This window comes from Hypomesus transpacificus, chromosome 2, assembly GCF_021917145.1.
Source record: "Hypomesus transpacificus isolate Combined female chromosome 2, fHypTra1, whole genome shotgun sequence".
Classification (NCBI taxonomy): domain Eukaryota; kingdom Metazoa; phylum Chordata; class Actinopteri; order Osmeriformes; family Osmeridae; genus Hypomesus; species Hypomesus transpacificus.
The window spans coordinates 9,017,934-9,090,022 of NC_061061.1; the positions used below are offsets into that span (position 1 = coordinate 9,017,934).

Genomic DNA, 72,089 nt, shown 5'->3' on the forward strand with positions numbered 1-72,089 from the left:
GATTCCACTCAAGTTTTATTCTAATTCTATTGTGGTGCACGAGGGAAACACCAACGCTCAACTCGACTGTTTCAAACAGATTGTCAATCAGTTTAACTACTAGGCTACATTATTAGCCTAACTTCTCAACACTTTTTTTGTTTGTTTAACAGCCTGACTTCATTGATCAATTGTTTGGGCTGCTGCAGCACTCAAAATAGAAGGCAAACGGAGCATTTGATTTGACATGGCTTGAAAATCTTGCTAGCTAACCGCCACATATAACCAACCCTGAATATTACTAGTGCTTCCCTACCCACACCAAAACTGTAACATTTATAAAAGCCACAGAACATAATTACACATTCAGGCATAATTGCATAACTGACAAACGTTTTTACCTGAAAATCGTCTTCAGCCATGTAGCCTTTGGTTGTTCACTGTGCAGCGATGGCGCTCCCTTAGGGTTTTTTTCCTCGACCTGTAGCTAGCTATGCTAAACAATGCAGCAGTTGAAAAACACGATTAGTACTTTTACTTCCACTATATGCTCAGTTCAAAATGAAATAAATATGAAAAGGATTAACGGTAACATTATACCCACTATACTTTTACTTCAGTACCCACTATACTTTTACTTCAGTACTATTACCATAAGCTAAACTGCTTCGACTGGATTGCTTGTTCAAAATGTCTTCTGAAATTTCTCCAGCCAACGTTAGTTACCTAACGCTAGCTATAAGTGAACTTTATATTGGGGCCTGCACTAGACTGATACACGGTCAATGTAGGTTATTTCAACCAACATTAACAAGTTAGCTTAACCCACAATTTAATTTTGTAAGATATTTATAGGTATGTATATCTATTATTTATAGCTATGTAGGTTATACTTACATATTTTAGATGAGGGGAGTGGAAATGTGGCTGCTCCTCTGCAATCCGCCATCAAATTGTCTTTTGTCAAGCTAACCGCCTCGTGCAACGCATTCAACAGTAAATAACTGTTTTACTGCATAATTTACAGTCAAGCGCAAATATGCCTGTAATTTCACAATAATTATTGTAGAAAAAAACTGCTGGCTACTGTAATGGTTTTTGACCCAAAATGCATTGCAATATACAGGTAAACTTTGTAAAATGACAGAACAAGAAGTTACTGTAAAATTTTGCTGTAGAAATTACAGAAATTTGTTACAGTGTATTGCAAGCTTTCTCAAAAGACTTTCTCAGGCTCTTCAGACAATTTTGTGCTTTTTGGTGAGTAATTCTTATTTACACATGAATGTTTCCCCTACTTATTGTAATCTTACATGTAAAACATAATTTAATTATAAATTTAATCCACACTTTTGTTATGCAGTTACTGTCAATCTCATCGCATCAAATACACTTAAAGCAAGTTTAGATTTTTTTTGTGTTTTGTTATAACTGACCACATCAATAAAAAGAGACTCAAGACTCCACCACAATCGGCCTGTAAATCAAACCTCAACAGCATTGGAGTTACAAAAGTTACAAGTTTTCTCTCTCAATTGCTTCACAGCCAATCATTGTGTGCCGAAACCAAACTCTTCCAGTCAGGTCAGGACTGGTTAGAGAAATGGACGACGCAGAAATGGTAAGAGCCTAATAATATCAACTTAAATTTCAATGTTTAAAAACATGGTCAAATACCTCTCTGAGTGACTGTGTCTCTAATGTAGGAAGTTGACCATGATGGGACAACTATCAAAGAGGTGGAAACGGATTGGAAAAATCAGGATGATCTTTCACTCCATTCCTTTGATGAGGCAGATTTTCTGGTCAGTAATTTATGCATAGCGATAGGTGAAAGGGATGACACAGAATTGGTAAGATCCTTATTTTACATAAACCTAAATGGTTAATCATCAAACATGGTCAAATACCTCTGAGTGACTGTGTCTCTAATGTAGGAAGTGGAACGTGGTGGGAACACTATCCGTCAAACCGTAGATTACGATGACCTCTCTCTACGTTCAGTCAGCGAGAGAGATTTTCTGGTCAGTTTGTGCATCAAAAGCATCAAGGTACATTACATTTTGAAGATATACTGTGTGAACAATATGTTTCCATCTGACTCACAGTCTGATGAGGACCGTGACCGCCAGCAGAATCCACTTCTGGATAAACGCCTGGTAGGTGTATGTGTGTGACAAAAGGTCAATGAATTGTCTTTTTCTGCTAGTGCTGAATCAGCTTTTCCCTCATTTACATTTAGTCATTTAGCAGACGCTCTTATCCAGAGCGACTTACAGTAAGTACAGGGACATTCCCCCGAGGCAAGTAGGGTGAAGTGCGTTACCCAAGGACACAATTTCATTTGGCACGGCCGGTAATCTAACTGGAAACCTCCTGATTAATAGCCCAATTCCATAACTGCTCAGCCATCTGACCCACGTGACCTCCCTCCCCATATGGATCTTCATATTTTAACATTTTCCCTCTCCCCTGTTCCTACATTGTAATTTACTTTTGGTCTCCCTAGAATCATGTTATGGATTACGAAGCCCAGGGCCTTCTTCCTTCTTCTGTGAGAGCTGTGACCGAGCCTTGCGTCTCTAATGACATGCACCCCCCCATGCTACAAGATCAGAAGAGGCGCGACAGGCAGTCCCGTGACATGAAAGTCATGAAAAGTTTCCAAAAATCCCTGGTTGCCCTGGAACAGGACCTTATGAAAGCCAAGGATGAGCTCCTGGACACCAACGAGTACTTCGAAGAGATGTCTCGTGTGAAGAGCCAGGGACAAGGCCTGATGGGTGCGTCTCTAAGAAGACTTGTTTATAAAGTCAGAGGGAGAAGTCTCCAGAAGATTCAGGCGCAGAAGTATATGCGGGTCAGCAAAGATTTCGATGCGCTGATCCAAGTGGTGATGGAGGACTGCAAAGATGATATCAATCTGACGGGCCTAGAGAACTGGCAGAGAGAGGTTAAGAGGCTGCGCATGGCCTGCAGGGCCTGTACTGAGAGGATCCCACCACCCGAGGTGTGTCGTTCCCCACCACAGGTCCAACCCTCTCAGGAAGAGGAGTCCTCCATCCAGCGTGTTGTAAGTAATTAGTGCAGACCTACGTATTCATTTATTCAGCTATTGTTTGATTCACGGTGTGGCATGGCACTGTTTGTTGATTATCATCCTACAGAGCAATATCCCAGGTCCCACAGGCCAAAAGGTTATGTCTTCTCTTGTCATTCTCTTGTGTCTCCCCAGGATCTATCTGAGACAGAGATCACTCATGTGGTCCCCCGCATTGAGGATGCCATTGAATGCCCCCCTCTGACTCCTCCTACTCCCGAGGCCCTCCTCCCCAACCTGCAGCTTCCCCGGGCTTTGACTCCCCTCTACCGTGTCACCGTTGGAGTTGTGACTCCTACGTGGCCTGAGACTCCGCCTGCTGTGGGGTATTTACCCCCCCCTCGTCTGGCACCAATTGACCACTTGAGCACAGATGTAAAGAAGCTGCTCCAAGGAGGACTGGACGGGCTCCAACAGGTAGGTCATTATCTTCACAGGCAAACATATGATGATATTCACTGTTAAAGCATAAATAGATTTAAGTTAATTAAATACATTGCGGACTAATGAGGCTGGAAAAGAACCATGATTTCATGGGTTATATTTTTTCTCAGCTCAGTGATTCATCCATGTAAGCTTGTGTTCTGCTTTCAGGATGTGATGGAGGAGAAGAAGACTGGCAAAGGGGAGAAGAAGAAGGCCGGCAAAGGGAAGAAGACGGCCAAAACCCAGCGGCATGTCAAACCACTGCTTGTGTTGGAAGCCACTAATAAACAGCCAGAGGAATACTCTGAAACCAATGTGAAGGAGGAGAAAAAAAAAAGAAGAATGTGGGAAAGAGGTGAGGGCAGATAGCAGAAAGGCTAAATGGAGGGGGTAGTAGAATGTGGGCGAAAACAGTAAGACCCTCAGTGTAAGGATGAGAGAATGCGTACTGGTATGGCAGATTACATTTGGTGTTTTTTCTTATGATTGACAGGTTTCTCCAGTGGCTGTCACGCAAACTCATGTGCGCGGCTGTTGTTCAGATGTTTAACAAACATCTCTCTCTCTCTCTCACACACACACACACACACACACATTCACTCTCTCTTTCTCTCTCTCTCTCTCTCTCTCTCTCTCTCTCTCTCTCTCTCTCTCTCTCCCACACACACACACATTCACTCTAGCTTTCTCTCTCTTTTCTCTCTCTCTCTCTCTCTCTCTCTCTCTCTCTCTCTCTCTTTCTCTCACACACACATTCACTCTCTTTCTCTCTCTCTCTCTCTCTCTCTCTCTCTCCCACACACACACACACACATTCACTCTCTTTCTCTCTCTCTCTCTTTCTCTCTCTCTCTCTCTCTCTCTCTCTCTTTCACTACACAGAGATCATGTAGACATACACACTTATGACATTATCAGTTACACTCCAGACTTTGTTTTCATATCACAGATGCTTGACAAAACGTTGTTCTCAATAAAGTTAACATTTTGTGTTCCATTTGGTTTTGCTTCTTGATGGTTACTACTTGATGATTATTATTGCACTGCTTCAAGTGGGCTTGCTGTAGTGGAGATGGACTACTAGTGTTTTCTCCTGGGAGTCTGATAAAGGAAACTAGAGGGGGTACAATTTCTGGGGAAATTGTAGGGTGTGCTTGCTTACTTGCAGGGGTCCGTATTTAAATTACATTTTACAACTGATATTTCTGTATATTTTATATTAAAATGCATAGCCTACTTATTATTTATTAAGATTACATAGATTTAAAAGCATATTTATTTCTGCTAATTTACAACTCAAAATACTAAGAGTGAAGAGTAGAAAGAAATAGTCTTGTCATTTCCCCTGCAAGAGGGAATGGTGATCAGCAACCTCACAGTTGAATAAAAACGAATTTATTTGGCAGAAAAATTAATTAATTAATTTTAATTAATTAATTTTAATTAATTAACGTTAATTAATTAACGTAATTAATTAATTAACATTTTAATTTTAAAGTCTTAAAGTTGCGTCAGAAGAATCATATTTCAGTACAATGGATGTGTATTGCTCGATGTGTACAATGGATGTGTATTGCTCGAGCTATCCAACTGTCATTATGGATACTGTACATTTGGCGGCATTATTACGCTCGTGAACCCTGTTGTTGAGTGAAGACGTCGTTGAGAGAGACAGCAAAACTTTTTGACCCCGCATCCTTCCTTTATATAATACCATTTGATAATCAATTTGTGTAAATATATCTTAACTTAAGTTTTAGTGTTCATAGTATAGTTCTTTGTTATTGTGTTTTTGTGTAGTTAGCTAGTTTAGACTGTAATTTAGCGTAGGCCTAATTCAGTGAAGGTGGGATCCCACCTTCGAAGGACAGACACCCGAAGGACAGAATTTGAGGTAAATAGGCCTATATTTTAATGCAAACTTTAACTCTACTGTACCTGTATGTATGTAGACCCAGGTAAAAAAAAATATGCTAAGTATACTAAATCTTAGCATACTTGAGTATACTTGAAGAGAGATTAATCACCAGTATACTTCAAGTTATTGAATGATTAGTTAATTTGAAGTGTGCTATATTGGAACAACTTATTTTGTACTTAATATATTTAAGTTGTAATTAAATTGTACTAAAGCACAATTTAAAGTATATTAAGTGCACTTTTACGTGCTAAAGTGGAACAACTTCAAGTATACTTAGTACACTTTAAGTATACGGCTATGTCCATATACTTAAAGTGTACTAAGTATAGTTGAAGTTGTTCCACTTTAGCACATAAAAGTACACTTAATACACTTTAAATTGTGCTTTAGTACAATTTAATTACAATTTAAATACATTTAATACAAAATAAGTTGTTCCAAACAAGCACACTTCAAATTAATTAATCTTTCAATAACTTAAAGTATACTTTAACTAAGTAGTCTTTAACTATACTCGGGTAAGCTGTGATTAAGTTTCTTAACATTTACTTTTTTTACCTGGACCCTGGAGAGACATTTCGGCAAAGTCAGAGTACGAAGCACACTGGAGTACAAGTCGCACTTTCAATGCAAGCGTACCACTGTGTAATCAACGTTAAGCGAGAGCAGTTCACATGATGGCGTATTGGCAGATGTACTGATTGTAACGGATAGCTATCTAACTAGACGACATTTACAATCAGGGTGAACACTCAAATTATCTAAACTATAGACCATAGCATTACACATATAAAAACAAAACGAACACAACAATAGAACTCCAAACAATTCTTATTTAACCAAGCTAATGCCCTTAACTTATTAGCTTTTCATCTTGCCGCAGGGCATTCTGGGTACCAAGAGCAATGCACGAGTGTCGGCGATCTTACAGCATTGTGTAACATACTTCGGTTGTGGATACTAGTATCTCCAGAAATAAAGCCAAGTCACTCATTTAGTGGAAGAATCCATTGTTATGTCTACGAAATTATTTTTGTTAAAGTTTAGTTAGCTACCGTGCAAATCATGAGGATAGCCTATTGTAGCAGACCTTTCTATGTGACAAAGGACAAGGGTGTTTTGTCCCTCGGAAGTTGCTTTAGGCTTGATGCTGAAACCATTAGTTCACGTGAAATCAGTGAGGGCTGTTCGAATGGTTATGTCAAGAAGAGCAGTGGAAAAATACAAGTTTTGAAAAGATACCGCGTCCGTGTCTCATGGTCCACACGATCATATACAATTATATCTAAAACGAGCTTACAAAGAGCTTGTTTACACTACCAAAGTTGAATTAGTAATGTTAGCGATGCTAGCGTTAGCTTGCTAGCTAGCCTATAACATTTCACTGGGTCTTGCAGCTGTTTGATTAACTGAAATTATTATGAAATGTTATGTTCTACTAGCCATTTGCCTACTTTAGCAAGTCACGGTATTTCCAAGCCCTGATAGTGCAACTGAGACGATACCGAAAATAATTCCTCAAGTAATAAGCCCCCGTTCAAGTGTTGAGCATTAAATAGAGATCTTGAAAGAAGCCACTTTTTTGTTCTAAAACCGGACTATGAGCCACTTCGAAATAGAAGCCGTACAAGCACAATAAAACTGTAAAAAAAAGAGGTACTTTACTCTAATACACACTACAGTACAGCAAATGTATACCAGTACACTGAAAGCTGAATTGATCAAGGGACTTCGAAAGTAACTTAAAATATCCTAACATTTCAGCATATTAAAATGTTTATTTTTAAAGTAAGCTTAAGTGCATTGTTACAAAGTAAATTTTTAGCATGCATTTTAAAATATACAAATAATATGTTTAAACACAAAGTTCCAGTTGTACACTTTAGAAATTACATATACGTTTTACTTAAAGTATATTTTTTTATAATATATTTACTAAAAGTGTACTGTAGTACAATTTTTTTAAAGTGTGTTCAACGTATTAACGTTAAAATTGGTAAAAGCATGATGGTAGTATACTTTTTATATATTCACAGATAGTACACTTTTTCTTAGTATATTTAAAATGTACTATTGAAAATGTGAATATGCTTGAAATACTCTTAGTATACTTTTTTTTCACCTGGGGAGCTATGTTTATCCAACGTGAAATAGCTAGTAAATCGAAAATTAATGTATATTAATTTTTGGCCAGTACTGCTCCAACTGTGAAGGCGAAGTCGGCTAAATTGAGACGTCGTATCGTCTTAATTTGTATACAGTAACAATGTGATCGATAGCACTAAATAGAAATGCCTACACACTATGACACCATCTCTCGCTAGCTGGCCCGCCAGCTGCTCCAATCCAAGTGAACTGTTCCTGCTGGAGAAGAGGTTCAGTGCAGGAGAGGAACTGTATCAAGTCGTCAATTTAAAGGGAGTTATTGTAGCTTCCCAATAAGGGCCGACAATTTTGAGTAAGAAACAGAAGAGTACTGCACATTTTAACCCTTCTGTTCCTTACTCAAAAATTTAAATTGTCCTAAACCTTTTTGAAAGTGAAAGAAAAAGGTGCAGTGGTCTCATAATTTTTTTCCAGAGCTTATGTCAAATGTCTTACCTTCAAGTAAAAAATATTTACTGAACAGATAGGTTACCATGTCAAAACATGACATAGGACTTTTGCTGAAAATGAAACCCTTGTTAGCTGGGGTCTGTGGTCAATGGGATGCGAGTTAGGGAGTTCAATCCTTAAAGCGAGCGAGCGAAACATTTTGGGCCTTTATTTGAGCGCAAAATAGTTGAGATTCATGTAAAATAAACAGCCGTTTTTCAATTGGTAAAACCTTGTCTAGTGAAGGTGATTTCTTTGTCTCTTAATTTTTCAGCCCCACCCTACGTTTCTTACCCTTGTTTTCCATAGTTATTCTTTTCCCGGTGCTCCCGAATGCCAGTCCGCTACTGCGGAGCTGTGCCACGGTGGTGGATTTTTAAGTCATATCATTTTAAATTCTCGTGCTGTCAGGGGGTGCTGCAGCACCCTCGAGCACCCCTAGTTCCCGCGGCCATGCACGGCTGTTTGCGCGTCAATGTTGCTTCACTCGGTTAACCTGCGCGTCGTCCGTTAATTTTTACAACGTTAGTTTGGCTACTTGGCGTTGCCTTTTCAGCGTGAGATATACAAGGTGTGGCGTGAGAGCGTGAGAAATGGGTGAAATGCGTGTGTCACACGGCGAAACCGTGAGAGTTGGCAGCTCTGTCATTTAATGGCTGGTGCGTAGCCTATCAAAGCATTGTTCATAATTGTTTAATGGCTAAATGTTGTAGCCTATGTAGGCTATTTACGTTGATTTTCTATCAATGTTGAACATATTGAACTGATGAGAATAAGAAAATGAGAATATACGTGGTAAATCTACGTATTCCCGTTGGGTCAGTGTTACAAGAACATCTGGTTAAGCACCATATTAACTCTATGGCACCAAGTCACGCTAAGCCTGACCGTTAGTCTGACCCTGACCAGACTAGTTTCGCAGCCTAAATTGCCATAGTAACCGAGTTCGAACTACGTTGAGCTAGCTTTATGGAACCGAATGAACAAGAAATGAGTCCGACTAACTGACATAAGTCTGGCTTATTCGGTAAACTCGCTTTATGGAACAGGCCTCAGTTAACATTTCACACTAGCCTATGGGTTGTAAACCGTGCAATCACAGATATGTTAAACCTGAAGTGCAGTAGTTTCTGTATTTCACCAGTAGATGGCAAGCACAGCCCCCTAAAGACTTTTGGATGGTGGCTTATTGTGTTCATACTGTTTTCTGTGTCCAATTTAGAATGATAGTTTTGACAAAAGTTACCACAGCAAACGTGTTCAATATCTATGGTTCTGTTTCATACTGTTTCATACAAAAGTTTTTTTCCTTCCCTTATTTTTACATGCTTGATATGCTGATCCATTGTAGCCCACGCATCAAAGTCAAACAGTCATCCCTCCATCATCCCTCTCATCTCTGAAAGGACAGGGAGGACTCCCGTGGTGGGAAGATGAGAGAGAATCTTTGCTTTAGTTCCATCACCTGGTAACATGTACTGTAACAAGCATGTTTCTTAGTGATTACAGTTCTTCTCGATTGCTAACACACAAAAATGGTATGTGTAAGCCATCCTCACACAACCATTTTGCCAAATCCCAGCAAAAAGACCATGTACCCCAATCTTTTAACACAATTTACCCTTTTGACACATTTCTCAGGTTCATTCACACTTCTTTGTAAAAGTCTAAACACACCCCTCACTTTAAGACACAATTATCACCATTATATCATTCAGAAAACACTGCTGTTTGATAAGTAAACCCAAACCTGCACAATTCAAACACCCTTAACAACAAATTATCCATGTGTAAGCACTAACAAGCAAATATACTGAACAAGCAATCAGGGGTTTGGAATGAATACAAAGGTAACTCATCTGTACTTTGAAATCATGGATGCAAATATCAGAGGAAAAGGCAGAATTGTCAGAATGAGAGGAGGTGGACAAGGAAGATGAAGAGGAACAACAATCTCAAATGAGATCCATGCCACACTATGAGTTGACAGAAATCCCTATGACAGAACAACCATCTCAAAGCCATGGAAGAAGCTTGTGGGACATTGCTGTGAAGTCTTGTCAGGGAAAGCTCAGGCATTCAAGGGCATTTTCCCTGCTGTTTGGCTTGAGAAAACATTGCCTGTGATGCTGAGGAAAATCTCTGGCCTGACCCTGGTCAGAGTTCAGAGCAACTGCCTCTATAGCCCCTTACACTGACCAGAGGACAGAAGGCCATATAAGATGCTTCACCCATCCCCCAGAGTAAAATGCCCAGAGCCATCAGCACCTCACATTCCTTTGAACTCAACTTAATTATCTTCCCTTCCTGTCTCTTACCAATGATCATAGAAGCTTATAGATTTCATACACATACTGTACATCTATGCATATGACCAACATTTCTACCACAGTGGATATGCAAAGGACAGCTGACAGGTGTCGCGTTAGTTTTTTTCTTGACTCCCTTAGTGCCGATTTAAATTGTAATCCTTCAACACAGCAACCTGTTCTCCAAAACTAAGAACACAGCTTTGACTTTGACCTCAGTAAACAGATACTTAGAAGTCATTGTCTGTCTCTGATTAGTTTAAACCACGATATGATCCAACCATGAGTGTGAGTTCCGTCAAAGAAGACACAAACGCTTTGCTCCTGGAGAGGCAACGGATGCGGAGAGGTTAGGGGCACCGGTGCAACCTAGGAAACATTTTAGTCGCACCCATTCAAATTTTGGTCGCACTCTGGAGCCCTGACTATCACACATGTTATGTCAAAGTGTGTCACACATGTTATGTCAAAGTGTTGAATTGTAATAAGTAACCTAGGTCTAAATACACATAGGCTACTACATTCTGGTTAGCAGTGATATGTCGGATTTTTTTTCTTCTAATTTCGGCAGCTGTAACCAAGGGAGCCAAGACAGTTAGAGGCCGGCGGAGACCAATGGAAGACGCGGAACTGTAGGCAAAGATATACATTTATGTTTCTCTGTTCCTTTGTTCTCTCTTTTCTGTGTTGGAGTTCTTTTAAGAGCTTGATGGCATCAACATGTAGTCTGATAATAAAAGATCATTAACTTGAATTGTGTCTCTTCATTGTAATACCCACACAGAAAATACAGGTTGAATACTTCTAATAGCTCATTGTATGTTCATTTACTAAGTGACATTTCAGATTGGTTATAGATAGTGAAATACTTGCTGTCTGAGAGATCCAAACTAAATATATAAATGTAGTTGAGAGGAAATATCGGTACACCCGCCGGTTGGTGCAGTTTTGATTAATCGTCCAGATATAGTCTGGAGGTCAGTTTCGATCAAATGCCGACGTCTTGGCGACGTCTTGCCAATGAGCAAACAATGTCCATACGACGTCGGCCGGATGTATATTGTATATGTCGGGCCGACGTCTGCAAGGCGAATGTGTGCTATCTGGGTAAGACTCGCCACGCTTTGTTAGGTTAACACCCTAAACCTAATTGTAATGTACAAAAGGTGTATCATTACTTATGAAAAACAGTTAATTTCTAAGTTTTTTTGACATGTTAGGTAGCAAGATTTTCAAACCATGTCAAGTCAAATTCTAGCCTGACGTTGTCATACTCATAATTCTAGTCAGAATATGAGTCTGAAAACTCTCCGTTGGGCTGTGACTACGGGGCGTGTTTCAACCGAACTCGTAAAACAAATGCCTCTTCGCTCAATTGGATAGACCTACAACCAATCAGAGCAACTTAATATGTTGTTTGTTGAAAACGAATTCAACCCAAGCGCTCTTTCGTGACGTTGTTGATTACGTTACTGTTGATCATCTGTCCATCATGTATAAAGCCCGCCCTGGCAATTTCATTGGTACGCCCAGATTCTGGTTTTCTGTAGTTGGTCTAATCTGTAGTAAAATTTGGTCGGGAAGTTGGGTCTGGAGTAGCCTGACGATGTCATACTCATAATTGTGGTTTTCTGTAGTTGTTCCCCAATACGAGACCCTCCAGACCCAACTTCCCGACCAAATTCTTTTGTGGACGGGGAGAAGTTGGGCTGGCAGCCAGGCTAGGTCTGGAGGGTCTCGTATTGGGGAACAACTACAGAAAACCACAATTACGAGTATGACATCGTCAGGCTACTCCAGACCCAACTTCCCGACCAAATTTTTTTGTGGGCGGGGAGAAGTTGGGCTGGCAGCCAGGCTAGTCAAATTCCAGGTTTGCCTGCTCTTTTGAGTGCTGCAGCAGCCCCAAACAACTGATCAATGAAGTCAGGCTGTTAAACTTAAAAATAACTTGCTGAGAAGTTATGAACGTAGCCTTGTAGTGAAACATTACAAAAAAAAAAAAAATTCACAACGTAATTATGAACAAAAGGATTTCCTTTACATATTCACCACAGTAAGGTAGAATGAAACGGAGTGGAATCTCATGCAGTTTTCTTCCTTATCACTTTTTGACACAGGTCAACTTTAAAATGATGTAACTTAAGTTTTGATAAACATATCTGAGTGATAACAGATTTGTATTCAGGAGAGTTTGTAGTTTCCAAAGATGTGTATCACCCAGAAAGCGAAATGTTCACCATGTGAAGGGTTTCCCCAGGCCACCACACAATTGCACTGACGTACCAAAGCAAACAATGGGGTTTTAAGTGCAATGTTTTCAAAATACGTTATTGGTGTGATCGGCCCGAATTGCTTAAGTTAGCAATAGCTACTCTCTCTAGACTGAAGAAACTTTTCGTTTGTCTAAACTAACGAAATGTGAACGTATAAGAAACATCAACCCTGAGTTATAGTTTGATTTTGGATTTGTCACATGCAATGGCAGAATTCCAGTAAAGCTCAGCCACCACCACATCACTTTGAAAGTTCCTCATGAAGGGCCAAAACGGGTATTGGCTCATCTCAGGCCAGATATTCCAGGCCAAATAATTTACTGGTAATTCAATTATGTGTTTTTGTAGTGGCATTTGAGCAGTAGGCCTATCAATCTCAGTAAAAAAAGATTGGTTTGTGGTTGTGTAATAACGTTGATTGCTGAGAAGCAGGTGTTACCGTAACTGCTTACAGTTCAGTAAATATTTATAAATGTGTAAATTATTTATATGAAGACAGGTGGGATTGTTTTGATTGTCACTCCTCTTTTGTCCAATAATGTAATATTTTAGGCTTAATTAATTGATAAAAATGATGACAGTCTTGTTTTGTGGTGGATCAAATGGCTGAGCGGTGAGGGAGTCGGGCTAGTAATCAGAAGGTTGCCGGATCGACAGTGGCGCATCTAGTGGTGTATTCGCCGCACCGTAGACACCCGTAGGACGCCGTGAGAAATACAATCTCGAGCAGGGTGTCGACATAAAGTCTGAGAGCAGACACCAGACACCTGTCTCAGAGCAGACACTAGATTGTACAGTAGAGGGAGCAGGGACATGCACACGCTATGGCTAAGGTTGCCCGGGCAACTGCCCGTTTGCCCTCCTCGAGTCAAAGTGCCCCTCCGAGAAAATAAATAATAGTGAATTTAAACAGTTGCAGAATTTCATGTAGACCTAGATAAAAAAAATCGCCACCCGAAACATTTCATAAATTAGCCTTATTCACTTCCAATCGATAAGCCTATGGGCAACGAGAGTTGAAGTCACAAGGGGGAGGGGGGTATGCCCCCTACTCTGTTTACTCTGCGGTAGCTACTGCACGCGACCGCCACCTAAGCCTGCATTTTCTTGCACTTAAGAGACGGTCACGGTTGTTTTATTCTGTGTAGATAAAAAACTACTTTGAAGTTGTCAGAAAAGGTGAGTTTTAAGTTGGAGAAATGTATAACAAACGAACAACAATCATCATCAAGTTTGAAATTGATGAAATCAATTAAAATCTTCATAAATCCAGGCTCAGTTTGCCACGTTTAGCTTAATCAGACGACTAGCTTGCCTACCGGACAACCAGCCCGTTATCACATGCAAATGTTTTTGGTAGGAAAACTAAGCTACATGTCCTCTGATGGTTAGTTTATAACATTTTGTTTTAACAATAAGAATAAATGATGGAAGTAATGCATTACATTATTATCATTAGTAGGCAGGCCAGAGCAACTGCCCTTCAAAATTCCTGTGCACGTCCCTGAGAGGGAGTGTGATTGGGAGACGTTTGTCTTTCCTTTCGGGCCGCTGCTTCCGTAGACCTTTCACGAGGAGGCGGATAGACGGGTTCCCCAGAAGGCTGCATGCTGAAGGATTCACGCACCGGACGTGGAACTGAATACCTGCCACCAATGCCTTGATGGATGACGGTTGCAGCTTGCGGGATTCAAAACAGTGCACCATAAAAGCGCACAGCACGGACATGTTCACGGGTAGAGGGCTCACAGAGAACGCACCGCAGTAGGTGAAATATTGAAACCATGCTGAGTCATAGGATTCTAATGTGGTGGGGCACACACCCAGCCTCATGGAGCACGCTGGAATAGTGCTCCGGTGGCAGGGACAGTATCTCAGTGGGCCACATCACGGCACATAACCATTCGTCGCCGTGATAACCCCCGAACCCGATCGAGAGGGCCGCATCTGTGCAGAACTCTAGGGCAGCGGACGTTTCTACCTCGTTGTTGTAAAATAAAGATATTCCGTTTCACTGGACGCACAAAACAGCCCAGAAGGACAGATCCGACCTGCACCCAACGTCGAGCACCAGGGTGTCCTGTAGGTTGGCCACGGTTTTGCTAGGTCTAGGAGACGTTACACGAAGGAACGCCCTTGAGGGATAATGTGCATTGCGAATATTAGATGCCCTAACAGAGACAGCAGTTCGCATTTGCTTATGGACACGGTGCTGCAAGAGGACATGACACGCAAAGAAACCAACACAAAGGAAACACGGACCGAAATCGTAATGGCAGCAGTGTAGAACTAAGGTCAGCGAGGATGCGAGTGCGTGTATGTGAGCGTCTTATAGCGCTGCCTATCGAGCTAAACCTATGGCTGTCGGCTACGGCAATGGCTGATATGACGCTCGCTGCCCGAGTGCCATGCCCTGAACTAGCTCCACTCATTACTGTCAGTGTAGAGGTCAATTCCAAGAAGGAATTTGAAAAGGTGCAGTTCAAAGTCATTTAAGTTATAGATACATGTTGTAGCTACCGCAACAACACATTTATTTGGAACAATGTAATTTAAATTAGAATGTGTATTGACTGGTTTTCCTTCTGCATACAATTATATTCTCAGACGTATGTTTAAGTACCATACAAGCGGTAGCCAAGAAAAACTTGTAAATCTCTGTATTTTAAACATGATTTGGATGCACTTGGACATTTTCTGTGCTTTATTGACCTGTGTAAACTAAGTATGCACAAATTGAATGTTGCCTATAATGATGGCTTGCGGATGCTGCTAAGGATACCGCGATGGAGCAGTGTTTGTCAATGCGGATGTGCCCACCTGCCCTGCAGTGCTGCGCAGACTCATGTACAGCTGCATGTGCAGACTTACGATCTCTATGAACAGTATCATTCTGGTACTAACTAATCCAGCACTAAGCTCAATATGTTATTTTTCTAATATGTGGACTCAGTGTACCTCGTGTTTTTATTATATGTTTGTATGTTGTTTTGTAATCTATGGACCTAGTAACTGTTCAAAATAAAGTTTATATATGTAATTGCTATGTACAAAGTCGTGCAACCTAAGACAACATTTTTACCTCCTGCAATAAATCCACAAGCCATGACGTTTGGCAGATAGTTTCTTTTATTTTTTCAAAACCTCAAAATATCACTATGTAAAGCATATTTTATGAAACATAGCAATGTTTAGGCATAGGGTCTTGTACAGGTTAGTGTCTATTCCGCTTCTTTTGCCTGATTGTAAGAATAAAAAAAGGAAATTATTGTATTGAATTGAAACACTGTAATGCATTTATTTCTTGTCTACACCCTTGGTGTGACATCAGGAGATCTTTACCTTTCCAGAGTCACGACTCTTGGTTCTGAGCTTGTTGACCTGAGACTCAGCAATGTCAGCACGCTCCTCAGCCTCCTCTAGCTCATGCTGAACCTTCCTGAACTTGGACATGTGGGAGTTGGACTGCTCCTCCTGGGATGAATTCATTTTTAAAAGATTTCTTAAAAACTTTGGAAATGTGTTTGCTGCAGCAATCATTTAGACAAGAAATTGTCTAAATAGTTTGTCTAATATAATTGTCTAATATTTCTTAAAATAGAATTTTAAGAAAAATGCCATCGGTAAAGCCATAGAGATATACACTGAAAGTTAGGAAAGCTTTATTTTGAATAAGCAAGGCTCAAATAAGTGATTAAACTTACCGCCTCCTCAGCCTGTCTCTTGTAAGTCTTCACTTTAAGCTGCAGCTTATCCACCAGGTCCTGAAGTCTGGTTACATTCTTCTTATCCTCCTCAGTCTGACGCAGAAAGGAAATCGTAAATTTTTCTAATTACACACACTAATTATTTTTCAAAAATATTCAGATTTTATAAATATGGTCAGTGTAGTGAGTGGGTTGTTATATTACCTGGTATGTCAGCTCCTTGACTCTGCGCTCATACTTGCGGACTCCCTTGACTGCGTCTACACCTCTCCTCTGTTCAGCCTCAACCTCAGTCTCCAGCTCACGCACCTGGGTGGAGAACAGGAGCTCATGGTGAATCCATCACTCCCATGCTAAAAGGTCCTTATTAACAACATTGTACCGGGAGAACATGGCTTAAGAATATTTAACCTTTCTCAAGGCAACAGGGATCATTTTACGTCTGCAAACTTACTCTGGACTCCAATTTCTGGAGCTGCTTCTTCCCACCCTTCATGGCAAGGTTCTCTGCTTCATCCAGACGGTGCTGCAGGTCCTTGACTGTCACTTCAAGATTCTTTTTCATCCTCTCAAGGTGAGAGCTGGTGTCCTGCTCCTTCTTCAACTCTTCAGCCATCATGGCCGCCTGCAACAACAGAATACATCTTGGTTGAACTGTACATACACGTAGTGGTGTGTATATACACCCATATACTGGTGGAATGACCCAACAATCAAAGAACTGAACTGTGTAAGAATCAGCACCATCTAACACGTTTCTGCATTCTACTTAGATGGATCAGTGGGGGTTGACACTAGAATTGTGAACACAATCACTAGAACATGGTCACAAGGTGGAAGGTATGCTACCATAGGGGTAGGCTACTGTATGATGATATGGTGATTCCATATTGCTTTGCTATGGCCTTAATGATGGTGTAAGTAAAGTAGTGACTTAATAGAGACTGTACTGTGATACTTTGTTAGCTTGACTCACATCAGTGATGGCCTTCTTGGCCTTCTCCTCAGCATTTCTGGCCTCCTGGACAATGTCGTCCACCTCTCCCTGCACCTGAATCAGGTCAGACTCAAGCTTCTTCTTGGTGTTCAACAGGCTGGTGTTCTGGAAGAGACACATGAGAGACATGAATACAGCAAAAACAAAACCTTTGCAGTGAATTTTACGTGTATGTGTGTTTGTGTGTGTTGTCCACACCTGGGAATGCAGCAGTCCCACTCTCTCGCTGGCGTCCACCAGCTCCTGCTCGGCCACTTTGCGGCCTCTCTCTGTCTGCTCCAGACCCACTCTCAGCTCTTCAATCTCAGCCACCATCAGACCATTTCTACGTTCCACCATGGCAGCCTGTTCCTTCATGTCGTCTGCGGCCCGGACGGCATCATCCAGGTGCAATTGGGCATCCTAGAAACACCACAGAGTGTAGAGAAGAATGAGAAGATGCTGCCGTGTACAGTATTTCCTAAACCGTCTTCTACTGCTTCAGCAGTAATGTTTGTACTGGAAGGTGTACTGTTCTTTTTAAGGATGATATTATGAATTGCCCTTCTATTACATGCACCCATGTTTTTCAAAACAAATATGATCTGAGATGGATATTTGAGCCCCCATTTTGAATGTAGATCTGCAGTAATGGTCTGAAGTAAGTATTATTGTAGTTCACTGCAGTCTACTCATCACTATGGTCAACATTCACAGTACCTTGAGCTGCCCCTGAACATTCCTCAGCTGCTTCTGGGACTCAGCAGCCTGGCGGTTAGCATGGCTCAGCTGGATCTCCATCTCATTCAGGTCTCCCTCCATCTTCTTCTTGATTCTCAGAGCATCATTCCTGCTGCGGACCTCTGAGTCCAGGGTGCTCTGCATGGAGTCCTGCACTCTCTGGCTGTTCCTCTTGATCTGCTCCATCTCCTCATCCTTCTCTGCCAGCTTTCTGTCCACCTCACCCTTGATCTGGTTCAGCTCCAACTGCACACGCAGAATCTTGGACTCTTCATGCTCCAGTGTTCCCTAAATAAAAGAATGTTTTAGCAAATGTCATTCTTAATTGTGGTAATCCTTAGAATGTTTATCATTTCCACTTCATTCTGGAAATTGTGGAGAGTTTGTACCTCAGCCTCCTCCAGAGCCGTCTGGATCTCAGACTTCTCTGTCTCCACTGTCTTCCTGGCCTTCTCCAGCTCATGAATGCTTTTGCCAGTCTCTCCGATCTGCTCGGTCAGGTCAGAGATCTCCTCTGTGATTAGAAACAGAAGCTTGTTCAATTAACAAGCTTAGTTTACTGGATCCTACATGAGCTCAACAGGAAACTGTTTTCCCCCAGTTGATGGTTCTGTAAATCAACTAATGCACAGTATAATGAGATGGTGAAATAGGAAATAATTTTCTCTTTTCAATAATACAAAAGCACCACACACTACATTTATCTCACGTTGCAAGTTCTTGTTTTCTCTCTTCAGAGTTTCAAGTTGGTCAAGAGCCTCCTCATAGGAGTTCTTCATCTTGAAGAGCTCTGTGCTGAGAGAACGAGCCTCCTTCTGAGCCCCCTCCAGCTCAGCCTGGCCCTCCTCATACTTCTGCTTCCACTCTGCAAGAACCTAGGAGGAAGCACACACAAAAGTAGCCTTTAACAATTCATGTCAACATGTAAACAATGCGCTAGGATCAAGGCACAAAAGCAGGGCATGCACATGACAATATAGTTCGGAAGCCCCAATTGCAAATTTAGTTACATCCATGTTCCACAGTTACAATTACATCGAAACCTAGAACTGGCACAATATTTTTCACCTTGTCAAAGTTCCTCTGCTTCTTATCCAGGTTTGCAGCCAGGCCATTGGCTCTTTCAACATCAATCATGAGGTCCTCCACCTCTCCCTGCAGCCTCTGCTTGGTCTTCTCCAGAGAGGCACACTTGGAGTTGGTGGCCTCGATGGTCTCCTCAGCTTCCTGGAGACGCTGAGCCAGCTTCTTTCTGTTGACACAAAAAGTATTGCAATGGTGTTCTGTCCTGAGTGCATACATGGAGTGGTGGGGTACTATGAATTACTATCAACTTTCTATATTGTGAGCGTAAGGAAAACTACATTTGTTTTGTACTTACTTGGCCTCTTCCAGCTCCTCTGTCCTCTGGATGGCATCAGTTTCATACTTGGTTCTCCACTGAGCCACCTCAGAATTAGCCTTGGACATGCCACGTTGCAGCTCTGCCTTGGCCTCCTGTTCCTCCTCAAACTGCTCTCTCAGCAGGTCACAGTCATGGCGGGCAGATTGGACACCATGGGCCAGTGCATTCTTAGCCTGAGAGGAAAATAATTGGAGATGTGGGTGAAGTAGTAAGGGAACAAAAAAGAGTATTTGCAAACCTGTCTGTCATAGTTGATCAACATAGGGCTTCTTTAGTTGTTTTACCTTGACCTCCTCTTCAACATGTCTCTTGAGTTCCTCAATCTGCTGGGTGTAGGCCTGCTTGCCTCTGGTCAACTGAGACACCAGGGCTTCCTTCTCCTCCAGCTGGCGACCAAACTCACCTGTGGGGAATTAAGGAAGCTCTTCCTAAGGTCTGAATCTCTATAATACTTGTTTTATGTAATTGTTTTCAATATACACCTTGTGGAACATATTTCTGCATGTAGGCCTTTGAACAAATAGGTTCCGTACCGTTCTCAGTGAGGAGTCGAGCTCTCTGTCCACTGATGTCATTGACCTGGCGAACGTTCTCATCGTTCTTGGTCTTGATCTCACTGAGCTGGTCCTCAAGGGTACGGCACATCTTCTCCAGATTGCCCTGTGGAACAAACATCATGTTTCGATCACATATATACTATCGACAAAAATGCTTTCCACAAACCTTGGTAACCCACTTTAAAACCCAACCTTTGCTGTTTAGGTCTATTCCTCTTCTTGGCTGTCAGCTCATTGTAAATTAGGGCTACTTATATTATATTTGATTTTTTATTCCCCTTAGTATTAGCTAGACCCCCCTTAGTATTAGCTAGACTTTGCTCCTTTTGTATAGCCAGTCCACATATTTAAGTTCATATTCCTATATGTTTAATGTATGCACCTCCCTGCCAAAGTAAATTCCTTGTTTGTGCAAACATTCATGGCGAATAAAATACTTCTGATTCTGATTGTATCACTGACCTTAGCCTTAGCAACGGCCTCCATGTTAGAAGAAAGGTCATCAATCTCCATCTTGTATTCACTCTTCTCTTTCTCAAGCTTCTGTTTGACGCGCTGCAGGTTGTCGATCTGCTCTCCCAGCTCTGCCACACTGTCAGCCTGCTTCTTCCTCAGGGCTGAGGCTGTGGACTCATGCTGCAGGGTGGACTCCTCCAGGTCACGTCTCAGCTTCTGGAACTCAGCCTCTCGCTTCTTGTTCATCTCAATCTGAGCAGATGTGGCGCCTCCAGCCTCCTCCAGCCTCTCACTGATCTCCTCAAGTTCCCTGGACAGATCAGCCCTCTGCTTCTCCACCTTGGCCCTGGCAGCACGCTCAGCCTCAATCTCCTCTTCCAGCTCTTCAATACGAGCCTACAGTAGACAACAACATTTAGCATCAAAGTCTAAAAATTCTGGCCCACATACAAGAGGAAAAGGACTAAATAGACAAGGTGGATTTCAAACACAAGCAAATATAATATCATCAAGGCAAAACCAGGAAATGTTACTTGTCTAGCAACTACAGTGCACCTGGAGCTCCTTGATCTTCTTCTGCAGCTGGGCACCCAGAGACTGCTCATCCTCAACCTTGCTGAGGAGCTGGCTGGTCTCAAAGTCCTTCCTTTAGTGCACACATTAATCCATGTCAGGTTTTGTATCATTGAGTGTGAATTAAATTGTAAAGCACATCCATAATTTTTCTGTTAAGTATTTCAAAAGAAAAGCCTGATAAAGGTGTTCAATTAAGTAATCTTCGTTATCTGATTAGTGTAATTAGAAACAAAACTCAGTTCCATATGTCTTTATCATTTCATTACTCCAAGGTGAGTAATATGAATAATCAATGTGAACTGCACGACCTATTGATAGGGTTGAACATTGGATGTCGAAATTATTATGTTGAAGTGGAAATTCAATGTAATGATTGCTGGAGTAAATGAAATCAATATAATGTCAAGAATATCTCTAAGGATTATACAATACTTACTTCTTGATCTTTTCATCGGACTGCTGCTTGTCGTTCTCCAGGTCCATTATGGACTCCTGGGCCAGTTTCAGGTCTCCCTCCAGCTTTCTCTTGCCTCTCTCCAGGTCCATACGGAGCTTCTTCTCTTGCTCCAGAGAACCTTCAAGCTAGAGGACAAAACACATTTCTCATAATTAAGTTTTGTTGTTAACAGCTATGTATTCATAACATGTTATATTAGTCAGTTGGCCTACTGAATCCCTAAAACCAATTCATTATATGAGATTACATTCTCTACCAATAGAGGCAAAGTTGGCTAAAACCCCAAATTGTGCACGAAAAAAATAACTTGACTCACATCATCAACTTGCTGTTCCAGCTTGGTCTTGGCCTTGGTCAGAGTGTTGACTTTGTCCTCCTCTGCCTGCAGGTCATCCAGTGTCTGCTGGTGGGCCTCTTGAAGGGCTTTCTTCTCCTTGGTCAGCTTGGCAACACTCTCATCTTGAGATGCCATCTCCTCAGTCAGGTTTTTAACCTGCCCAAGACAAAGTTAGTTCAAGTGAAAACTTTTGTTTGGTGCTTTTGAACAAAATACTGCTTGGATATTGGTGAGATGTTGATACCTTGTTCTCTGTGGCATGTTTCTCTTTCTCCACTTTGGCCAGCGTAAGCTCCAGATCATCAATGTCCTTCTTCAGCTCAGAGCACTCATCCTCCAGCTTCCTCTTCTTGGCTGTCAGCTCAGCATTGATCTCCTCCTCATCCTCCAGCCTTTCTGTTGTCTCTTTGAGTTTAGCCTCCAGCTGGATCTTGCTCTTGATCAGACCCTCACATCTCTCCTCAGCATCATTCAGACCTTCTGATTCCTGAGAATAACATAAATTAATTAGACTTGAATGTGGTGTGTGTGTGAGAGAGTGTGTGTGTGTGTGTGTGGCTCACTCACAGATGCAACTTGGAGAGCTAAGTCATTCTTCTCCTGAATGAGGGACACCATTTTCTCCTCCAGCTCCTTCTTGCGAGCCTCAGCCTTGGTAAGAGCAACTTTACACTTCTCATAGTCCTCTTTCATGTTGGCCAGCTCCTTCTCTGTCTCAGCACTTTGCAGGAGAGGCTTGATCTTGTAGTAGACCTTCATCCATGGCCAGTGTTTCACATTCATGAATGAGCGGACATTGTACTGGATGGTGTAGATAGTCTCTCTGATAATGAGATATACAGTAATTGTTTAGCTCGAACCCTAACCCATTCCTTCATGTAAAGTCTATCTTTCCATCAAGCCCATGATAGCCATCATTCCAAATTGACAAGTTTACATCATTATTCTAACAATAGCTTCATAGTAAAACGAAATGTATCACTCCCTAAAAACAAGATTTGAATGCACTTGAATCAATATTTTTCCTGTTATCTCCATCTCACCTCCTCTCCATCATCTTGGTAAACTCCTTCCTCATCACGTATCCACGGGCAAGAGCCTGTGTCATGGTTACCAGAGTAGCAAGCTTCTCATCTCTCATCTCCTCAAGGACACCAAGCAGACCAGCTTTGAAAAACACCTGAGACACAGGTATAAAACAAAACTTAAATAAACAACGTAAACCATTCTAGTTTTAACATATTGCTATCTAAATAGAGAGCAAAGTGATGTATGATGTAAGGATAAAATAATTGCCAATGAAATAGATTAGTGAGGATTTATAATACAGTACATTTCTCATATGTAGACATATTCTGGTCTAATTATTAAGATTGTTGGATTGCTCTTGAAAACTTTAAACTGCATTTTGAATATTTACCAGATCAATTAAATATTGAATAACCTCTGTAGGTCACAAACCCGAGTTGCCAGTATCCCATCATGAATAGTGTATGGTATGTTACCTTGGTGTGTCCAAACTTGTACTCTTCATGGTTCACATCAATTGACCCAAGCAGCTTCTCAGATGCCTTCTTGTTATCCATAAACTGGCCTTCTGGGATTACAGCAGCATTCAATACTTTGTATCTGAATGGGGAGAAATGTGTTTTATTAATTGCTATGTTGTTATCTATCTACCATATATTTGTTGCATTTGTGTGTAACATTACTACCTCTGCTTGAAGTCAGCATAGAGGATTCTGCTGGGGAAGCCCTTTGTGCAAATCCTAATACCCTCCAGCACACCATTACACCTCAGCTGGTGGATAACCAGGAAGTTCTCCATCAGACCTGGATGAAACATTTAGGGTTAGCTATTTACTTTGCAGAACTTAATTGTAGAAATAATAATCAAATGAATGTACTTTATGTTTAAAGTAAAAATGATTTGAGATAAATAATACGTAAAACAATATGTTTTACCTGGAGTCTTTGACTCATTGGGGATCAGACAACGCACAAAATGAGGGTGGGTACTCCTCAAGTTGGTCATCAGCTTTCCCAAGTTCTCCTGTAAGGTTGTTATAAAGCATTGTTACTCTATTCATAATAAACCTGAAATGCTCATGAATTTTCAAGTACATCACCGCATGAAACTATTGCAAATGATATATTTTTTTTAAACCTCACTCACTCTGAACTGAGAGGACACAGTCTGCATGGAACCTCCCTTCTTCTTGCCTCCTTTCTTTGTGGTATCTGTTATAGGAGTGTCAGGAGTTAGACAGCTTAATAAATTAATGTCTTGTTGCTTGAACGATATTGTTAATTCATTAACAAATACTTTTAATATGTTCAATGTATAAACCGGTGTGTTTGTAATCTAATTCAACCATACTAACCCTCAGGTGGAGCAGCAACATAGAGCGTGGCCAACAGTTTGGTTGAGGACTTTCCATACAGCTGAAGCACAGAGTCGTTCAGGGGATCCTTGTTCTTGTCCAGCCAGCCAGTGATATTGTAGTCCACTGTACCAGCATAGTGGACCAGGGAGAAGTGGGCCTCTGCCTTGCCCTTTGCTGGTTTAGGCTTCTCAAATGCAATGTTCTTGCCAAGATGCTGGTCATACAGCTTGTTCTTGAAGGAAGTGTCTGAAGCCTTGGGGAACATGCACTCCTCTTCAAGGATGGAGAAAATGCCCATTGGCTGTGTAGAAATATTAAGTAATCAGTCAAATATACTGTGTATAAGAAACAGCATAATTGAACAAGACATATAATAAGCTCTGTGATATGATAAGAACATGTCCGTTTATTCACACTGTATCTACATGTATGAATAACATTTACATTACATTTACATTAATAACCTTGTATCCTTGGCAGGTATGAAACATCCACAGTTTTTACAGACACCTCACCTTCTCAATAAGCTCAATGCAGGCAGCCAAGTCCATGCCAAAGTCAATGAAAGCCCACACAATGCCCTCCTTCTTGTACTCCTCTTGTTCCAGGACGAACATGGTGTGGTTGAAGAACTGTTGCAGTTTCTCATTGGTGAAGTTGATGCACAGCTGCTCCATGCTGTTGTACTATAGATTTGCAAAGTTTGGCAAACCTTTATTGAACAATCCCACCATACAGTATGTATTTTGTTTACTTTATCTGCACTTAATTTTTGTTGTTCTAAATTAAATCATTAACATAGAGTAGATACTATCTGTATTGTTTAATGACAGACGAAATAAACTTTTGAATGTACTTCGAATAATTTTTCAAACTCACGTCAAAGATCTCAAAACCAGCAATGTCAAGCACACCGATGTAGTAGTTCCTTGGCTGCTTGGTGTCCAACATCTGGTTGATGCGGACGACCATCCACAAGAACATCCTCTCATAGATGGACTTGGCCAGAGCACTCACTGAATTGGTCACCTGTGTCATTTACATTTAGACATTTAGCAGACGTTCTTATCCTGAGCGACTTACAAAAAGTACAGGGACATTCCCCCGAGGCAAGTAGGGTGAAGTGCCTTGCCAAAGGACACAACGTCATTTTGTGTGGCCGGGAATCAAACTGGCAACCTTCAGATTACTAGCCCGATTCCCTAACTGCTCCACCTGACTCCTCTTATTATACTGTTGGTTCCACATAAACATTGATTTCATTTTATGAATTGTTATTTACCTGTAATAATTGAAAACACTCTGCTAAAAAGATATTACAATCAAGCTTTATTTCTAACAGCATGTCAGTTAAAAAAATAGCTCTGATGCTTTTTAAAGCTTTACCTGAGGCACTGTCTGACCCTTGGTCACATACTCATTGCCGACCTTCACTCTGGGGTAGCACAGGGCTTTCAGCATTTCAGCTGAGTTCAGACCCAGAAGGTAGCCAATTTTATCAGCCACTGGGGAGAGAAAGGAGCATCGTGCATCAGAGTGCAATGTTTATCACAAGAATATAGTTAAATGAATGCTCTTTAGAACATCAATACAAACAACTTGGCTTACCCTCTGTGCCATCTGGCTCAGCCTGCTCCTCACGCTGCTTCTGCTTGAAGTGCATGTTGCCATGGTGCATGACAGCACCAGTAAACTTGTAGATGCTCATCTTCTCTTCACCGCTGAAGCCCAATATGTCAATGGCATCCTGGAGGGGAAAAGAAAGTTTACAATAAACCACCAGTACATTATCATTTTCAAGTTCAAGTCTTTTAGTAACTTACATCTGTGGCATCAAGCTCAACTGTGTCATCAATACTGGCCACAGTGATCTGACCCTGGCTGATCATGGGGTAGTCATAGGGGTTGGTGGTGATAAGTGACATTTCTGTGGAGACAAAACTAAAATGATTATCACCCAAGGCATGTGTACATTTTATGTAAAAGTCTCAACCCTCAATTAGTGGACAAAAGAGTAAATGGCATTCAGAATATATCGTTTTTTCAATCCCTGCATTGCCTCACCAACAAGCTCAGGTTTGTGGTTGGTCATCATCTGGTAGAAGATGTGGTAACCTCTCTCATCAGGCAGCTGGAAACTTACTCTGGACTTCTCCAGCAGGTCTGTGAGAGACATGGTTGTAAAGGAAAGAGAAAAATGAGAACAATTTAAATGGACATCAACATTTACTTAAAGGATCAACTGGGAAATAATCCAAACCAACTTACAGGTCTCAATGTCAGCACTTGCCAGTTTTCCATTCATGTGGAAGTGAATCCTAATGAATTTACCCTGAAAGAGTGCATAGAGAGGGATTTTTCAATGAGTCCTATTGATTTCTAAGTTAATGAAAAAATTAATATTTTCCTTCCAAACTTACAAAGCGGGATGAGTTGTCATTCCTCACTGTCTTGGCATTACCATAGGACTCCAGTAGAGGGTTAGCTGCAATGATCTGATCCTCAAGGGAACCCTGAAGGGAGACAAACCAGTTGGTTATGTAGACTCATCACCATTATTCCATAAAAATTCTCTTGTCACTTCGTCTTTAATCATTCACTCCTGCCTTACCCTAGACTAGGTCTAACCCTGTTTCTATATCATCTTTGAACACCTTTAGTTTAAAATGTTTGGTCAGAGTTAACACAGTACCCCCCACTTAAAGTGCAAATGTCATAAATCCTTAATCACTTAAGTTGCTATATAAGTAACATACTAACAGTCTTATTAATGATACGCTGTGTGTAAAACTACAAAAGGACTGCTATCAAGAATGACAACATATTTTGAAGATATGAACTATATTTTAAATACCGTATACGAAGGGAGTATGTTTGTTTTCAAATGTGGGGGGACAGATTTGTTTTACAACTGATGATGCAGCCTGTGACTATAATTTTCTTAATAAAAAATGGGAGGATATATTTACAGTTTTCATGTCAAATGAAACATGCGGCCTTGAACTGTACCATGGAAATACTTTTTTGGGGGGCTGAAAAGAATGATGGGTCAACAATTGATGGCATGCTCTTTATATGGTGTATGTAAGGTCATACCTGCATTTTGCCGGGTACTACTTCCTTCTTCCCTCCAGAAACAGCAATTGTGGCAAAGTACTGGATGACACGTTTGGTGTTTACAGTCTTTCCAGCACCGGATTCTCCACTAGTTTATTAGGTTATAAAAATACAATTTAGTGTGCATGAACTAAAATAAGTATTGTCAAGCTTCTTAAGTGATTAATCACAACCATTTGCACATTTATATACACATAAGTATATATATAGTATATACATAAAATATACACTCAGTTAAAGTCTTAAACTTACGTGATAAGTACTGACTGGTTCTCCTTATCTGAAAGTAAATTGACAAATAAATTTGTCGGAAGTGATACGAGAAGCAACTAATAATACATCCGTCCATCTATTTATGAATACAGCCATCCATCAGTGAGCGTCCATACCAGTCAACATGAACTGATAGGCGTTGTCAGAGACGGAGAAGATGTGGGGTGGAGCCTCCATGCGCTTCTTCCCTCTGTAGGCATTGACCACTTCCATGTCATATACAGGGAGCCACTTGTAGGGGTTCACCGTGGCACAGAAGAGCCCAGAGTAGGTCTGCATATGAGCAGAGAGTTAAGGGAAATATTGCGATTGGAGTATTTTTCTGAGTGTCATTTACTTCCTTAAGGTTGCTCATGTCTATATGTGTATTTTTCTTACGTAGATCATCCATGCGGCATAACGCTCTTTGAGGTTATACAGGACAGTAGCTTCACTGAGGTAGGTCATCATGGCCATGTCCTCAATCTTATCATATTTAGGAGGGTTCATCTGCAAGACGTCCGCTTCTTTGAAGGTTTTAACCTGAAAGATTATGTTAATTACATGCATGAAGCATACACTAATTGAATAATGTATATTTTTCAAGTGAATTTCAATCCTATTTCATAGTTTTTGTACGTTTTTAAGCAGCTTACATGTGTCAGTAACTGTAGCTGCAAAATATAGATGTACAGAAACAAGTCCACCAAATTGTTTTTTCATTCCGTGCTAAGTATCCTCTTACCTCCTCAGTGATAAGGACTTTCACATCCCACTTCGCGCCATCTCTCTTAACAACCATACCCTTGAGGTACAATTCCTTGACATCAGGCACATAGCAGGCATTCTTAGAATCAAATGGTGCAGCCTGGGCCTCAAGCCTTTCCCTTTCAGGTTTACGAAGGTAAATGGCGGCCTTGCCATATATGGCCATCTCCGCGTCCGTACTCATGGTGCCGGTTTACTGGGGGAAAAAACTATCACTGTTACAAAATCTTTTGCTTTTTTTAAATGATGTGCCCTTTTTTATTAATAAATGATTATCCTGTGGAGCTGAAAGTTAAACTGATGAATGTGTTTACTGTATATTACTGTAAAGTAAGTAGGCCTCAGAAGCCTACAAAAGGTGTAGAATAAATACAAAAATATCATAATTCATTTTATACAATTACAATGGTAGATATACTGATGGTGCTTTGGCTTTGAGCAGTATACCTGTATGTAGCATCAAACTATGTCTCACCTGTTTTCCCCTCCCAGATGAAATTGACTCTTAGATGGTGCTGTAAAATATGTTTGTTTAGAGTTTTTGGAGAAATGTATCTAGAAATAACACAACCAGAACATATACAACATTTACATGTCATTGCTCTACCTCACATCCCATTTGAGTGTTACATAGTAGGGATGCACTTAATATTCACATAACAAAATTGGCTGATGCCGATATTTTTACTTTACATTTCTACCAAGTCAGAACTTTTTATTAAATGTGTCCTTTAATTTCTGCTCATTTAAATTTAGGTTCATTTTAAATTATTGTTTCATATAATTGATTAAGAAAAAATGTATACCCCATTCAGACAGGACAAATGACCACATATGGTATACACATTTGATGGACACATTGACACGTGAATGAAGAAAGAAAACGTAGCCTATTGTAGAAATATAATAAGCATGGTGCCTTTTCAAACATCACAATTGGTCAAAAGTAATCAGCCATTTTTAAGTAGTCGGCAGATATAAAAATATTTTTTTGGGGGGGCCAATACCTATTGGTAATGGAAAATATATCGGTGCATCCCTGCTACACAACAAACATGATTTATTGTCAATACAAAATGTTGTTCAAAAACAAGAAAATACTTTTCAATATCCAATATCTTATAGTAAACTAAAAATTTGTCATCCCAAAATAATATTTCAATTATGAGACAAATTGTATTGTATCACTATTTTTGGGGCTATCTTGTTATTATCAGTGACCTGTGCACTTTGTAATGCTCTCTCTTGGAAGTCGCTTTGGATAAAAGCGTCTGCTAAATGAATAAATGTAATGTAATCACATTTACACTTACATGTTTGTCCATAATAGTTGACACATTTTTCTTGTATATGGGCAACCTACTTACCACGAAACAAGCACAAAGTTTTATGTGTTTTATCTATGTGCCTGATCTAAATAAAAAGGTAGTTAAAATAACAAGTATCTTACCCCACAGGTGGAAGTTGTCTGTCCATGGATGCTACTCTGTGGGACTCCTTATATCTAGTGGAGAGTGATTAGCAAGCAGAAGCTAATTGTGGACTACTCTCCTAAAGGAAATGGATTAGAGACAAGAGTCTACAGTTTGACTTTAGCCCGTCACTCCCTTACCCCCCTTCTCTATGTCTCTTTTGCGTAATACAGGACATTTCTAAATGTTTAAAAATGTTTTCTTAGTTTAGTATTTTTTTGCTTTATAACATGCAGTTTGCACACCTTTTGAGCTATTAGCCAAATGTGTGTGAAAATGAAAATCCTGTTTCATTTTATATCATAGAAATAATTTTGAATAAGTTCTCCAGAAACGAAAAAAGCCCCATTTTTTTTTATTTGAAAGACAACATTGGGTGAGGTCTATAATATCTAATAATGATTTTGAAATGTGTCCAGTCTGGTTAGTATCTTAATCTTATTCAGTCCATTGACATGTAAGACCAAATTATTTTGTATAATAAATTATCAAATGACATGATGTACTGATTTAGCAAGCCATCGACATTTACAGTAGTCTTACTATATATCCAGTTATTAGGAGACAACATGTAAAGATGTCACGACTGTATTTTAGATATCTTTGGTTGGAAATGAATCAAGAGGCTGAGACCAACCATCTGTGCTGCATGTCTGGCTTGATAACAGCTGGCACATATTTGACATGGAAAGGTTGTAAAATTTGTCAAATGGTTACAAAAGTAATTGTAAAGAAGCTAACCAACTCCAAATGTATTATTGCGGTGGGGTGATTAATTGAGTTTTGCATGATTCTTGCATTATCATACAACATTGTCCAATTGTATGTAAAAGATCGATTCAAACCTCAGTAAACGCATTTAAAAAAATGATAGGATAATTACCTTTCCCTTCATTGGTAAACCTAATGCCCTTGCAAACAAAATGTCCCTTTTCAGGAGAAATAAATCATCAAATGTAAACAACGGCACATTTTAAAGATGTGAGTTGTTAATACTTTGGTATGTTTTATATCTACTGGTAGTTTGCCTGAAACATAAGTAATGTTTGGTAGCTCAAGTAGCGCTGGGAGCTTGGACCAATAAATATGTCATATCATAACATATCATTATGTCCAATTTGGGATTTGAGGTGTCAAATGCAATGTCAGGCCAGTAAATTACTTTGACATGCCTCCTATGAAAGGCCAGAGAAGGTTTTGGCTTGGCAGACCTTCAGGGCTATTTATCTGACTGGCAACTTTATCATGGTATCAATGTCCAAAGTATGAATGGAATATGTCGTGGTGGAACAGACATATATGGTCACATTGATTTCTTGCCCTCCACCTTGACGTCACCAATGTGGAAAACAGCTTGACAGGACAAGAAGAAATATACTCAGTCAGCAGTGCCATATGAGATGTATCATGTCAGAGATGCATATACACACAGACACAATCCCACACATCCACAAATACACACATGATGAGCCATAAACAATTTGTCAGGGGAATCCCTCTCAGCAAACTGAGTCCCAGACAGTTTAGATTAAGAGGTTATTCAACAGTTTGTTTAGGCTGGCTGGACTCCAGGCTCCTCGAATAAAGTTTTGTGTCAAATGCGCCTCCTCAGTATCTCATTTATGAGCTAAATAAAACAGAATACTGTAATAACTCCAAAGACGTACAGCAGGTCTGGACTGGGACTGAAAAACTTCCCAAAACTTTGAAACGCAGTCCGGCCCACGGCCTTTTAATATTATTATAGGCTTTATATTTTTTTTTGCATTATGCCCCGGCCGTTTGACCAGCCTTTTGGGAAATCTCCCGACGGCCAAATCTCCCGACGGAAATCTCCCGAAATCTCCCGACCCTGACGTTCAGTGAGCTGCAAACGTAGATTAGAATTTGTATGATATTATCACAGTCATACACAGTGGTGGAAATCTCATATACTTTGGGGAGGGACAACTACATGGCATTTCTACAATGGAAATTTAGAGGGGGCACACCAAAAGTAGTGCTGTAATACATTACCTATGTTATGATGTAAATTATCCTACCCCCTGGATATCCGTCAATGGTTATACATACATTATTGCTAGTCCTTCTCTTTCACATAAAACATTTAATTCTAAGACTTATGTTTAGAAAACACACTATTGGATAAGACTATGGGAAGTCTGATTGATGCTGTCGACTAGACAATATACTGAGTGCACGCGCACGATCCACTGCAAGGGGCTTTGCGACATGTTGTTGGAACTTTTTGGCTATCTGGAGTAACAAATTTACATGTACATTTAGCTATTTAGCAGACTTATCGTTATTTATTTATCTGCTACGGTATCTCAAGGGTTAAGAGACTCTCTCACAGGCTCTGCAAGACTATTAGTATGACGTATGAGTCCAGGGGGTGTCCTGCGCCACTTAGCATTTCGGGTTCATTCCACCAGAGTGGAAGTTTCGGTAGCTATCCTCAGGGGTGTGGGATTGGGCAACATTTGTTGTCCCAGGGACGTCATTAGACCCTTTTTACTAGGGCCTTAGTCAGTACATTAATTTAGATTGATGATCCCCGAAAAAAATAAGCGCAGTATCCCAATCAATGTTTGTAAAATCAAAGCAGTTTAACCAAAAACATATGATGCCCGCATAGAAATCCTGGGGCCTCATGTATAACAGATAGTGCAGCTTACATACCAGAAGATGGCGTACGGCCAAAACTTGAAAAGTACCTACGCACTGAAATATTCCCATGTATAAAAACGGTCGTACGCCAGGTCCTGCGCCCAGGGGCGATTTTAGGCACGGGCCGACCGGGCGGGCGCCCGGGGCACCATGAAGATAGGGGCCGCATTTTCTGCAAAGAGGGGTGGCATTTTCCGCAAATGTTTTGATTGTGTTCATGCCACTCGTTCCGTGTACTGTGTGTGTGGGGGGGAGAGTGGGTGTAATAAAAAATCTTGCCCGGGGCGCCACATGTGCTAGGACCGCCACTGCCTGCGCCCCTTTTTCTTTATAAATCACAATCAACGTGAGATTGACCCCATGTGAACGAGCCACTGACCCCGCCTTGCCTCCTCCCATAAATGAATATGCAGATGACCATAAATGCGCTCCTGAGGTCATTTCTCTGTATGAATGAAGATGGCTAAACATGCAAAAAAGAAACATTTCACAGGCTGTCAGATCGAGGTTCTAACAACAGAGGTGGAGGCGTGGAAAGGTGTCCTGTTTGGCGGCCTGTCATCAGGTGTTAGCAACAAAAGAAAGTCGGCAGAGTGGAAATTGGTCACTATTTGCGCCCTTTCTTGTTTTGAACCTGTAGCACTTTGAGATTTACGTTTCAGATCTCGGCTCAAAAGGCCGGACTGGCAGGGTACTGTTAACTGTGAGAACAGGAGAATGAATGAAGAGAATGAATGAAGAGACTGGGGAGTCGTGTCTGTATGTGTTTATTTTAAACAACAAATTAACCTCAGTTACGACACAGTTAACTTTCTTCAATATAAACAAAATATTATTTCACATTTCTTCAGTTCAGTATTTTCACCTTCTCTATTTTTACAATCACATTTCAATGTTCAATAAACCTTCATGTATCCATACCTTGCATACAAAATGCAGTAACAGGTAAAACACCAAACACACCCCACTTTGCATGCACTGCCCCTAGTGGTCTGGAGAACGATTTGGTGTGAACTTGAAATTCAGCGTTTCTGCAAATGTCGTTGTGTTTTGTGCTAATGCTGCGGTGTTCTCAGCTAATGCTGTGGTGTTCTTGGCTAATGCTGTTGTGTTCTCGGCTGTCCTGATGGAAAGCAGAGCCATAGAAAAAAAGAGTTGCGACACGCTTTGATCTCGCCGACACTTGATCACGTGGTTCATGTAGCTCGCTGTAGTAAAAAAAAAAAAAACACTGCTGTCAACCTGTTTGAATGGTTTTCGATGAAGCTGGCCAACGGAAGTCGATTTCTCAGGCAAATGATCAATGAAACAGGCTTGGTTAAAGAAATCCGATACTCTGGCTATCTTCCGCAGACTCGTATCTACTAAAGGCTGTCCTCCTTAACGTTTTTGGTGTAGAATGGAGTGAAATACAACATTGTGAACACTCACTGGCAGGAAAAAAGCTTTTTTTGTCACGTTGTTCCGGTAGCTCTTTGTAGTAAAAAAAATAAAATAACTCTACTGTCAACATGCATGGCCGCGGGAACTAGGGGTGCTGCAGCACCCCCTGACAGCACGAGCATTTAAATTGATATGACTTAAAAATCCACCACCGTGGCACAGCTCCGCAGTAGCAGACTGGCCATCGGGAGCACCGGGAGAAGAATGATGCTGGAAAACCAGGCTAAGAAACGTAGGGTGGGGCTGAAAAATTAAGAGACAAAGAAATCACCTTCACTAGACAAGGTTTTACCAATTGAAAAACGATTGTTTATTTTACATAAAGCTCAGCTATTTTGCGCTCAAATAAAGGCCCAAAAATGTGGCTTGCGCGCTCACATAAAGGTTAGAACTCCCAAACTTGCATCACATCGTACACTGAATATGCTTGCATTAGCAGGGCAGCTGTGGTGGGGTATATGGGGGCCAGATCTGGTGGGCCGGTCTGGATCAAAGGCCAGGGCCTATTTTTACTCCCAGTACGTCCCTGCCGCCCCGCAACATTAACCCCCCCCCCAGCACCCCCTTGATAAAATATGTTCCCGCGGCTTTGTCAACATGTTTGGTTTTCGGCGGGACAGACAGCAGCACCATCTCGATTCACGGACATTATCAGTATATTAACACATAATGTAATCTGGTTATAATTAGCGTCAGTTAAACATGTTATTAACGGCGTTAACGCAAACCCAAATTAACGGCATACATTTTTTATTGCGCGATTAACGCTCTTTTTGACCTAGCAAACTCTGTAGTTTTTTTCACAACTACTGACGTTAGAAAAACTACAATACCACACCGGATCTAGCTAAACCGGAAACAAAACAACAGGCACACCACACACACTTGTTTGGGCTTGCGAGCCGGCTAAAGAGTATTAGCAGAGCCCGTTTACGGATATTAGACATTCTCTGGTAGTAGGCTAACGGTGCGTTTACACTGCAGCGATGCGAGCGACAACATGTTTTTCATTCATTTTCAATGGAGCGAGGCGAATCGCTTGCGTGGTGCATTGTGGGTAGCAATGCGATCGAGTTGAGATTTTCGTAACTTTATGCAAATGAAGAGCGATTTTCGCTAGCGATGGCCAATCGTAGTGTTTTCTTGTTTCTCGTAACGTAGCAACCATGGTAAACATTTCTAGCTTTCAGTTTTTAAGATGGAAGATAAACTAATTGCCTGTGTGGCTGCATATCCAGTCCTCTACGATAAGTCTGTGTATTTGTACAAATACATTAATAAAAAGAATGAGGCCTGGCGCAGCGTTGCCGACCTTGTCGTTGCACCTGGTGTTTTTTTTAACTTTCCAATTCAGTCTCTCGTCACATTACATAACTTCGTACTATGGTAACTAGCTAGTTAGCCCGGCTGGAACTCCCTAGTCGTATCGACAGATTATCAGACACTTATATAATAATTATAATAAAATGTTTTTTACACATGTCAACGTGTATGTCTATTAAACTGTTTAGTATTTTGCATACAATTTGGATTTTGATCGATGTTCCAAGTGTGTAAACCCAAGTCTGCACACTTGGCCATGACCACTACAACAGTGGATTTAAGAGAACTACAATTCTACATTAATCTGTTTGATACGCCCCCGAGCGTGGTAACTGTGGGTAGGTGAGCGATGGCATGCGATTCGCGTCGCTGCAGTGTAAACGCACTGTAACGTTACGTTTAACGTTAACGTAACGTTAACGTTACGAGTTGATTGCCAGTGCCAGACGCCAAAATGGATGCCAATAAGATTCTGAATGGAAAGTTTACTTTTAAAAGGTTGCCAAATGGTTCCGTTGACAAGACCAAAGTGATCAGTGTGTTCTGTCGTTGTGAACTGAGCTATCATTGCAGCACGTCGTCCAGTCTAAAATACCACTTTGATGGCCAAGCACACAGCTGATGCAAATTCTCCGCCCTCTCATCAAAGCCAGGCGATTGCAATGTTGTTATCAATTTAAAAAAACATTTGCACTAAGCAATCCAAACCACTTTTCCATGTTGATAAGAGCATTAAAATGTGAAAAAAGAATGGGTCAAAAAGAAATCAAGGGACATTTAGAATAGACAAAATGTGCGATTAATTTCGATTATTCGCGAGTTAACTATGACATTGATGCGATTAATCGCGATTAAATATTTTAATCGTTTGACAGCTCTAATTTTAAAACATGTACTTTTTTCAGATTTGTGTACTAAACATTCTCAAGAGTCTTTATGTGAACTTGTGATTGAATACTTGTGAGTATCACTTTTTGACCGGCGGATATGTAAAGCATTATTTTCGGTTTGCTTTATATCAATCATTTTTGGAGATATGAAGTTGCCTTTGCACATGGTAACATGTTTTAGTGTCTTCCTCGTGACATACCAAGTTTGATGTTGATATCTCAAAGATTTGCTGATATATGACCCAACTTCCTGTTTGGTTGCATTGCTGCTGATTTTGATTTGCTGTACTGGACAAACGGTTTGGAAAATCAAAATTCCTCATTTGAATGAGGGTTGCTCTGACGATGATACCTGCAAATTCTGGAAAAGATTGGACAAAAATAGTAGGAGGAGTAGCGAAAAAACATGTTTCCTAAATCTTTATTGTACAGAAAAATCCAATATGGCGGCCATTATAGGCTCTTGAGGCTTTTTTGTTTCTCATGAGAAATGAGGCATATGTAATGAATTTCAGAATTTGGGGACTTATGGCCTGCAAATGGCATCACTTTGAAAATTACATTACATTTACATTACATTTATTCATTTAGCAGACGCTTTTATCCAAAACGACTTCCAAGAGAGAGCTTTACAAAGTGCATAGGTCAAAGTGCAGGTGTACCTGTAGGAAAGCAATAAAAATAGGATTAACTCAAATAGAATACAACACTTTAAATCAGCTACCACTAACCAACAAGAGCAACAGTCTAAGCAAGAGTCATTGTGATCCATGAGGAAACTAGCGTTGGGTTCAGCAAACCATTCCTAAGTACCGTTGTACTCCTGGAACAAGTGCGTCTTGAGTCTTCTCTTGAAGGTGGAGAGACAGTCCGTGTCTCTGATGGAGGTGGGGAGTTGATTCCACCACTGGGGTGCCAGGCAGGAGAAGAGCTTGTGCTGGGACCGGGCGGTCTTGAGAGATGGGACCACCAGGCGGTTGTCTGAAGAAGACCGTAGGTGGCGGGTGGGGGTGTAAGGCTGCAGGAAAGACTTGATGTAGTCGGGCGCAGTCCCGTTCACTGCTCGGAAGGTCAGTACCAGGGTCTTGAATCTGATGCGGGCCGTTATGGGTAGCCAGTGGAGGGAGATGAGGAGCGGGGTAACGTGGGAGCGTCTGGGTAGATTGTAGACCAGGCGGGCCGCTGCGTTCTGAATCCTCTGAAGAGGGCGGGTTGCGCATGATGGGAGACCGGCGAGCAGCGAGTTGCAGTGGTCCAACTTGGAGAGGACAAGTCCTTGGACAAATTAACACATTGGGGCGTGGCCTGTAGTGCCACCTTTTGTCTCACACGACCCATGTTTGGTATGGTAGTTACTAATGCTCTGCGGTTTCAACATGCCAAATTTCACAACTTTTTACAGTACTGGTCTAGGGGCTGCCATTGACTCCCAGAGGACAACCATAATAATACCACCAATAACAAATGTAGCTGCAGGCAACAATGGTGGGTTCCTCCTCAACATTGCAAACCATTACAAAGTTGACATGACATTAACATGTATTTCATACATGTACACAACATTTCAAGACAATTGGATTAATGGCTGATTTTAAGGCATTTTTGAAATTCTCCTTAAATTGTCACTGTAGAGATAAATTCATGCTGCTGACATTGTGAGTCATTATGACTTGTTCCCCATGAGCAAAAAGTCATGCGTACCAACTTTCAGACATCTTGGCCTGACGGGGTCAAAATGCCACCCTTTTGAAAGTGACAACTTTGAAGTGTGCCACCTGTGCTCTGGTCAGCCCCGTCATGCAGAGATCCATTCTTTAAAAGCTTTGACTCAGGACTGGGAATTACATTGCACCTGAATTCAGGGTTGCCAAGTCCTGCAAATATTTCCAGCCCAACAAGTGCTCAACACCAACCAAAAATGCCTGAAAAATTGCCCAATATTTGTTAGGTGTACAACAGAGGAGTTACCACATTTACCCAATAGATGCTTCCATAGTTAAAATGTAAAAATGACTGGTGGATTAATATTTTACAAATTTTCTGCTATCCTCGCGTTTCAATTCAATAAATGTATTTGTCATTGTCATAGAAAACAACGAAATTCTGTTTAGAGCATTCAAACACTGCATAGTTTGACATAAAAAAGTGCAATACAAAGTGCAATATTCCTCCAATACACTTCCCATAAATAACCCCTGTGTAAACCTTAGCACAATCACAATAACAACAATAACAATAACAATATTCAGTATCCCTTCATCGTGAAGGGCTTTAACAACATGGATGACCTAACAGAAGCATAACAAGGCGGAACAGTCAAGATATGTGGAGTATTTTGTTATTTGTGCAACAATGCAAAGTTCAGTTCATTGTTATTGTAATTGGTGGGTGTGGTTACTGTCCATGAGAGGGAGGCAGGGAGGGGGGGAGCACTGTTCAGAAGCCGCACAGCCTGTGGGTACAGACTGTTTGTCAGTCTTGATGTTTTGGCCCGTATGGACCTGTACCTTTTACCTTAGGGCAGCAGGAGGAACAGATGGTGAGCTGGGTGGTGACGGTCCCACAGGATGTTGTGCACTCTCCTCAGACAGCGGGTGGCGTAGATGGTACTGATCTCGGGGAGAGTCGTCCCAATGATTCTCTCTTCTCTCTTTTTACCACCCTTTGGAGTGCCTGCTGTTCAGCCTTAGTGCAGCTGGAAAACCACACTAAGAAACCATATGTTAAAATGCTGCTGATGACACAGTTGTAAAAGTTTGCCATCAGTGGTTTCGGGATGTTGGCACTCCTCAGTTTCCTCAGATAGTAGAGGCGTTGTTGGGCTTTTCCCACAGCTAAGGCAGTGTGAGTACCCCAGGACAGGTCTTCAGTCATGGGCACCCCCAGGAACTTAAAGTTGGGCCCCCTCTCTATTTTTTCCACATTTGCGGAAATCTATAATGATCTCCTTGGTCTTCCAGGGTTTTTCCTGGGTCAAAATAGGTCTTCGGTGCTCAAAAAAAAAAACAGTCTGTATTACAGTGGCACCTTATTATCAGACATCTATGTATTTAAAAAAATTTTTTTACCATTTCATAAATAATGGAGGCTATGCTTAATGAAATAATTTTGCTTCCACTTTAGATTAAAATAGATAGGCTAATAGATTGACAATAGTCCATGCCCCATGGTGTTATCATGTATGGTTCAAAGATTATCAAGGTTTACTTCTTTACATATATGCAAACTATTGAAATGTATATCAATAGAATCTAGAACTAACCAGTGGTCAGAAATGGAACACACACATTATGAAATTCTAGTTTATCTGTTATTACTTTTCATTTTTACTATAGAAACTAAGCTAAGAGGAGGCAGTCAGTTGCAGAGGTCACGTCCAGCTTGTGAACATTTCACCCTCCGTTTTTTGTTGACCCCTGGTAGAATGATCTGACAAGGCCATGATTGTCTATCAACGCGATTACTATTGATCAAAACAGAACGAGGGTTCGGCTGTACTTAAAAAATACTATTAAAGGGGCAATTGACTGCAAAACCGATTTTACCTTGTCATTGTTGAAAAACGACAGTTCGGAAGGTAAACTGAACATACCGTGAATATCAAAGTCCATTGACACCTCTTTCCTATTCAAATCTCAAAAAGAAACAATTTGGCTGTAAAACGCTAGCTTTTCAACAAAGCCACCGGTCCTACGTAGGACCGGTGATCGCCCTCTTATTGGCTCTGGTCTGTATCTTTGTCACGCCCCAGAATTTACATCCAGACCAGCCCGAGGTAGCGTCTATCTCCGATACTAGTTTAGCTGCGCGCTGCTCTGTGTAGGCTACTTATAAGGAATTACAAAGAAGAACGTTTTGAATTATAACAAGGATATTGAAAATGGACCACGGTCGTAAATGCTGTGTTCCAGGCTGTACAGGGAAGGTTAACACTCACAGTCTTCCCAAGGAGCCAAACATTCAACAGGCATGGCTGCTGTTGTCTATGAGAAGATCCCGGCGTAGTTCGACACTCAATCATTCATTTGCTCTGAACATTTCACCCAAGACAGTTTTGACAACCTTGGACAATTTCAAGCAGGATATGCTAGGAAGCTGAACCTGGAAAGAGGTGCTGTTCCAACCGTATGCTCATTGCAACCGCAAGCTAAGGACAGTATGATGTTGTGCTAACAGTTATTAGCAATGCTAACGTTTCCTGTATATAGCATACCAGGTAGAATACTAAATACGTTTCTACACACATCAAATGACTCTAGCTAGACTAGCTGTAGTCGGCATTAGAAGGGAAGCTTCCGAAAAATAGCCAGAAAACGAACTGCAGTCTGGCTTATTGCTAACGCCTGTCTAGATAATCTATTTGAAAGAACTGGAGAAAGGCAGGTTCTAGATACAGGATAGTTAGCATTGCTATTAACTGTTACTAGTAACACTTAGACTGTAGGCATGTAAACAAGTTTAGCTTGCTAGTTAATGCAAGAGCATAGGTAGAATGTGTGATAATTTAGCCTAGTTTATTGGCAATGGGGCTAACGTTGATTCATGTTCCTGACTGTGTTTCATTCAAATAAATAACCTGTGTAATGAAAATCTACAATTCACGATGCATGTTTGTCCAGATCTTTGTCATGTTATTTTACAGCAAGATATCTAGAGCTAGCCTAGCTAACTAACTGAAGCCGAGTAGAATCAGGATATGGTTTGGTTGCTAAACTGTAGCCTAACGTTCTACCCACCTGAATCAATCCAGTTTGCTTCAACAACAGAAGTGGAAACAAGTAATGTTATCATTTCAAATGATATATAGTCAATCTGTTGAAAACAGTGTTGTGTAGACACAATAGATTTATTTGCGCATTTTTATTTCAAGTCTCCAACTTCGGTGTTGCTGTTGGCCGTGTTGCGTTTTTGCTCCCAGCTTCACTCGTTGATAACCAACCAATCAGCTTGCAGCTTATCTAAATATTAATGAGCATACCATAAAAGGAGAAAAGCCAGTGTTTTTTCCCGGGAACATTTCAGAGGATCTGTCAGAGGGCATAGAACACCACACGGGCCATTTTCAACCCAACCAATGTTACATACCCTATTCGGAGACCTTAAGGAACAGTGTGAAATACCCAAAAAACCCAGTCAATTGCCCCTTTAAACATATTTGCGGGCATGCACTGCACGAGTGATTAATTGCAATGACGACTCCAATAGAAGTTATAGCGAGCACATAGAACTTTATATATTTTTCTCATCAATGTACTATTTATTCCCAGGTGTTTTGCAATTTCCTTTTATTTTCCTTGTGCCTACACTATATATTATCATTCCAGGTTAAGAATACCAATGGAGGCTGCGTTGGAAATCGTTAATCAAACTTTTGTCAGCATTGTGAGTGGAAATGTCATTTGCATTTGTACAGGTGTATTCGTGCACGTCGGGCTGGCCCTCGCAGCGGAACGATCAGGGAACGACAGTTTACTGGCCGCTTAGTCCATTCGCGCACCTCACAGTTGCGTATTGATCAGACAAGAAGACACGCTTATCAACTCGATTACTATTGATCAAAACAGAACGAGGGTTCGGCTGTAGCCTACTTGAAACATACTATTTAGAACATATTCGCTGACATGCATTGCACGTGTGATGAACACAGCTTTTATAGTTTTCTTTTCATTGCTGACTTTTTTTTGCCTTAGGCGCTTGGGATTTGTCATAGGCGCTCGGGAAAATGGTTTAAGCGCGCGCTCAAATTTTCTTTAAGCATGAAAAACCCTGTCTTCTTGATGTTCAAGACCAGGTTATTGCAGTGTCACCATGACGCCAGATGTTGCACCTCACCCCTGTAGGCAGTCTCATTGTTGTTGTTAATGTGACCGAGCACTGTGGTGTCATCTGCAAATTTGACAATGAGATTGGAGGAGGAAGAGGCAAGGCATTCATTCGTGTACAAAGTATAGAGCAGCTGGCTGAGCACTCACCCTTGGGGGGCCCCGGTGTTAATGAAAAGGGTGGAGGAGGTGTTCTTTTCCATTCTAACCCTCTCCATGCGATTAGTTAAAAAGTAATCAATCCAGTTGCACAGTGTGGTGTCTAATCCAAGATAATTTAGCTTGGCCCGGAGTTTGAATGGCCGGATGCTGTTAAAAGCCGAACAGTAGTCCACAAAGAGGAGCCGTGCATAGGTGTTTTTCTGCTCCAGGTGCTCCAGTAGTGTGTGGAGCACAATGGCAATGGCATCCTCAGTTGATCTGTTCTCCCTGTATGCAAATTGATATGGATCAAGTATGTTTGATGACTAGTCTCTCTAGGCATTTTGCAGGAATGGAGGTAAGTGCCACAGGTCTGTAGTCATTTAGACATGTGACCTTTAGGGATCCATTTTCTCTGAAAGTCCGGTTCGTTTGGATAGGTGAGAACAAGCATTCGAACTGTGGTACGGACCAAACAACCGAACCATGGTCCCCCTAAAAAGACAGGACTCGGCCCGGTTCCAAGTGAACCATGGTTCGGTTCGCTTTAGGTGTGAACGTAATCGGACATATTATTGACCTACTCCAGGAAGCAAACCAAAATGTAGTGCATTGTGGGTTGAAAAGGGATGTTGACATTTGACAGAGACAGCCGTGCCACTCATTAGCAGCAAAATTAGTTGAGGGAAAACGTGGGGAACTGATTAAGTGAAAGCTCTTCTGCAAATATGGGCTGAGGATCATATTGCTGAGATAGGCCTACTTGTGGAGACACATAAGAATAGCGAGGTATTAAAAAAAAAATGTGATACAGGCCTACTGAAATAAAGGGTTATTATTGCACAGTGGACCAATATAATTTGAAAGTTAAAAAACGTAGGCAGCAATACATAAAAGTGTGTGATATTCTATGGAAAAGTGGTAGCTAATCGGACGAAAAAAAATCATTCCCATGGTTTGATGACCTGGATATAATCCTGAGTAAAAGACCAACGAGCAACCCAAAAAACGTGGTCATAACAATTCAAGATAGTATTGCAATCTCAATACGCTGCTGTTGCTCCATTGTTGTTTCGTGACAAGGAAGTGATTTTCCCCCAATCATTTTCTGTCCAATAGATTAACAACCTGTGTGACCACGTGTCATTGTTTTTTACAAACGTCATTGTATTTTTACGAACGTTGGTTCGCTTAAAACAGGACCGTGTGAACACTAACCGGACCTAATGAAAAATGCAACAAAGTAGCAACTCATCCACTGATTCGGACCAAGCAAACGGACTAATAGGTGTGAAAGCACCCTTAGACTGTTTGGGTATGGGAACTATAGACCAATTATCACCCTACGTCACACAACTGTCAAGCAGGCTCAACTGCGCATGTCGGTTGCAAAAGACAAACTTCTCCCCGGTCTATTACACTTGGAGTATCGATCAGGTCATCATATATCTCTGGCCACTGGATTGCAGGGCTTGATATTAACTTTTTGAGGCTCTTGGCCTTTGGACAAATACTTTTACGTTTCACTTGTCTATGCACAAAAAGTCACTTGACCCTGATACCCTTAAATAGCCTGACCTACTGATTGTGCACACTGCCAGTGGGCCAGTCTGACTGGGGCTAACGTCAAGACAGTGTAATGGGGACGCAGTCTCACTCTGATTGCCAGTTTAAACAAATCAGAAAAATAATTGGGCCAAAGCAGAATTCTCATATCTATTGAAAGCTGCCCTGCTTGACTATTTATATGTAGAATTTACTGTAAAACCGTACAATTATCAACTTTGTGACATGACATGAAGACATGGTTGTACTGTACTGTAATATGTATATGTGGTATATTCAACATTGACACTGTTTCTTTTTTGGTGAAATTACTCTATGTATAGTAAAATGTTATTTCTATCGTAACATAAACAGCATATATTAATTGGAACCAGAGAAGCGGAACTAATTAGTTTAAGTGTTGTTGCGCCCCTTTTCCGCTACGTGAGGGGCTCCGCCTTTAGCCTGGCTCTGCCCTCCTACGTACTTCCGCTCAATTTGGATTTTGCTTCTGTACTAGGTCTGGGATGTCGGTTCTGAAGTCGGTTTCCAGAAACACATTTTTTGTAGGTCCAATCAGCGAACAGAGGGAGTGGCTGAGAACGATGACGTTAATGTCGTGCACTTGTTTGAGTAGTTCAGTAATGGCGGCGGAGAAAGATGCGAGCGAAACTATTCTGCGGTTGTGGCAACGCTGCCGAATATAGGTTAAAGCCGGAGCAAGAACATTCCTTGCTGAGTATTGTTGGTGGTCATTATGTTGTGGCCCTCCTCCCCACGGGGTTCGGGAAAAGTTTGATTTTCCAGCTACGGCAGCTAGCTCTGTTACAGTAGTGGTGAAGGAGTTGGCTAAGGCGAACGCTTGCGATTGGCTATGGCAAATCAGAGTGGCTCTGGGTGGATCCAAACAGAGGACCCGCCTTCAAGGAAGTTAACGTTTGTCAATCGAGACATCCCAGACCCTCTGTACAAATGAAATGTACGAGGGTCTGGTTAGGACCAGGCTACTCCGCCTTCCCCCCCAGACAAGATTTGGGAAGCAAAGAGAAACGCTGCTGTCTCCATTCCAATTAATGTACGTCTGTATTTATCAGGTCAATATTGATATGAGGTCAACTACCTCTTTAAAATGAAACTTTGTATTTTTCTTTGCATTACTCAAAATATTGTTATGTATGATGTGAAAATGATGTGTAAAAGAAGTTCAAGCATTTAAGATTTGTGTTTATTGTATGCATTTTGTGTCAAAGCAACAAGAAATGTGTTAATTGTATAACATAGACGGATGTTGTGCTAACTGTGTCAAGAGTTTAGGAAACTAGGAAACATAGAGTTTGTAAAATACTGTATTTAAATAGGCCAGCACAATTCATACACAATGGAAATTCCAAGTGCTTTACAAATGAACAGAGGTGTAAGTGTAGTGTGTATTTATTAAAACAAAAAAAAACAAAAATTTGTAAAATTATGAAAATGATTAGTAGTAAAATTATATAAAATATTCAATTTTAAATTAGAACGGACGAAAAAGGTATAACTACTTATTTTGCGCAAACATGTCAGCTCTCAATTGTGCGTAAGAGTGCTCTTCGGTGTGCGTAAATTCTGTTCTTACCTAAGAATAAATCCCAAATAAGAAAACATTGGTGAATGCCAGAATCTTCGTGAAAACTGCGTAAGTGGGGTTTGAGAACAAATTTGTTTGTAAGAACATTTGGTGAATGAGGCCTATCACCCCCAGCTTTTTCGTATGCATTCACCTGAAGTGTTCGCGACACGTAAACCCAGAGCTATATAAAAAGAGAGTTGCGACATGCTTTGGTCTCGCCGACACGTGATCACGTGGTTCAAGTAACTTGCTCATTTATTTCATAAACTTGTATTTGTATTTTTACTGTTTATTCTTGTGATTTATATATACAATATGTGTGTTATTTACAGTTTTTCTCAGTCGCTTATGTGCATTTCTCACATCACTATTTACATTTGCACAACAGTTAATGCAGTTCTCAAAACAATTAGTACAAACTGCAGTTTGTAGTACTAGTTAGAACTAGTGTAGAACTAGTGTACTAGTTGCTAACTGTTAAAAACGGTGCCTGCCCCTTTAAGAAGAAGGACTGCGCGAGCGTTCAACTAGATTAGTGACGGTTATTTTACTAGAGCCCGCAATAAGTCAGAAAGAGTTGGACAGGATTTTAAAGCTGTTAAATTTAAATTAGTTAGTAGGATACGTCGAATCGTGTGTGTCCACCTAAATGTAAGTTGACTCTGTGTTGTCCGTTTATTAAAACGTGTTAGCCTAAGTAAAGTAACTAGTATGTAATGTATGGTTTACAGTTCAATGCTAGCTTACTAACGGAGCTTGGCGCTGTTTAGTTTCGGTTTAGGAGAACGTGCATATTTTATTATGCATTACTTATATATATATCTATGTTTGTATTTTCAGAAACCACACACACATACTAAATAATCTGAGATATTACTATCTCAGGTCCAATCATGTCAGTTGATAAATAAAGAATACATTTCTGGATACAACGTCTGATCACTGGAACCTTGCATGACCACACGGAGTTCTAACCGGACTCCCCACAGTGTTTGAACTAACCCAACCACCAGATAGTTTTACTATTTTTCAATAACCTGCAAAAGTGTGTCACTTCCTCGAAATGGATAGCTCATTCCTATGCAGGTATTCATGTCAATGAAAGTGTCAGTGTCATCAAGATGAAAAGTCTTGACACCATTGTTTATGAACAAGATAGTCAAATGACTTGTTTTCTTATGACAGTTTATTCTGTAAATGTTTTCCAATGCAAAAAAGTCAGATCTCGGTGACACTACCTGAAAATGCTCAAGACAGCACTATAAGCTATTTGCACAGCCATTTGAAAAATACAGTAAAGTTACACATTACTGTATTTAGGGAGGATTTAGGGGAGATGAGTACAAGACACTGAATATGTAGGTTTCACATTTTTACTGCATATGCTATTTGCAATTCTAATTTGTTCACAGTATTGTGCAAAAGAAAAAATACACCCTTATTCATAACAAACCTAAACTCCCTTTCGGTAAGGCTGTGCACAACGGTAAACAATATTGCAGTACATATTTGAACTGAACATACAACATACATAGTACTGTAATTATTCATGAACATCCAGACGTTCCTATCTGTCTGGCCACATATTTTCATCTACATCACAGCAAATATAATCTCTTGCAAGGCAGCGAGGAAAGTATCTCCTTGAGTGGCGAATCCACCCTCTGCAGGAGTCTGCTGTGATGTCATCACATGTTGCATCCATGGCCGCTAGCAGGGCCATTTGGGTATGTGGATGCCGGTCATATACCTTCCACCTCCAGGAAGAGAAAAACTCCTCTATTGGATTTAGGAATAGTGAGTAGGGAAGGAGATATTCCACAAGCATCCCATTATGTGCTGCAAACCACTGTCTGACGACAACTGAGTGGTGAAAACGCACATTATCCAAAACAACAACATACTTCTTCAGATGGTCTCCAGTTAGACCCCTCTCATTCTCAGGGATTATATCCCTGTAAAGAATGTCTAAAAATGTCAGCATATGTTGTGTGTTGTATGGACCAAGACGGGGGATAAGGGTGAGGACGCCGTTTTGTGAGATGGACGCCGTTTCCTTCCACGTCTTCTACCTTTTGCAGATTGAAACCCGCCTCATCAAGGTATATGAATGTGTGCAGCGGTTCCCTGGCCTCCAGGTCCAGTACATGCTTTATTACAGAAGAGGGAGTGAGAAAAACTATAACAACTTTTCCTGTGTAACATAATGCATTTTGGACAACATATTGTAAAGTATGCACTTTGTGTAGTGCATGACACTACACAAAGTAAACAGTTTACAGCTCTGAACATTAGAATATGCATAGAACACATACATGTTTTACCTGTACATACTGGTGACAGATCTCCTTCACTCTGTCGCTGTTCCATTCAAATGGCACATTGTACACTTGTTTCATGCTCATTTCATTCCTCCTGAGCACTCTGTCAATTGTAGCGATTGAAACTGATTCAATATTCCCAAAGACATTGTCATCCTCTATAACAGCACTTTGTATCTCTCTCAACCTTATGGCATTGTTTGCAATCACCATTGCACAAATGGCTTCCTCTTGTTGCGGAGTAAAAATACGCCCTCTTCCACCTCTGCAAGGTGCAGAGTAAAATTACTATAAATATGCACTCTAGAGCCCTGATTATGCATTACATAAACTTACAACACAAGGTAGCAATATTGTGAAGTAGAGCTAGAAATGGCTATACTAGCTACCGTACTGTAGCCTAATGAGGACCATTGTTCTACTGAACCAGGGGCGGTTTTAGGCACGGGCGGACCGGGCAGCCATTTTTTCATGTCATGTGGGGGGCGCACGAACATAAAAAAAAAAAAAGAAATCTCTGCGCGGTAGTGATGTGTCGTTTGTGAATGATTCGTTCATTTTGAACGAATCCTTACAAGGACTCGGGAGTAACAAGTCCTCTCAAAGAGTGATTCATTGATTTTCTCGTGGCCGCGCATTGGGACTGTTGCATAGGCTCGTCCAAGTTAACAGAAATGATTCGTTCATTTCCCGACTCGGTCTTCGGGTACGAGTCTTTGGATAATCTTTCACGTGACCTGCATAGGCTCTGTACTGGTAGCTAGAGGAAACGAATGATTCGTTCATTTCCCGACTCGGTCTTTGGGTATGAGTCTTTGGATCCTTTTTCACGTGACCTGCATAGGCTCTGTGCTGGTAGCTAGAGGAAACGAACGATTCGTTCATATCCCGACTCGGTCTTTCTTCAAGTCTTTGGATCATTTATCACGTGACCTGCAATGTATTTTTTAGTAGAGGAAACAGTTTCCTCATTCCCTTTTGTGTGGCCGCTGTTTTAGTAAGACGTGAATGATATGAAGTCATCATACTGACTGGTTTTGTTATTTTCACTTTACATTTACACTTACAGTTTAGTGCAATGTAATTGTTTGCCGTGATAATTAAATGCTAGTGTGATACTAAATGACCAAATCATACAAACTGTCATGATACATAATTGTAATGCCCCCCCCCCCCTCCCCCGTTGAAATGAACAAATTACTCAAAAAAGATTCGTTCACTTTACTGAACGAGATTCAAAGAACCGAATCAGTAAAATGATCCAAACTTCCCATCACTACTGCGCGGTTTGCTCTTATCTATCACTGCACTTTGTGGAGAATTGGCATATTGGCTTCCAGGGTTTTTCCTACATAGAGAAAATGTTGGCGCGCGCCAAAGCCATTTTCCCAAGCGCCAATGACAAATCCCGAGCGCCAAAGGCAAAAAAAACTGTGGTCATCACGCGTGCAATGCATGTCAGCGAATATGTTCTCAATAGTATGTTTCAAGTAGGCTACAGCCGAACCCTCGTTCTGTTTTGATCAATAATGGTCAAGTTGATAAGCGTGTGTTCTTGTCTGATCAATGCGCAACTGTGAGGTGCGCGAATGGACAGAGCGGCCACTAAACTGTCGTTCCGCTGCGAGGGCCAGCCCAACGTGCACGAATAGTACACCTGTAGCCTACACATGCTAATTACATTTCCACTCAAAATGCTGACAAAAGTTTGATTTACGATTTCAAACGCAGCCTCCATTGGTATTCTTAACATGGAATGATAACATATAGTGCAGTGTTTCCTCTATGGCTACATTTCTGCTGTCACGGTATTAGAAATCAGGCTGTACAAAAGTTGAGTCCGTATATCAGCAGTGAGTGCATGTCGGAGAATAGCACGGACACGCGCTTCACACCTCAGTTGAGATTGCGCGTGTGCGTCCTTGAGAACGTATAACTTATGTTGTCAGTTCTTAAGATCGTTATTGTATAAGTCTATAGTTCTTGCAAATTTAAATCAAGTTAAAGGGGCAATTGACTGCAAAACCGATTTTACCTTGTCATAGTTGAATAACGACAGTTCGGTGGCTAAACTGAACATACCGTGAATATCAAATCCATTGACACCTCTTTCCTATTCAAATCTCAAAAAGAAAAAATTTGGCTGTAAAACGCTAGCTTTTCAACAAAGCTACTGGTCCTACGTAGAACCGGTGATCGCCCTCTTATTGGCTCTGGTCTGTATCTTTGTCACGCCCCAAAAATTACATCCAGACCAGCCCGAGGTAGCGTCTATCTCCGATACTAGTTTAGCTGCGCGCTGCTCTGTTAAGCTACTTATAAGGAATTACAAAGAAGAACGTTTTGAATTATAACAAGGATATTGAAAATGGACCACGGTTGTAAATGCTGTGTTCCAGGCTGTACAGGGAAGGTTAACACTCACAATCTTCCCAAGGAGCCAAACATTCGACAGGCATGGCTGCTGTTGCCTATGAGAAGATCCCGGCGAAGTTCGACACTCAATCATTCATTTGCTCTGAACATTTCACCCGAGACAGTTTTGACAACCTTGGACATTTTTAAGCAGGATTTGCTAGGAAGCTGAACCTGGAAAGAGGTGCTGTTCCGACTGTATGCTCATTGCAACCGCAAGCTATAAGGACAGTATGATGTTGTTATTAGCAATGCTAACGTGTCCTGTATATAGCATACCAGGTAGAATGCTAAATACGTTTCTACACACATCAAATGACTCTAGCTAGACTAGCTGTAGTCGGCATTAGAAGGGAAGCTTCCGAAAAAATTGCCAAAAAAAACGAACAGCAGTCTGGCTTATTGCTAACGCCTGTCTACAGTAGATGATCTATTTGAAAGAACTGGAGAAAGGCAGGTGCTACATACAGGATACGTTAGCATTGCTAGTAACTGATACTAGTAACACCCAGACTGTAGGCATGTAAACTAGTTTAGCTTGCTAAAGCAAGAGCATAGGTAGAATGTGATAATTTAGCCTAGTTTATTGGCAATGGGGCTAACGTTGTTTCATGTTCCTGACTGTGTTTCGTTCAAATGAATAACCTGTGTTTTGTAAATCTACAATTCACGATGCATGTTTGTCCAGATCTTTGTCATGTTATTTTTCAGCAAGATATCTAGAGCTACCTAACTGAAGCCGAGTAGAATCACGATATGGTTTGGTTGCTAAGCTGTAGCCTAACGTTCTACCCACCTAAGTCAATCCAGTTTGCTTCAACAACATAAGTGGAAACAAGTAATGTTATAATTTCAAATGATAATGTAGTCAATCTTTTGAAAACAGTGTTGTGTTAACACAATAGATTTATTTGCGCGTTTTTATTTCAAGTCTCAACCTTCTGTGTTTCAGTGAGTGCTGCTGTTGGCCGTGTTGCGTTTTTGCTCCCCAGCTTCACTCGTTGAAAACCAACCAATCAGCGTGCAGCTTATCTAAATATTAATGAGCATACCATAAAATCAGAAAAAATTGTGTTTCTTCCCGGGAACATTTCAGAGGATCTCTCAGGGGGCATAGAACAGCATCCGGGCCATTGTCAACCCAACCAATGTTACATACCCTATTCGGAGACCTTAAGGAACAGTGTGAATTACCCCCCAAAAACTGTAAATCGCCCCTTTAAAATGTCTTTATTGAGAACTATAGAGTTAGCCTGGTCCTAACCAGGCTTTCGTACGTTGCATTTATACATAGTCCGTGCTCGATCCATTGACAAGTGTCAACTTCATTGAAGGCAGGTACTCTGTTGAAGTTTAAAACTATTGGATCTGCCCAGAGCCACTCTGGGACTGGCATAACCAATCGCTAGCGTTCGACTTAGCCAACTCTTTCACCCTAACGGAGCTAGCTGGAAAATCAAACGAACCCCGTGGGGATCAAAGATTGTTCTTGCTCCGGCTTTAACTTCTGGATATTCGGCAGCGTTGCCACAATGGACCGAAAGGCTTCGCTCACATCTTTCTCCGCCGCCATTACGTAACTACAACTAAAACTAGCGCACAACATCAACACCGTTCTCAGCCACTCCGTCTGTTCGCTGATTGCACCGGTTGTGCAAATGTGCAATAATTTCAGCAATAACAGGTCTATAATATGAATATAAATATTGCTCAATAATGACTTGCTCAGATCCTCTCTCCAGTATGTTTCATACATAGGAGAGCCTACATTGGAGGAAAACAAACCCTCACTAAAATTGGACAGTTGAATGCAGTTATCGAGCAGCTCACACCTACTCAAAGACAGTGTTGGGGGTAATGCGTTATGAGTAAAGAAGTAAAATAACGCGCTACTTTTGGACATTGAATAATATTATTACAGTTACGTATTTAAGTAACTTGTCCAAGTTACTGCATTAATTCAACAAATGACTTAAATAGCCTGATAAATACAGATTGTTGCCTAAACGGCACTCCCTGGGCGCAGTAGCCTTACAGTTTGCCTTTGATTCTAGCGATTCTAGCTGCAGGCAAACACAACAGCAATCATGGCAGCAAAACATGTTACGTTTTCGGCGGGAAATATTCACACTATTTCGCTTTCATTGAAGGTATTGGAAGAAACGTTCAAGTTAAATGCAAACTGTGCCCCAACAAAATATTATCTACTGCCACAAACTGCACTTAAAACTTCTCGAAAGTGTCCACAGAGAAACGAAGCTGGAAGCGAGTGAAAAATCCACTTGAAACCATAAGATGGCGACCCGTTTCCACAACTTGCTACTAAAAGTAATAGTAAAAGCAGAGTGCAAATTATACTATGACAATCGGGGGGGGGGGGACTTTTTCTCCAGGGCGTAAAGTAATATTTACGATTACAGCTATATACATATATAGCTATACTATATATAAATGTATCGACCCAACCCGACCTGTTGTGTTTACCTCTTTTTTTGAGAGAGTCTTAATTAGGGGGGTCAAACCCCCCGTAATTCACACATTGAGTAAAAGTTGTATAATAAGTAATACAATAAGTAATAATACTACTTTGTATAGAAAGTAATAATGTAACTTAATCACACTACTTTTACTGAACACTAATAAGTAATAACTAATATATTACTTTTGAGTAACTTCCCCCAACACTGCTCACAGACTATTGTAAGTGTTGAGGTCATTTCCAAGAAGGAATTTGAAAAGGTGCATTTCAAAGTTATTTAAGTTATAGATGTTGTAGCTACCGCAACAACACATTTATTTGGAACAATGTAATTCAAATTAGAATGTGTATTAACTGGTTTTACTTCTGCAGACAATTATATTCTCAGACCTATGTTTAAGTACCATACAAGCTGTAGTCAAGAAAAACTTGTAAATGTCTGTATTTTAAACATGATTTGGATGCACTTGGAAATTTTGTGTGCTTTATTGGCCTGTGTAAACTAATTGCTTTGTACAAAGTTGTGCAACCTTAGACAACATTTCTACCTCCTGCAACAAATCCACAAGCCATGACGTTTTGAAGATTGTTTCTTTTATTTTTTCAAACCTCAAAATATCACTATGTAAAGCATATTTTATGAAACATAGCAATGTTTAGGCATAGGGTCTTGTACAGGTTAGTGTTTATTCCGCTTCTTTTGCCTGATTGTAAAAAAGAAAAAAACAGGAAATTATTGTATTGAATTGAAACACTGTAATGCATTTGGTTATTGTTTAAACCCTTGGTGTGACATCAGGAGATCTTTACCTTTCCAGTGTCACGACTCTTAGTTCTGAGCTTGTTGACCTGAGACTCAGCAATGTCGGCACGCTCCTCAGCCTCCTCTAGCTCATGCTGAACCTTCCTGAACTTGGACATGTGGGAGTTGGACTGCTCCTCCTGGGATGAATTCATTTTTAAAAGATTTCTTAAAAACTTTGGAAATGTGCTTGCTGCAGCAATAATTTAGACAAGAAAAATACCATAGGTAAAGCCATAGAGATATACACCGAAAGCTAGGAAAGCTTTATTTTGCATAAGCAAGGCTCAAATAAGTTATTAGACTTACCGCCTCCTCAGCCTGTCTCTTGTAAGCCTTCACTTTAAGCTGCAGCTTATCCACCAGGTCCTGAAGTCTGGTTACATTCTTCTTATCCTCCTCAGTCTGATGCAGAGAGGAAATATTTTTTTTTTCTAAAACACACACTCTAATGTTTTTTCTAAAATATGCAGATTTTATAAATATGGTCAGTGTAGTGAGTGTGTTATATTACCTGGTATGTCAGCTCCTTGACTCTGCGCTCATACTTGCGGACTCCCTTGACTGCGTCTACACCTCTCCTCTGTTCAGCCTCAACCTCAGTCTCCAGCTCACGCACCTGGGTGGAGTACAGGAGCTCATGGTGAATCCATCACTCCCATGCTAAAAGGTCCTTATTAACAGCATTATACCGGGAAAAATAATACGAATATTTAACCTTTGGCTTAATATTGGCTAAATATTGGCTTAAGAATATTTCACCTTTTCTCAAGACAACAGGGATCATTTTATGTTTGCAAACTTACTCTGGACTCCAATTTCTGGAGCTGCTTCTTGCCACCCTTCATGGCTAGGTTCTCTGCTTCATCCAGACGGTGCTGCAGGTCCTTGACTGTCACTTCAAGATTCTTCTTCATCCTCTCAAGGTGAGAGCTGGTGTCCTGCTCCTTCTTCAGCTCTTCTGCCATCATGGCCGCCTGCAACATCATAATACAGCTTGGTTGAACTGTACATACACATAGTATATTGTACCAGATTACATGAACTAAAATGATTTCACAGTACATAATTATGTTATCTAGAGTAGTCCATATACTGGTGGAATGACCCAACAAACAAAGCCTTGTGAGAACTGAACTGCGTAAGGATCAGCACCATCTGACACGTTTCTGCATTCTACTTAGATGAATCAGTGGGGGTCGACACTAGAATTGTAAACACAATCACTAGAACATGGCCACAAGGTGGAAGGTATGCTACCATAGGGGTAGGCTACTGTATGATGATATGGTGGTTCCATATTGCTTTGCTATGGCCTTAATGATGGTGTAAGTAAAGTAGTGACTTAATAGTGACTGTACTGTGATACTTAGCTAGACTCACATCAGTGATGGCCTTCTTGGCCTTCTCCTCAGCATTTCTGGCCTCCTGGACAATGTCGTCCACCTCTCCCTGCACCTGAATCAGGTCAGACTCAAGCTTCTTCTTGGTGTTCAACAGGCTGGTGTTCTGGAAGAGACACATGAGAGACATGGATACAGCAAAAACAAAACCTTTGCTGTGAATGTTATTTAACTATGTGTATGTGTTTGTGTGTGTCGTCCACACCTGTGAATGCAGCAGTCCCACTCTCTCGCTGGCGTCCACCAGCTCCTGCTCGGCCACTTTGCGGCCTCTCTCTGTCTGCTCCAGACCCACTCTCAGCTCTTCAATCTCAGCCACCATCAGACCATTTCTACGTTCCACCATGGCAGCCTGTTCCTTCATGTCGTCTGCGGCCCGGACGGCATCATCCAGGTGCAACTGGGCATCCTAGAAACACCACAGAGTGTAGAGAGGAATGAGAAGATGCTGATGTGTACAGTATTTCTTAAACTGTCCTCTACTGCTTCAGCAGTACTGTTTGTACTGGAAGGTGTAACTTTCTTTGCAAGGATGATATTATGAATTTTCCTTCTATATATGTGCACCCATGTTTTCCAAACCAAAACAACAACTGAGATGGATATTTGAGCCCCCATTTAGAGTGTAGATCTGCAGTAATGGTCTGAAGTAAGTATTAATGTAGTTCACTGCAGTCTACTCATCACTATGGCCAACATTCACAGTACCTTGAGCTGCCCCTGAACATTCCTCAGCTGCTTCTGGGACTCAGCAGCCTGGCGGTTAGCATGGCTCAGCTGGATCTCCATCTCATTCAGGTCTCCCTCCATCTTCTTCTTGATTCTCAGAGCATCATTCCTGCTGCGGACCTCTGAGTCCAGGGTGCTCTGCATGGAGTCCTGCACTCTCTGGCTGTTCCTCTTGATCTGCTCCATCTCCTCATCCTTCTCTGCCAGCTTTCTGTCCACCTCACCCTTGATCTGGTTCAGCTCCAACTGCACACGCAGAATCTTGGACTCTTCATGCTCCAGTGTTCCCTAAATAAAAGAATGTTTTAGCAAATGTCATTCTTAATTGTGGTAATCCTTAGAATGTTTATCATTTCCACTTCATTCTGGAAATTGTGGAGAGTTTGTACCTCAGCCTCCTCCAGAGCCGTCTGGATCTCAGACTTCTCTGTCTCCACTGTCTTCCTGGCCTTCTCCAGCTCATGAATGCTTTTGCCAGTCTCTCCGATCTGCTCGGTCAGGTCAGAGATCTCCTCTGTGATTAGAAACAGAAGCTTGTTCAATTAACAAGCTTAGTTTACTGGATCCTACATGAGCTCAACAGGAAACTGTTTTCCCCCAGTTGATGGTTCTGTAAATCAACTAATGCACAGTATAATGAGATGGTGAAATAGGAAATAATTTTCTCTTTTCAATAATACAAAAGCACCACACACTACATTTATCTCACGTTGCAAGTTCTTGTTTTCTCTCTTCAGAGTTTCAAGTTGGTCAAGAGCCTCCTCATAGGAGTTCTTCATCTTGAAGAGCTCTGTGCTGAGAGAACGAGCCTCCTTCTGAGCCCCCTCCAGCTCAGCCTGGCCCTCCTCATACTTCTGCTTCCACTCTGCAAGAACCTAGGAGGAAGCACACACAAAAGTAGCCTTTAACAATTCATGTCAACATGTAAACAATGCGCTAGGATCAAGGCACAAAAGCAGGGCATGCACATGACAATATAGTTCGGAAGCCCCAATTGCAAATTTAGTTACATCCATGTTCCACAGTTACAATTACATCGAAACCTAGAACTGGCACAATATTTTTCACCTTGTCAAAGTTCCTCTGCTTCTTATCCAGGTTTGCAGCCAGGCCATTGGCTCTTTCAACATCAATCATGAGGTCCTCCACCTCTCCCTGCAGCCTCTGCTTGGTCTTCTCCAGAGAGGCACACTTGGAGTTGGTGGCCTCGATGGTCTCCTCAGCTTCCTGGAGACGCTGAGCCAGCTTCTTTCTGTTGACACAAAAAGTATTGCAATGGTGTTCTGTCCTGAGTGCATACTTGGAGTGGTGGGGTACTATGAATTACTATCAACTTTCTATATTGTGAGCGTAAGGAAAACTACATTTGTTTTGTACTTACTTGGCCTCTTCCAGCTCCTCTGTCCTCTGGATGGCATCAGTTTCATACTTGGTTCTCCACTGAGCCACCTCAGAATTAGCCTTGGACATGCCACGTTGCAGCTCTGCCTTGGCCTCCTGTTCCTCCTCAAACTGCTCTCTCAGCAGGTCACAGTCATGGCGGGCAGATTGGACACCATGGGCCAGTGCATTCTTAGCCTGAGAGGAAAATAATTGGAGATGTGGGTGAAGTAGTAAGGGAACAAAAAAGAGTATTTGCAAACCTGTCTGTCATAGTTGATCAACATAGGGCTTCTTTAGTTGTTTTACCTTGACCTCCTCTTCAACATGTCTCTTGAGTTCCTCAATCTGCTGGGTGTAGGCCTGCTTGCCTCTGGTCAACTGAGACACCAGGGCTTCCTTCTCCTCCAGCTGGCGACCAAACTCACCTGTGGGGAATTAAGGAAGCTCTTCCTCAGGTCTGAATCTCTATAATACTTGTTTTATGTAATTGTTTTCAATATACACCTTGTGGAACATATTTCTGCATGTAGGCCTTTGAACAAATAGGTTCCGTACCGTTCTCAGTGAGGAGTCGAGCTCTCTGTCCACTGATGTCATTGACCTGGCGAACGTTCTCATCGTTCTTGGTCTTGATCTCACTGAGCTGGTCCTCAAGGGTACGGCACATCTTCTCCAGATTGCCCTGTGGAACAAACATCATGTTTCGATCACATATATACTATCGACAAAAATGCTTTCCACAAACCTTGGTAACCCACTTTAAAACCCAACCTTTGCTGTTTAGGTCTATTCCTCTTCTTGGCTGTCAGCTCATTGTAAATTAGGGCTACTTATATTATATTTGATTTTTTATTCCCCTTAGTATTAGCTAGACCCCCCTTAGTATTAGCTAGACTTTGCTCCTTTTGTATAGCCAGTCCACATATTTAAGTTCATATTCCTATATGTTTAATGTATGCACCTCCCTGCCAAAGTAAATTCCTTGTTTGTGCAAACATTCATGGCGAATAAAATACTTCTGATTCTGATTGTATCACTGACCTTAGCCTTAGCAACGGCCTCCATGTTAGAAGAAAGGTCATCAATCTCCATCTTGTATTCACTCTTCTCTTTCTCAAGCTTCTGTTTGACGCGCTGCAGGTTGTCGATCTGCTCTCCCAGCTCTGCCACACTGTCAGCCTGCTTCTTCCTCAGGGCTGAGGCTGTGGACTCATGCTGCAGGGTGGACTCCTCCAGGTCACGTCTCAGCTTCTGGAACTCAGCCTCTCGCTTCTTGTTCATCTCAATCTGAGCAGATGTGGCGCCTCCAGCCTCCTCCAGCCTCTCACTGATCTCCTCAAGTTCCCTGGACAGATCAGCCCTCTGCTTCTCCACCTTGGCCCTGGCAGCACGCTCAGCCTCAATCTCCTCTTCCAGCTCTTCAATACGAGCCTACAGTAGACAACAACATTTAGCATCAAAGTCTAAAAATTCTGGCCCACATACAAGAGGAAAAGGACTAAATAGACAAGGTGGATTTCAAACACAAGCAAATATAATATCATCAAAAAGCAGGAAATGTTACTTGTCTAGCAACTACAGTGCACCTGGAGCTCCTTGATCTTCTTCTGCAGCTGGGCACCCAGAGACTGCTCATCCTCAACCTTGCTGAGGAGCTGGCTGGTCTCAAAGTCCTTCCTTTAGTGCACACATTAATCCATGTCAGGTTTTGTATCATTGAGTGTGAATTAAATTGTAAAGCACATCCATAATTTTTCTGTTAAGTATTTCAAAAGAAAAGCCTGATAAAGGTGTTCAATTAAGTAATCTTCGTTATCTGATTAGTGTAATTAGAAACAAAACTCAGTTCCATATGTCTTTATCATTGCATTACTCCAAGGTGAGTAATATGAATAATCAATGTGAACTGCACGACCTATTGATAGGGTTGAACATTGGATGTCGAAATTATTATGTTGAAGTGGAAATTCAATGTAATGATTGCTGGAGTAAATGAAATCAATATAATGTCAAGAATATCTCTAAGGATTATACAATACTTACTTCTTGATCTTTTCATCGGACTGCTGCTTGTCGTTCTCCAGGTCCATTATGGACTCCTGGGCCAGTTTCAGGTCTCCCTCCAGCTTTCTCTTGCCTCTCTCCAGGTCCATACGGAGCTTCTTCTCTTGCTCCAGAGAACCTTCAAGCTAGAGGACAAAACACATTTCTCATAATTAAGTTTTGTTGTTAACAGCTATGTATTCATAACACGTTATATTAGTCAGTTGGCCTACTGAATCCCTAAAACCAATTCATTATATGAGATTACATTCTCTACCAATAGAGGCAAAGTTGGCTAAAACCCCAAATTGTGCACGAAAAAATAACTTGACTCACATCATCAACTTGCTGTTCCAGCTTGGTCTTGGCCTTGGTCAGAGTGTTGACTTTGTCCTCCTCTGCCTGCAGGTCATCCAGTGTCTGCTGGTGGGCCTCTTGAAGGGCTTTCTTCTCCTTGGTCAGCTTGGCAACACTCTCATCTTGAGATGCCATCTCCTCAGTCAGGTTTTTAACCTGCCCAAGACAAAGTTAGTTCAAGTGAAAACTTTTGTTTGGTGCTTTTGAACAAAATACTGCTTGGATATTGGTGAGATGTTGATACCTTGTTCTCTGTGGCATGTTTCTCTTTCTCCACTTTGGCCAGCGTAAGCTCCAGATCATCAATGTCCTTCTTCAGCTCAGAGCACTCATCCTCCAGCTTCCTCTTCTTGGCTGTCAGCTCAGCATTGATCTCCTCCTCATCCTCCAGCCTTTCTGTTGTCTCTTTGAGTTTAGCCTCCAGCTGGATCTTGCTCTTGATCAGACCCTCACATCTCTCCTCAGCATCATTCAGACCTTCTGATTCCTGAGAATAACATAAATTAATTAGACTTGAATGTGGTGTGTGTGTGTGAGAGTGTGTGTGTGTGTGTGTGGCTCACTCACAGATGCAACTTGGAGAGCTAAGTCATTCTTCTCCTGAATGAGGGACACCATTTTCTCCTCCAGCTCCTTCTTGCGAGCCTCAGCCTTGGTAAGAGCAACTTTACACTTCTCATAGTCCTCTTTCATGTTGGCCAGCTCCTTCTCTGTCTCAGCACTTTGCAGGAGAGGCTTGATCTTGTAGTAGACCTTCATCCATGGCCAGTGTTTCACATTCATGAATGAGCGGACATTGTACTGGATGGTGTAGATAGTCTCTCTGATAATGAGATATACAGTAATTGTTTAGCTCGAACCCTAACCCATTCCTTCATGTAAAGTCTATCTTTCCATCAAGCCCATGATAGCCATCATTCCAAATTGACAAGTTTACATCATTATTCTAACAATAGCTTCATAGTAAAACGAAATGTATCACTCCCTAAAAACAAGATTTGAATGCACTTGAATCAATATTTTTCCTGTTATCTCCATCTCACCTCCTCTCCATCATCTTGGTAAACTCCTTCCTCATCACGTATCCACGGGCAAGAGCCTGTGTCATGGTTACCAGAGTAGCAAGCTTCTCATCTCTCATCTCCTCAAGGACACCAAGCAGACCAGCTTTGAAAAACACCTGAGACACAGGTATAAAACAAAACTTAAATAAACAACGTAAACCATTCTAGTTTTAACATATTGCTATCTAAATAGAGAGCAAAGTGATGTATGATGTAAGGATAAAATAATTGCCAATGAAATAGATTAGTGAGGATTTATAATACAGTACATTTCTCATATGTAGACATATTCTGGTCTAATTATTAAGATTGTTGGATTGCTCTTGAAAACTTTAAACTGCATTTTGAATATTTACCAGATCAATTAAATATTGAATAACCTCTGTAGGTCACAATGACATGAATAGTGTATGGTATGTTACCTTGGTGTGTCCAAACTTGTACTCTTCATGGTTCACATCAATTGACCCAAGCAGCTTCTCAGATGCCTTCTTGTTATCCATAAACTGGCCTTCTGGGATTACAGCAGCATTCAATACTTTGTATCTGAATGGGGAGAAATGTGTTTTATTAATTGCTATGTTGTTATCTATCTACCATATATTTGTTGCATTTGTGTGTAACATTACTACCTCTGCTTGAAGTCAGCATAGAGGATTCTGCTGGGGAAGCCCTTTGTGCAAATCCTAATACCCTCCAGCACACCATTACACCTCAGCTGGTGGATAACCAGGAAGTTCTCCATCAGACCTGGATGAAACATTTAGGGTTAGCTATTTACTTTGCAGAACTTAATCGTAGAAATAATAATCAAATGAATGTACTTTATGTTTAAAGTAAAAATGATTTGAGATAAATAATACGTAAAACAATATGTTTTACCTGGAGTCTTTGACTCATTGGGGATCAGACAACGCACAAAATGAGGGTGGGTACTCCTCAAGTTGGTCATCAGCTTTCCCAAGTTCTCCTGTAAGGTTGTTATAAAGCATTGTTACTCTATATTCATAATAAACCTGAAATGCTCATGAATTTTCAAGTACATCACCGCATGAAACTATTGCAAATGATATATTTTTTTTAAACCTCACTCACTCTGAACTGAGAGGACACAGTCTGCATGGAACCTCCCTTCTTCTTGCCTCCTTTCTTTGTGGTATCTGTTATAGGAGTGTCAGGAGTTAGACAGCTTAATAAATTAATGTCTTGTTGCTTGAACGATACTGTTAATTCATTAACAAATACTTTTAATATGTTCAATGTATAAACCGGTGTGTTTGTAATCTAATTCAACCATACTAACCCTCAGGTGGAGCAGCAACATAGAGCGTGGCCAACAGTTTGGTTGAGGACTTTCCATACAGCTGAAGCACAGAGTCGTTCAGGGGATCCTTGTTCTTGTCCAGCCAGCCAGTGATATTGTAGTCCACTGTACCAGCATAGTGGACCAGGGAGAAGTGGGCCTCTGCCTTGCCCTTTGCTGGTTTAGGCTTCTCAAATGCAATGTTCTTGCCAAGATGCTGGTCATACAGCTTGTTCTTGAAGGAAGTGTCTGAAGCCTTGGGGAACATGCACTCCTCTTCAAGGATGGAGAAAATGCCCATTGGCTGTGTAGAAATATTAAGTAATCAGTCAAATATACTGTGTATAAGAAACAGCATAATTGAACAAGACATATAATAAGCTCTGTGATATGATAAGAACATGTCCGTTTATTCACACTGTATCTACATGTATGAATAACATTTACATTACATTTACATTAATAACCTTGTATCCTTGGCAGGTATGAAACATCCACAGTTTTTACAGACACCTCACCTTCTCAATAAGCTCAATGCAGGCAGCCAAGTCCATGCCAAAGTCAATGAAAGCCCACACAATGCCCTCCTTCTTGTACTCCTCTTGTTCCAGGACGAACATGGTGTGGTTGAAGAACTGTTGCAGTTTCTCATTGGTGAAGTTGATGCACAGCTGCTCCATGCTGTTGTACTATAGATTTGCAAAGTTTGGCAAACCTTTATTGAACAATCCCACCATACAGTATGTATTTTGTTTACTTTATCTGCACTTAATTTTTGTTGTTCTAAATTAAATCATTAACATAGAGTAGATACTATCTGTATTGTTTAATGAAAGACGAAATAAACTTTTGAATGTACTTCGAATAATTTTTCAAACTCACGTCAAAGATCTCAAAACCAGCAATGTCAAGCACACCGATGTAGTAGTTCCTTGGCTGCTTGGTGTCCAACATCTGGTTGATGCGGACGACCATCCACAAGAACATCCTCTCATAGATGGACTTGGCCAGAGCACTCACTGAATTGGTCACCTGTGTCATTTACATTTAGACATAGCAGACGTTCTTATCCTGAGCGACTTACAAAAAGTACAGGGACATTCCCCCGAGGCAAGTAGGGTGAAGTGCCTTGCCAAAGGACACAACGTCATTTGGTGTGGCCGGGAATCAAACTGGCAACCTTCAGATTACTAGCCCGATTCCCTAACTGCTCCACCTGACTCCTCTTATTATACTGTTGGTTCCACATAAACATTGATTTCATTTTATGAATTGTTATTTACCTGTAATAATTGAAAACACTCTGCTAAAAAGATATTACAATCAAGCTTTATTTCTAACAGCATGTCAGTTAAAAAAATAGCTCTGATGCTTTTTAAAGCTTTACCTGAGGCACTGTCTGACCCTTGGTCACATACTCATTGCCGACCTTCACTCTGGGGTAGCACAGGGCTTTCAGCATTTCAGCTGAGTTCAGACCCAGAAGGTAGCCAATTTTATCAGCCACTGGGGAGAGAAAGGAGCATCGTGCATCAGAGTGCAATGTTTATCACAGGAATATAGTTAAATGAATGCTCTTTAGAACATCAATACAAACAACTTGGCTTACCCTCTGTGCCATCTGGCTCAGCCTGCTCCTCACGCTGCTTCTGCTTGAAGTGCATGTTGCCATGGTGCATGACAGCACCAGTAAACTTGTAGATGCTCATCTTCTCTTCACCGCTGAAGCCCAATATGTCAATGGCATCCTGGAGGGGAAAAGAAAGTTTACAATAAACCACCAGTACATTATCATTTTCAAGTTCAAGTCTTTTAGTAACTTACATCTGTGGCATCAAGCTCAACTGTGTCATCAATACTGGCCACAGTGATCTGACCCTGGCTGATCATGGGGTAGTCATAGGGGTTGGTGGTGATAAGTGACATTTCTGTGGAGACAAAACTAAAATGATTATCACCCAAGGCATGTGTACATTTTATGTAAAAGTCTCAACCCTCAATGAGTGGACAAAAGAGTAAATGGCATTCAGAATATATCGTTTTTTCAATCCCTGCATTGCCTCACCAACAAGCTCAGGTTTGTGGTTGGTCATCATCTGGTAGAAGATGTGGTAACCTCTCTCATCAGGCAGCTGGAAACTTACTCTGGACTTCTCCAGCAGGTCTGTGAGAGACATGGTTGTAAAGGAAAGAGAAAAATGAGAACAATTTAAATGGACATCAACATTTACTTAAAGGATCAACTGGGAAATAATCCAAACCAACTTACAGGTCTCAATGTCAGCACTTGCCAGTTTTCCATTCATGTGGAAGTGAATCCTAATGAATTTACCCTGAAAGAGTGCATAGAGAGGGATTTTTCAATGAGTCCTATTGATTTCTAAGTTAATGAAAAAATTAATATTTTCCTTCCAAACTTACAAAGCGGGATGAGTTGTCATTCCTCACTGTCTTGGCATTACCATAGGACTCCAGTAGAGGGTTAGCTGCAATGATCTGATCCTCAAGGGAACCCTGAAGGGAGACAAACCAGTTGGTTATGTAGACTCATCACCATTATTCCATAAAAATTCTCTTGTCACTTCGTCTTTAATCATTCACTCCTGCCTTACCCTAGACTAGGTCTAACCCTGTTTCTATATCATCTTTGAACACCTTTAGTTTAAAATGTTTGGTCAGAGTTAACACAGTACCCCCCACTTAAAGTGCAAATGTCATAAATCCTTAATCACTTAAGTTGCTATATAAGTAACATACTAACAGTCTTATTAATGATACGCTGTGTGTAAAACTACAAAAGGACTGCTATCAAGAATGACAACATATTTTGAAGATATGAACTATATTTTAAATACCGTATACGAAGGGAGTATGTTTGTTTTCAAATGTGGGGGGACAGATTTGTTTTACAACTGATGATGCAGCCTGTGACTATAATTTTCTTAATAAAAAATGGGAGGATATATTTACAGTTTTCATGTCAAATGAAACATGCGGCCTTGAACTGTACCATGGAAATACTTTTTTGGGGGGCTGAAAAGAATGATGGGTCAACAATTGATGGCATGCTCTTTATATGGTGTATGTAAGGTCATACCTGCATTTTGCCGGGTACTACTTCCTTCTTCCCTCCAGAAACAGCAATTGTGGCAAAGTACTGGATGACACGTTTGGTGTTTACAGTCTTTCCAGCACCGGATTCTCCACTAGTTTATTAGGTTATAAAAATACAATTTAGTGTGCATGAACTAAAATAAGTATTGTCAAGCTTCTAAAGTGATTAATCACAACCATTTGCACATTTATATACACATAAGTATATATATAGTATATACATAAAATATACACTCAGTTAAAGTCTTAAACTTACGTGATAAGTACTGACTGGTTCTCCTTATCTGAAAGTAAATTGACAAATAAATTTGTCGGAAGTGATACGAGAAGCAACTAATAATACATCCGTCCATCTATTTATGAATACAGCCATCCATCAGTGAGCGTCCATACCAGTCAACATGAACTGATAGGCGTTGTCAGAGACGGAGAAGATGTGGGGTGGAGCCTCCATGCGCTTCTTCCCTCTGTAGGCATTGACCACTTCCATGTCATATACAGGGAGCCACTTGTAGGGGTTCACCGTGGCACAGAAGAGCCCAGAGTAGGTCTGCATATGAGCAGAGAGTTAAGGGAAATATTGCGATTGGAGTATTTTTCTGAGGGTGTCATTTACTTCCTTAAGGTTGCTCATGTCTATATGTGTATTTTTCTTACGTAGATCATCCATGCGGCATAACGCTCTTTGAGGTTATACAGGACAGTAGCTTCACTGAGGTAGGTCATCATGGCCATGTCCTCAATCTTATCATATTTAGGAGGGTTCATCTGCAAGACGTCCGCTTCTTTGAAGGTTTTAACCTGAAAGATTATGTTAATTACATGCATGAAGCATACACTAATTGAATAATGTATATTTTTCAAGTGAATTTCAATCCTATTTCATAGTTTTTGTACGTTTTTAAGCAGCTTACATGTGTCAGTAACTGTAGCTGCAAAATATAGATGTACAGAAACAAGTCCACCAAATTGTTTTTTCATTCCGTGCTAAGTATCCTCTTACCTCCTCAGTGATAAGGACTTTCACATCCCACTTCGCGCCATCTCTCTTAACAACCATACCCTTGAGGTACAACTCCTTGACATCAGGCACATAGCAGGCATTCTTAGAATCAAATGGTGCAGCCTGGGCCTCAAGCCTTTCCCTTTCAGGTTTACGAAGGTAAATGGCGGCCTTGCCATATATGGCCATCTCCGCGTCCGTACTCATGGTGCCGGTTTACTGGGGGAAAAAACTATCACTGTTACAAAATCTTTTGCTTTTTTTAAATGATGTGCCCTTTTTTATTAATAAATGATTATCCTGTGGAGCTGAAAGTTAAACTGATGAATGTGTTTACTGTATATTACTGTAAAGTAAGTAGGCCTCGGAAGCCTACAAAAGGTGTAGAATAAATACAAAAATATCATAATTCATTTTATACAATTACAATGGTAGATATACTGATGGTGCTTTGGCTTTGAGCAGTATACATGTATGTAGCATCAAACTATGTCTCACCTGTTTTCCCCTCCCAGATGAAATTGACTCTTAGATGGTGCTGTAAAATATGTTTGTTTAGAGTTTTTGGAGAAATGTATCTAGAAATAACACAACCAGAACATATACAACATTTACATGTCATTGCTCTACCTCACATCCCATTTGAGTGTTACATAGTAGGGATGCACTTAATATTCACATAACAAAATTGGCTGATGCCGATATTTTTACTTTACATTTCTACCAAGTCAGAACTTTTTATTAAATGTGTCCTTTAATTTCTGCTCATTTAAATTTAGGTTCATTTTAAAATACTGTTTCATATAATTGATTAAGAAAAAATGTATACCCCATTCAGACAGGACAAATGACCACATATGGTATACACATTTGATAGACACATTGACTCGTGAATGAAGAAAGAAAACGTAGCCTATTGTAGAAATATAATAAGCATGGTGCCTTTTCAAACATCACAATTGGTCAAAAGTAATCAGCCATTTTTAAGTAGTCGGCAGATATAAAAATATTTTTGGGGGGTTCAATACCTATTGGTAATGGAAAATATATCGGTGCATCCCTGCTACACAACAAACATGATTGACTGTCAATACAAAATGTTGTTCAAAAACAAGTACATACTTTTCAATATCCAATATCTTATAGTAAACAAAAATGTGTCCTCCCAAATTAATATTTCAGTAACAGACAAATTGTATTGTAGCACTATTTTTGGGGTTATCTTGTTATCATCAGTGACCTGTGCACTTAGTAAAGCTCTCTCTTGGAAGTCGCTTTGGATAAAAGCGTCTGCTAAATGAATAAATGTAATGTAATCACATTGTTTGTCTTTACATTTAAAACTCAATCTTACATGTTGGTCCATAATAGTTGACACATTTTTCTTGTATATGGGAAACCTACTTACCACGTAACAAGCACAAAGTGTTATGAGTTTTATCTATGTGCCTGATCTCAATAAAAAGGATGTTAAAATATCAAGTATCTTACCCCACAGGTGGAAGTTGTCTGTCCATGGATGCTGCTCTGTGGGACTCCTTATATCTAGTGGAGAGTGATTAGCAAGCAGAAGCTAATTGTGGACTACTCTCCTAAAGGAAATGGATTAGAGACAAGAGTCTACAGTTTGACTTTAGCCCGTCACTCCCTTGCCCCCCTTCTCTATGTCTCTTTTGCATAATCCAGGACATTTCTGAATATATTTCACATTGCTTTCTGTTTTCTTAGTTTAGTATTTTTTTGCTTTATAACATGCAGTTTGCACACCTTTTGACATGAAAAAAAATGAAAATCCTGTTTCATTCCATATCATTGAAATTATTTTGAATAGGTTATCCAGAAAATGAAAAAAGTTGTTTTAATTTGAAAGACAACATTGGGTGTAGTCTATAATATATAATAATGACTTTGAAATGTGTCCAGTCTGGTTAGTATCTTAATCTTATTCAATCCATTGAAATTTAAGACCTAATTATTTTGTATAATAAATTATCAAATGACATGATGTACTGATTTAGCAAGCCATAGACATTTACAGTAGTCTTACTATACATCCAGTTATAAGGAGACAACATGTAAAGATGTCACAACTGTATTTTAGATATCTTTGGTTGGAAATGAATCAACTTCCTCCCAAAAGCTTTGATTACATTTACTGAGGCTGAGACCAACCATCTGTGTTGCATGTCTGGCTTGATTACAGCTAGCAAATATTTGACATGGAAAGGTTTTAAAACTTGTCAAATGTTTACAAAAGGGATTCAGAATCAGAAAGGGATTTATTCGCCATGAAAGTTTGCACAGACAAGGAATTTGCTTTGGCAGGAAGGTGCATACAATAAACATATATGAATCTTACATTTAAATAAGTGGTCTAACTATACTAAGGGTACATAAACTAGCAATACTAAGTGGAATAGAATTAAAATCAAATGTACAATAGAATATAATAAGTTGCAGTAATTTACAATTAAGTGGAATAGAATTAAAATCAAATATACAATAAAATATAATATAGGATGCAGTAATTTACAATATAAAATACGAATATTACAGAAGATACAAATGGTACAGATACAGTATTGTAATGTAGTGCAAAATGCAAATAGTTTGAAGACATTAACAGGGCTCTCAAGTGTCACGCATTGAGAGTGACAGTCACTCATTTCGGTCTTTAGTCACGCCCTCCCGCCACACATTGTATTTCTCACGCCGAAACCAAAATATTTATAATATATTGAATATGCCGCAGCACCCAACCAAAATTCCTCTGGCCGCCCCACTCTCACTATGGAACAGGTGTTGTATCACCCGATGCATGACTCTGGATTGGCACCCCCTCGCGGGAGCGCGCGCGATTCAAAGAGTGAAGGATTTCGTCTTGATATCGCATCCAAAAGAAGGGGAGACAGAAGTCTCACATTATACCGTCTTTGTTGTTGAATTCAAGAGAAGGATGTCTGTTATCTGTGTAAATATCAGATGCTATTTTCAACACAAAATCCTTAACATTCGTCATTCAAACGGTATAGTAACGAACGCGAACCAACATTCTTGCTCCACGACATCGCATTCTGAGGAAATATACCCCAGTATGATCATGATTATTGGGTTATATGGTTCAAAGTATTTCACATGGCATGGCTCTTCATACTAATGTATAGGTTCAAAGGCATGCAATTTTAATGCAGTTGCGTGGATGCGATATCAAGACGAAATCCTTCACTCTTTGAATCGCGCGCGCTCCCGCGAGGGGGTGCCAATCCAGAGAGTCATGCATCGGGTGATACAACACCGGCAGTCAAGCGCGTCTCCCCTGGAGTTCTTAGTCGAGCCTGCCACTTATCAGCCAATCAAAAAAAAGAAAGGATCTAAACAATAGCCAATCGGAAAATAGCACCATTGTATCTGGGTTTCATTGGTTGTTCATGCAACAACCAATGAAAAAAAAGCATATGTGTATTTTTCGGGATTCTGCTACGTCTTCCGAAAGTTTTGTTCACCTACAAAGCAAACCGCTGTAGCTCGAGCATCACTTTGATCACAGTCATGATCTCCTGTTTTAATGTCACAACAAATTCACAACTTGTTGTGACAACAATGATAACGTGACTGCTGTTAAAAAATGTTTTCCAGATAATTAGCATCAGTTTTTCATGAGTCTCTTAACCAACAGTTTTACAGCCTGTTCACTGACACACCTGCTCAGAACAAGTAGTTCATAGATGTAGCCGGTGTGTATCGGTGAAACTCACTCGTCAGGAAAAAAAAAAGCCACCCGCATCACTGGTTATCTAGCGTTCGTTGGCGTAGTTGGTAGTGGCGCCGCTTGGTATTCAGAGACGGCAGGATTGAACCCCGTGTGGGATGTATGTAGTGTTTTTTAACTTTTAAAATAATGTCATATTTTATTATTATATCTTGGCCATGGATGCATTAATCATTGCTGCCTTTCAAAGATGTCAGGTAAAAAGCAATTAATTAAATTTGACCCCCTGACGGGGGGGGGGGGGGGGGGGGGGGGGAGAATGTCACTCTTGCCTGTCTTCAAAACTTAAGAGCCCTGCATTAAGTCATTAAAGTCAGTGTAAACTCTTGGCCTAGTTGAGGATGCCAACAGCGGAGGGGAAGAAACTGTTTGTGTGGCGTGAGGTTTTGGTCCTGATGGACCGCAGCCTTCTGCCAGAGGGGAGTGACTGAAACAGGGAGTGTCCAGGGTGGGAGGAGTCGGACACAATTGTAAAAAAGCTAACCAACTCCAAATGTATTCTTGCAATGGGGTGATCAATTGAGCAGTTTTGCATGATTCCTGCATGATCATGCAACATTTTCCAATGGTATGTAAAAGATCTTGATTTAAACCTCACAAAACGCATTTTAGAAAATGATAGGATAATTACCTTTCCTTTCATTGGTAAACCTAATTAGCCTGGCTTTGCCCTCCTACGTATTACTGCTCAATTTTGATTTTGCTTCTGAACTAGGTCTTGGAATTCGGGATTTAAGTCGGTTTTCTCAAATTAATTTCTTGTAGGGCCAATCAGCGAACAGAGGGAGTGGCTGAGAACGATGACGTTGATGTTGTGCGCTAGTTTGAGTTGTAGTTCCGTAATGGCGGCGGAGAAAGATGCGAGCAAAGCTATTCAGTCCGTTGTGGCAATGCTGCCGAATATTCAAAAGTTAAAGCCGAAGCAAGAACAAGCTTTGCTAAGTTTTGTTGGTGGCCATGATGTTGTGGGTCACGGGGTTCAGGAAAGTCCAGCTACAGCAGCTAGCTTCCGAATCATTGATCCGAAGACACGGTTGGGAGGTGAACGATTCGTTCATCTGCCGGATATGAGTATTTGGATCGTTTTTCACGTGACCTGCATAGGCTCAGAAGAGGAAAAAGAAAGGATTTGTTTACCTCGTTCACTTTCGCGTGACTAGGTTTATTAAGACGTGAATGATATTCGTTCACAAGTAATAATTACAGGTTTTGTTATTTTCAATTTTTTTTGAAGGCTACTTAACTTATAGTTCAGTGCAGCATAATAATTTTCCATGATAATTGAATGCTTGTGTGATCACAAATGAGCATTTCAAATCATACAAACTGTCATGATACATTATTTGAATGCAGGAATTTCTTTTAAAATAGTATCTGCTGGTTTACATGCACTAACATGAGAATATGATACGGGTTTGCAGTGGACATATAGTAGGGTGACCAGATCTGAGTTTGTGAAAAAGAGGACACTTCGTCGCAGGGGGGGGGGGGGGGGGTGCATTTAGTTCAGTGCTTCTGTGGCTTTCAGTGTTGTTTAATGTGCCTTATCCACATATTAAAGCAATAATGATAACAAATACAAAATTCTACATAACAAATTGTTTATGGTCACATATTAACATAAGAAAATTAAGACACTTTTCAGTCCTCGTCATATATTCTACAAAGGCGGCAAGGTGCTTACATTGTTGCCATATTGAAAATGGTATCATAGCCGTTGTGTTTTCCTATTTGCCGTTGTGTTTTCCTACTCGCCGTTGTGTTTTACTATTTGCCGTTGTGTTTTTATTTGCCGTTGTGTTTTGCTATTTGCTGTTGTGTTTTGCACTTCAGGGCCACCGTAGTTGTCCTTTCCTGCCGGAAAATTCGGTTCCCGCTTTAATATCTTTGCCGTCTAATCACCGATTTTATTTCTGAAAACTGCCAGATACTCATGACAACTTAAGCTCAAAGTACATATCATTGGTTAAGCCGGGGTTACTGGGATGGGAAAATAAATGTATCGACGTCAGCAACGGCAGCAATTGTTTTCCGAGGCGGAGCCAGAGCGGAGACCATGGGAGATTGCCTACAGTGTTAGATTTACAGCTTCGAATTGAAAACAGAGACGAAATTATGAGTAAACATTTTTTTTTTTATATGTGTTGTCAATATTGTTTATTAAAAGTCGAAACTTTTTACTTACAAAGATTTTGGTCGTTTGTGAAAGGCAGCTATGACGGTAGTAGCAGATAATTTCTAATAAAGAGAGAACTCCCACTCTCGGGAAACTTCCGGGTTCTGAACTGGTTGCAGTTCCACACCATAAGTTCCATATGAGGGCGCTAACGGTCGAGTGCAGAATAAATGGAGGTCTATGGAGCTATACCCCTCAAAATCCACTTTTCTCTGGATATAATTTTTTGTCTAGTAATTTGAATTCTGAAATCGAAAGGGGAGGCAAAAAAAATACACACCGCGGGGTGTTGGATTTTTTTAAGTCGCCTTTCTGTTCTAAAAAAGCCTTTGAAAATGGCATTGACGTCATACACAACGTACAACCAGAACTACTGCTTGACGGCAAGCTCTGGTTACTTCCACTTTTCTCTCGAGGCATCGACAACACAGCTGACAAGTTAGGCTCTCCCTGTCAATACACATGCTAGAA

At 40.8% G+C, this 72,089-nt stretch overlaps 2 protein-coding genes and 1 long non-coding RNA gene across 3 annotated transcripts; 1 reads left to right on the forward strand and 2 right to left on the reverse strand.

Moving 5' to 3' along the window:
• Positions 1–1,537: 1,537 nt before the first annotated feature.
• Positions 1,538–2,606, forward strand: LOC124483638. The gene is made up of 4 exons (XR_006957880.1): positions 1,538–1,600; positions 1,686–2,003; positions 2,088–2,138; positions 2,489–2,606. It is a non-coding gene; the product is annotated as an uncharacterized LOC124483638 (long non-coding RNA).
• Positions 2,607–15,717: 13,111 nt separating this feature from the next.
• On the reverse strand, positions 15,718–28,857 carry LOC124483589 (myosin heavy chain, fast skeletal muscle-like). Its single transcript, XM_047044095.1, has 40 exons — positions 28,818–28,857; positions 28,320–28,538; positions 27,974–28,117; positions 27,712–27,868; positions 27,575–27,602; positions 27,302–27,410; positions 26,626–26,718; positions 26,474–26,537; positions 26,270–26,368; positions 26,029–26,132; positions 25,814–25,952; positions 25,592–25,710; positions 25,085–25,234; positions 24,721–24,891; positions 24,203–24,506; positions 23,995–24,059; positions 23,784–23,871; positions 23,534–23,651; positions 23,324–23,447; positions 22,862–22,998; positions 22,386–22,641; positions 22,063–22,305; positions 21,798–21,974; positions 21,461–21,606; positions 21,004–21,094; positions 20,455–20,844; positions 19,969–20,095; positions 19,720–19,838; positions 19,412–19,608; positions 19,099–19,282; positions 18,740–18,905; positions 18,420–18,544; positions 18,010–18,318; positions 17,509–17,712; positions 17,290–17,415; positions 16,768–16,938; positions 16,518–16,622; positions 16,311–16,406; positions 15,949–16,080; positions 15,718–15,845 (listed from the first exon to the last, which is right to left on the reverse strand). Exons 2-40 carry the CDS (start codon positions 28,524–28,526, stop codon positions 15,828–15,830), a joined length of 5,802 nt encoding a protein of 1,933 aa, XP_046900051.1. The 5' UTR covers positions 28,527–28,538; positions 28,818–28,857; the 3' UTR covers positions 15,718–15,827.
• A 24,196-nt stretch (positions 28,858–53,053) lies between these two features.
• Positions 53,054–67,186, reverse strand: LOC124482265 (myosin heavy chain, fast skeletal muscle-like). The gene is made up of 41 exons (XM_047042760.1): positions 67,165–67,186; positions 66,172–66,211; positions 65,674–65,892; positions 65,328–65,471; positions 65,064–65,220; positions 64,927–64,954; positions 64,654–64,762; positions 63,978–64,070; positions 63,826–63,889; positions 63,622–63,720; positions 63,381–63,484; positions 63,166–63,304; positions 62,944–63,062; positions 62,439–62,588; positions 62,075–62,245; positions 61,557–61,860; positions 61,349–61,413; positions 61,136–61,223; positions 60,886–61,003; positions 60,676–60,799; positions 60,233–60,369; positions 59,757–60,012; positions 59,434–59,676; positions 59,169–59,345; positions 58,833–58,978; positions 58,376–58,466; positions 57,831–58,220; positions 57,345–57,471; positions 57,096–57,214; positions 56,788–56,984; positions 56,475–56,658; positions 56,116–56,281; positions 55,796–55,920; positions 55,386–55,694; positions 54,883–55,086; positions 54,658–54,783; positions 54,081–54,251; positions 53,789–53,893; positions 53,584–53,679; positions 53,283–53,414; positions 53,054–53,176 (listed from the first exon to the last, which is right to left on the reverse strand). Exons 3-41 carry the CDS (start codon positions 65,878–65,880, stop codon positions 53,159–53,161), a joined length of 5,802 nt encoding a protein of 1,933 aa, XP_046898716.1. The 5' UTR covers positions 65,881–65,892; positions 66,172–66,211; positions 67,165–67,186; the 3' UTR covers positions 53,054–53,158.
• Between the last annotated feature and the right edge of the window lie 4,903 nt (positions 67,187–72,089).

Excerpts from the sequence above, each read along its gene's own strand:
- LOC124482265 (XM_047042760.1), bottom strand. The coding sequence starts at position 65,880 with ATGAGTACGGACGCGGAGATGGCCATATATGGCAAGGCCGCCATTTAC. Across the intron at positions 57,215-57,344 it reads TCGACTCCTCACTGAGAACG|GTGAGTTTGGTCGCCAGCTG; the intron begins GTACGGAACCTA and ends AATTCCCCACAG. Across the intron at positions 53,680-53,788 it reads TCAAGGAGCTGACATACCAG|ACTGAGGAGGATAAGAAGAA; the intron begins GTAATATAACAC and ends TCTCTGCATCAG.
- LOC124483589 (XM_047044095.1), bottom strand. The coding sequence starts at position 28,526 with ATGAGTACGGACGCGGAGATGGCCATATATGGCAAGGCCGCCATTTAC. Across the intron at positions 22,999-23,323 it reads ACAAGTTTGGACACACCAAG|GTGTTTTTCAAAGCTGGTCT; the intron begins GTAACATACCAT and ends CCTGTGTCTCAG. Across the intron at positions 18,545-18,739 it reads AGAAAACAAGAACTTGCAAC|AGGAGATCTCTGACCTGACC; the intron begins GTGAGATAAATG and ends TTCTAATCACAG.